Below are 72,089 nucleotides of genomic sequence, written 5' to 3'. Positions count from 1 at the left end.
TTAGATTATGGTCCAATTAAGGTTTCAATGGGCCAATTGGATTAATCCAAGTGTTGGGATGAGATAAATCCAAAGAATAAAAGAAATTATCCAAAAATGAGTAAATGCTCACATAAGATGAAGAGTTGAATGAGTACAAGGTTTATTAGTTAGAATAATGATGCATTTTTTGACACCTTGGTAGTAAGGAAAGGGGGACTCTTGATGTAGGTGCCTCTTTCACATGTGTGGAAGGGTTTTTAATTCAAAAAAATTATGATATTTTTATCTCTCCTCTCTCCTGGAGGATCAAACCAAATAAAAAAGGGAGCCAAACTGGTCCAAATCTTGTCCAAATTGAGTTAAACTGAACCTAGAAATTTCTAGAATCTAGTTGGACTTGGTTAGTGGCCTCCCTCACCTATAAATATACCCTCAGTCATTTGTAATGGAATATGGGAGCTATACAATTATATTAAAATAATCATATTTTTTATTATCCCTTAAAATTTTCTCTCTTGGGAGCTTGGAGCTCTCTCTCTCTACAACAACTCTTTGAGTTGCTCTTCTCCTCTTGGTGGACCAATTGATTGGTCGGTGGCTTCACTACAATTAGAGAATCAAGCCAAACTTGGAGGTAAAATCAAATTTTATGGTTTTTTTTCTAAATTTCTCAATGACTTTCTTCTTCTCAACCCCTCTCAAGCTTGAGAAGCTTTCAAAATGATTGTTTTAATTCAAATCAAGCTTTCCCTAAAAATCTTCATGTTTAATTAAGAGAAAGTTAATATTTATGCTTAATTGTAATGCTTTCTTTAAGTAAATCTCTCTCTCTAAAAAAATAGCCATCTTTATGGCTAAATCCCTTGGAAAAGGATGCTTCTCAATGATAGTCTCTTAATTCAAAGCTAAACTCTAGGCTTGATAAGCTAGAGATTAAGAAAATGATATTTTCATGATTTTGTGCTATTAAAATAATGGAAAATTCTTTTAGATTATTTATCAATAGTTAAAAACTACTCTAATCCATTCTAAATGTGATAAATGGATTATCGTAACAAATTGAAAAAAGAGAAATGTTGAAATTAGATCAATCTAGTGGGATAATCATAGTTATGTTTAATTTAAAATTATGATTTAAATTCATAGTTTGATTTAAAGCATAAAACAGGAACTACTATCATATTTTTATGACAAGCTTTTATTCTTTAGAAAAAAATTGAGAATTATCAGTAATAGCAACGAAGCTATGGCAAAATTTTTAGAAAATAATACATATCTTATTTCTATGCATAATGCTAAAAGAGGACTTCCTACCATATTCTAGGATTGGACATCCTATGCAAAAAGAATGATTTTCATCATATTCATGAGAAATAATTTTTTGTAATTATGCATAATTAATTGATTATGAGAAAAGAGTAAATTTTGGTAAATTTATTTTTATGCAAAAGGAGAATTTACTCGAAAAGAAGAATATTGAATATATTTTACTTGAGAAATTTGAGAAAGAATATGAAAATATCCATCGAGAAAACTTGGATAATTCTTATTCAAAAAAGAGAATCTGGAATCCCTAGGAGGATCGAGGATCCAATCAGTAAACGGAAGTTTAGAATTAATTCTCATTAATGAAGCTTAATAAATGAAAATACAATACTTAAATGCTCTTTTTGAATTTTTACTATTCAATTTTGATAAGGTTTATTTTTCTTTTTTAACCTTCAACAACACTCTGATACGTAGATTCAATGGGATCGAGAAAAAGTACCTTTAACTAGGCCAAGCAATTGGTAGAAACTTAAAAAAGTCCTATCAAGTATCGAAAGTAAAAAACGGTACTATAAGTGGATGTGATAAGATGTGATGTGGATCTGAATGAATGTAAATGAATGTGATGGGATGTAAATGGATGCGATGTGATTAGATGAGATGTGAATGTGATAAGAGGAGATGTGAATGTGATGTGATAAGATGTGAATGTGATGTGATGAGATGTGAGTGGATGTGAGGAGATGTGGATGAGATGTGATGTGGATGAGATATGATGTGATGTAAATGGATGTGGATGTGGATGTGGATGTGAGGAGATGTGGATGAGATGTGATGTGATGTAAATGGATGTGGATGTGAATGTGAGGAGATGTGGATGAGATGTAAATGGATGTGGATTGTAATGTGATATGGATAGATGTCAATGGAATATATGTCATGTGATGTGGATGGAATGTATGTGATGTGATGTGTATGCAATGAAAGTGATGGGTGTGATGGGATGTAAATGGGAGTGATGAGATGTGAATGGGTGTGATGGATGTGAATGGGTGTGAATGATGAGATGTGAATGGGTATGATGAGATATGAATGGATGTGATGAGATGTGAGTGGATGTGATGAGATGTGAATGGATGCAATGAGATGTGAATGGATGTGAATGTGATGTGATGATATCTGAATGGATGTGATGAGATGTGAATGGATGCAATGAGATGTGAATGGATGTGAATGTGATGTGATGATATCTGAATGGATGTGATGATATTTAAATGGATGTGATGTGATGTGAATATGATATGATGAGATGTAAATGGATGTGAATATGATGTGATGAAACGTGAATGGATGAGATGTGATGTGGATGGATGTGATGTGATCAGATGTGGATCTGAATGAATATAAATGGATGTGATGTAATGTGAATGGATGGATGAGACGTAAGGTGGATGAATGTGATATGATGTGGATCTAGGTAGATGTGAATGGATGAGATGTGATGTGAATGAATGTGATGTGATGTGATGTGGATCGGGGTAGATGTGAATGGATGAGATGTGATGTGAATGGATGTGATGTGATGTAGATATGGGTAGATGTGAATGGATGAGATGTGATGAGGATGGATGTGACGTGATGATGTGATGAGGATAGATGTGGATAGATGTGATGAGGTGGATAGATGTGATGAGATGTAATATGATGGGAATACATATGACTGAATGTGGAATAAGCAATGTGAATTGATGTAGAAGAATGTGGAATAATGAGAAATGATGTGGAACAATGTGGAAAGACGAGAGTTCGTTAGAAACTATATTTATGAAACCTGTTTTTAAATGACTATTTTATGTCAAGAATGTTGGGGAAGCATTTTAACCATCTTGTGAATGAGGTTGTGAAGACCTAAGTGATAAAGTTGCAAACAGCTGACGGAGATTCAACGGAGGACGTCTCACGTAGCAAGGTCGGCCGAGGTCTTGACCAGCCTCGGTTTGATCTAAATCGTGAGCTTCCGATACGGTGGATGAGGAACCAATGAAGCAACCTATGAGTGAAGCGCTAGGTGACCTGCGAAGGAGCCTAAAGGGTGCTGACCATACCATGCTCGGCTCTGGGTCACAGAAGATACCCACGCGTACGTCGAGGAAAAAAATGGAACAAGGAGTTAGAGTTGTTTTTTGAACTTGGGCATGGATTTGGTTGATTGGCCTTGCTGGTCTTCAACGGATGAGTCCATGGCTCTTTTATATGGATGTGTTGGTTGATTTTGCTGATCCTTCAACGGAGAGTCCATCTGGATCTTTCTTATGTGATTATATTTCTAGGTACTCTGAGCTAGGAACTATCGAAAAGGCCCCTAAGTGAACAGGTGGTGAGCGTTCTGGTTGCCAATGATGCATAGGTACGCTGGGAAAGAAATGAATGTAATACTTGATTATATTTCCGAGTACTATGAGCTAGGAACTATCGAGAGCAGGTGGTGAGCGTTTTGGTGCCAATGATGCCATAGGTACACCGATGAAGGAATGATTGGAAATTAGAATTCAAGCTAGATATTTTGGAGGATTATGATCAGTGATACTATGGTTTCATTAAAAGATTGTTTTAAAAACAGCTGAATCTGTGAAAAAGGCAATTTTATATTTTGTGTAAGTGGTGTGACTATCTTGAACTTTGCTTGAAGGGCCGGCTAGAGGGCCTGGGAACTCTTTTCCCTGGTACTCGAGGCAAAACATAACCAAAATCCTAAATGGATCCTATCACTACAATGGTTGGGCGGTTGGCTAACCCATGGGATTAGATGGGATTAGGCTGAACTGATGGATCCCTAAAATGAGACTCAATTCTGTTAAGTTACGATAGTTGAATTAAATCCCGAATAACCCTTGTTCTATGGAAAAGAATTTACGGCTACGCCTCTTGATGAGGAAAAAAGCGTTGGACTCTATGATCCAAGTGCAAGTCTCTTCCTTGATCTGACCATGAGACTTACGGGTTCGGTCAGATTAGTTTGGTTAGTGAAGACCTTGACTACGTTAGAATAAAATATCCTAGAGAAATTGCCTATGTCTGCTGGGCGAGGGAAGTCTTTTCGGGTTCGGTTTTGGAAGAACCGAGGGATTAGTCTCTTGTTTGGATATCCATGGAGGCGAGGTTCCGAGTGAGAGGCTCTGCCTGGCGTGAGAAGTGTTACTTCCGCTACTAGCATCCTTGAATTCGTCGATGCGCGGAGGGGACAGGGATCTTCAGCTGGTATCAGAGCGAATTAGCTAAAGTGGATCAACCAAGAAGAAAGAAATAATTTTTTTTTAATGAAGTACCAGTAAAAGATTGTAATTGTGTGATGAAATTCATACAAATTGATATTCAGAGCGAAGATTCATAATTTGGAAGGTGGGTCTTCAGATGGAAGTACCGCAATTGTATGGAATCCCTGACTTGCTTGATGCCTAGATATGATGGTATTTACCTTATAGCTCCAAGGGTGACTACCCGTATATACCGTGGGTATATCTGCAACTCTTTACTAACAATATATACGAGTAAATCTAAGACCTTGAAGTTATAAGCAAAAATGCTATCCAGATAATGAATTCAAATGCTGGTCGATATGATTTTTGAATTATGGTTGAGAATTGATGAATTGATTTGGATTTGGATTTAAAGATGATGATTTCTGAATTCTGGTTGAAAGAAGATAAGTTGAATAAAGCCACAATGAGGATGAATGGGGAGAATCCCAGTGATGATGTTAGTAACTGGAAGGCGATTATGACTTCAGCAAATCACTATGAGATTAGTGGATTGTGCTGATAGATTGCTGCTCTTTGACCTTTGACCCAGTGGATCTAATAAAGGAATGACAAATTGAGAACTTGCATAACTGAAATTTTCGTGTGGAGAATGTTCAGATAGAATTTCCAGTTTGATGGACCATTGTTGTGTTAAGGATATGAATGTTATGTATGTTCTGAATGAATTATTCTTTGATAATGAGTTGTATATGTTCTTCTTGTAGAAGGGATCTTTATCCCAGGATTCTATGTGGATTGACCAGACTATAAGTGTGCGCTTTTGCCGCACAGGTCGTAGGCTGGGGACTTGCCGGACACCGTATGCGAGCCACGAATGGCTGCAAGCATACAACCAGGGAAGGAAGCTCAAACAGAATGCAAAGGGTGTGTCACTCACCGCTCAACTGCCGCCTTGAAGGATTCCCGCGTCGTAGTAGTGAAGAAGGAGCCGCCGTCGCCTCTCCGCCACCGTGCCGCTACACAGTGCTCGATCGCTCTCTCACTCGCTCTCTCTCTCTCTCACACACACGCAGGAGAAGGAAACCAAGGAGATAAGGCAAGAGCACTCTTGTATTCACAACACATGAGAATGAGGATTTTAGGGTTACATTTGACTCTTATAGGTGACTTGGCCGTTCACACTTGGGCGCCCATACATGGCCGGCCGACCCTAACCCTTATCCTACTGATATTCAAGGTGCGCCTCTCATCGGCGATCACCCAATCCCTTCATCCTTAACATATGGTGCTGACAAGCCCGGCCCATGACTCAGAATATTTAAATTAATGACGTAAAACATAGTACGTCTCAATGTCCATCATAGGTTAACATGCCCTCCTTCCTGATGTAGATTCCGTCCTCGGAAGCTATGGTATGGTAAGCTCGAGAGGGTTGTTGTTGACCGTCTGCAAAACAGGGAAGTAGAGTGAAAGTATGCTGGAATTCAAAAGATATAAAGTGTATAAATTCAAGCATGTTACACCACAATGGATGTTGCTATGAGAACTTAGTTTAAGGGTCACATGAATGAGCTAGTGTAGCAAATTAACAGGAGTTTAAAATTATTGAAAGTAAATCAAGAGTAAGCAAGGTGTCAAAGGTTAATCAAGGTTTATAACTGGCCTAAGTCAAGGAAAATAACCAAGCTTAATAAATAAACAGATGACCACACTGTGTCTACTCTAAGAACAAGTTAATACCACAAGCCTAGGGACACAAGAAACATCAGAGTTACAGGAGCTTTTTACCTTTTTTTTAAAAAAAATGCACGTGATAATTTTTACACACAATGGCGACCTTCCTAAGGCAAAACTAACATCAATCCTGGTACCATGTTTAACACAAGGCATTATCCAGGAATCTATTAGCTCACTTTAGGCAAGGCTATCCCCTACCAACCAAGGCATCGGTCTGGAGTAGAATACTCCTCATCTACCAAGTATCAATAAGGCGATAGGCCAACATTAAAGCACATCATAGACTTGTATTGCCATTTATTGTAGGCTTTTTTTTAAATCTATTTCTTTTGATCTTCGCTCCTGAACTATAATTTGTCTTGCATCCTTTCGACAAAGGGGTAATAGCTATGTCCTAGAGGTCAACACACACATGGCCAGGTGTCAAACATTAAGATGGTTTGACCCTAGACCTAAGACAATCGTATTCCAAGGTTAACTAAAGACGTCATGCTGCCTAGGAATATTTCTAATAAAGTTAAGCTCATTAATGATTTACACTAGCATGCAAGCAACTTCAAAAACTAAGTAGTACATTGACAATTTCCATGTGGTCATGCATTATAGTTTATGCAATTAATTGAACAGTAAAAACGAAAGAGAGTGGGTATGGAAGAATTACACCTGTAATTGGAGATCTCCTTGATTTGACGAGACAGCTTGCAATTTGATGTAGATATATTTTGATGAACGTTGCGGCAGTCTCAGGACTTGAAAGCAAACCCACCTCAAACTTTTCAACCTGTACAATCAACTAACAAGCACTATACCTCGAGAGGCACATCAGTGTGAAAATTTCAAGACTCGTTTAAGGAATCTAAACTAGAAAAACTTGAAAACACTAACCTACCTACCAGTCACCACACTACTACTGAGGATACGGTAAGAGGATGTTGTAGAGTCCTGGCTCTAGCCCTAAGGCTAAGCCTCTATCCGCATCATCCAAACAAATAAAGTCAACCTCAGTAGTGCCATGAGTTTCATCCGTCCATTCATCATTGTCAGATATTTCCTTTTCATTTTCCCATCCACATAAACTCATCAAGAATGTAACCATGCGAGGATAGTCATCTTGTGGAAAAGGAAAGCATTGGGTTATCGGGGATATGTCCTCTACGGAGTAGGGGTCAGTCATGGTCAATAGGCGAATTAGCCATTCTAATTCCTCAACATTTTCCTCTCTGGCTAGTACATCTATATGATCCCATTCAGTTTCAATTATAGGATAGCACATGTGAAATATCTGAGAAAGGTACAGATGATACCTCTCACCAAAGGTAGGAGTGGATGAAGTGTATGATGATCGTGCATCTGCCATATCTGCAAACACAGATATAGCATCAGTAGGTTTATGACATGTCAATCTAGTTCTTGATTGTATACGGATATTTCTCTTGTTTTTGTGCTCTTGCTCTTTTTACTATTTTTTGTTTTTCTTTTCTTTGTTTTTTTTTAAATTAAAATGTATGAAGCTATATATATACATCCCCTTGAATTTGGCAATTACATGGTCATGGGAGAAGGTTAAGGAGGAAGCATTAGAATGTCGAGCGTGAGTACATGCTCCCCCTTTCCTTGGGTAGATCATATTATTTGCAATGATGTTGCAGCCTCTTGGAACCAATTTGTCCAGCGGGTCATAGGTTGTGATGTGGGCAGATAGCTTTTTATGACCCTTGTGGCCACATCCAATTGCAGAGATGGTAGTGTACGCTCCCATTGACGAATGGAGGAAATGGTTTCCGACGATACTATTACAAGGGGAGACGTAGACTCATCAGTTTTTTGTTGGGTGTTGACAAGAGTAGGTGTAGAGCATGAAGAAACTTCTATATCAATGTGTGTTTGGCATGAAGAGCTAGAAGCTTCATGTGACTCCCCCCTTCCTGAGCTAGGTGGTATTGATCGATATCGTTTGGGAATCCAAACTAACTCTGGAAGAAGTGGTGCGGAGCACTCTATTACCTTTCCCTTACCACGGTCTTGAATTGTCATTGGGGTGGCAACAATTGGTTTGCAAGGTTTTACAGGTGATGTAGAGGGATTCAACTTATGTTTAGGGACCCAAATCTGGTCATTCCCCTCGTAGTATCCTTGGGCTACTAATAATTTTTTAGGGATCCATCGCGATGTTACATTGCCCTTTCTTGAGTGGGTAGCTGCTTTCCTTTTACGAGGCTTCTTGGTGGCTGAACGAGATTGAGCAGGGGAAGTAGCTGTTAACGAAGCTTTGGGGACCCATTTGTATGTACTCTTTGGCATAGTAAGCGAAGCTTTAGGGACCACCTTGCCTGTTTCCACTCTTGGCGTTGAAGCGTTAGAGAGGTGGCCAACAATCGAAGATGGTTTTGCCACTGGGCTTTGTGATTTTTCATTATCTAATATTTGAGTGGATGACTTAGGTGTGCGGGATTTTGAGCAGTCAGACCTAGTGTTGGTTCTTGTGTTGGTTCTTGCGTTGTGACTTGTCTGGTTGCCCAATCGATATTGCACTTGGTGGCCATCATCCATTTGCGCCCTAAGTTTACAGTCCCTTCCATGGTACCAGCAGGCATAACCAAAAAGCTTTGAATTATGGTCCCCTTGTCATAAGCAACCGGAGTGTGTAGAATTCCTGAGACAGGGGTTTTCTTCTTGTTGATTCCTTGAACTTGGATAGCGCTCTTGGATAAAGGTGGTTTTCCAAGTTGACACCACATGCCATATGATAGCAAATTGTGTTGAGCTCCTGTATCCAATAATGCATTATACAGCACCTCCCCGTAAGGACTCTGTAACTCAATTGGGTATCTTAGAGGCTGGTCAGATTCCAGTGCATCCTCCTCTGCTTCCTCGAAAAATACTTGTGTAATTCCCAGGTTGGCTTCTCGTTGTCGCCTAGCACGCTGTTGACGTTCCTTGGCTTCGACTCTTGCTTGTATCTTTTTAAGCTCAACTCGTTCTTTAGTTGCCCTTTTTTTGATGGATTGCATATAACTCCTCTTGGCTTAGGGGGTCATAGTATCTTTTGAATTTACTCCCATTAAGGAATCCAATGGTTTCAACTCCGTCGAGAGTCTCCACTCGGATGGTACCTTGCGGGGTAGTTTCACATACTCTATACGGTCCCTTACCAGCATATTTGAGCTTCTTCTTTTCGTTACGCACTCCATACATCAGGACTTTATCCCTGACCTTGATGTCTTTGTCCTTTAGGTGGATCAAACCATTTTTTCCTTCTATCCTTCTCCACAAGGGCATTGTACACAGCCAATTGTCTTTCTTCGTTTAGCCGCTCAAGGATATATAGACGCTCTGCTAAGGGATTACCATCCCAACCCTCTTGAGTAGCAACACGAAGACTAGGAATGACAAATTCCCACGGCATGACTGCTTCTTGGCCATATACCATTTTGAATGGTGTGCAATTAATAGCCACTTTGTATGCAGTACGATAGGCCCATAAAGCTGTCGTAAGCTTTAGATCCCAATCCGTGCGATGAGCTTCAACTGTCTTTGTCAAAATAGAGATTAAAGTCTTGTTGGTACTCTCGGCTTGGCCATTCGCTTGCGGATAGTAAGGAGTAGATTTATGATGGGATATCATGAAATTTGTTGTGAGCTCCTTAATCACTTCATTTATAAAATGCGTACCATTGTCGCTCACAAGTTCAAAAGGACAACCGAATCGTGTGATTATATTTTCAAAGAGGAACTTGGCTGTTGTCCTTGCATCTGCCTTACGTGTCGCTTTCGCTTCGGCCCATTTGGTCATATAGTCAGTGGCCACAATAATATAGCGAGATTGTGTGTTTCGGGCCGCTGGGCTAATTGGACCTACAAAGTCAAAACCCCACTTTTCAAATGGTTGGTTTACTTTGATTGGATATAGGGGCATCTGATCTTTCCGTTGGGGTTTCTTGTATCGTTGGCATTCATCGCAACCCTTCACAAAGAGTGATGCATCTTGGAACATAGTGGGCCACCAATACTCTGATTGTAAGATCTTTCGCGCAATTAAGTCTCCTGAGAAGTGACCACCGGCTACGCCCATATGTGCCTCTTACAAAATGTATAGATACTCATCCTCTCGGGCACAACGCCTAAGAACGTCATCCTTTCCTCTTTTATAAAGAGTCCCGGCTATCAGGCAATAGGGTTCGCATTCTTTGATTAGCTTTTGAGCTAGATCTTTACGAAGCTCCTTGGGCATATGCTCAATAAATAGAGCCATTCTAGCCATTATTTTTGGGTTCATACATTATTTTATTACAATCCACTAAGGTTTAGTTAGTCCATCTATTTTTGTGTAAACAAGTTTACTTTTGGAAATGGTACATTATTAATGGCTACTTGGGCTATTTTTGCCAATACATGATTAAGATACTCTCATAAGGAAGGGAGAAGCCACTTACACACAAAAGGGGGAGATTTAACCCCACTTGTCGATGGAGATGTCTAGTTTGATTTAAATCTTATCAATTTGTTTTAAGCTAATTCTTCAAGTTGTACAAAGATCCTAGACAATGCTATCAGAGCATTGGGTACAGTTGGCGTGATTCTCTCAATAGGATTGACATTGACAAAACCTCAAGATCATGGAATAGTATCAACATATTGACCTCTGATCCCACAAGGTAGTTTTCCATATCTTAAAAAAATGTACAACCCATTAATTTCTTTTCATATTCACTCTCAACAGGTTTTAGTTTTCTACTTTCATAGGCTATTGGATGATTACCTTAAGTTAGTACTGCACCTATTCCTTGTTCACTAGCATTAATAACAACTATAAAGAATGGTTGAGTAAAATCTGGTAGTATAAAAGTGGTGCATGTGTAAGAGATTCTTTCAAAGCTTGAAAATATTTTTCTTGTTTTTTAATCCATTGAAAGTTTTCTGCTTTCTTTTAGGAGTTCTATAAGGCTGAAACTGTGTGGCCGAGGTACTCAATCTCTGATTGGAAAAAACTACTCTTCTCAAGATTGAGATAGAGTTCATTTTTCTTTAAAAGATTAAATATTATCTTAAGGTGTTTCTTATGTTCCTCTATGCCTTTGTTGAAAACTAAAATGTCATCAAATAAAGCAACCACAAAGTTTTGATGTTTGAGAAAGATACGGTTCATCGTACGGCTAAATGTTGCTCAAGCATTAGTGAGTCCGAAGGGCATCACTAAGAACTTATAACGTCCTAACTATGTGCATAAAGCAATTTTGTATACATCTTTTAAAAAAATGTAAACTTATATGCAAATAGATGGAATTGAATGCTCAAGTGATGGTAATACTTATCACTTTCACTTGCTGCAATTTATAAAAAGTCATCAGCTTGTTCGAGGGTGTGGCAAGAAGAATAATTCATAATCAATAAAAGCGTCCGTCAAGTAGTATCAAAGTGGATGTGTACTTGCCATAAGAAACTCGAGATATTCTACCTTTGAAGTCTTCGAAACACTGAGGCTAGTTGGCCCCAAATTGTGAAGTTTTGTTTGCTATTTATAGCCCGAAATGTGTTCTTGAACTTCCTTCTTTTTGAAGATGTCAAAAAGCTTGCAGTATAAACTTTTGAATATTTGTAAAGCCTTATGGTCAAAGGCTTTAAGGCATTATAGTCTAGGCTTAACTAGACTTAGCTTAGCTAAGCTAAGCTTAGCCAAAAATCAAGGTAGAATAATGCTGCATTGAATTTCAATGCAAGGAGGAAAAAAATAGTGTTGGCCAGCCCTGCCAACCATCGTTGAATGACAAAGAGGGAAACCTTTCACATAAGCATGATGTTTGAAAGTGGAATTAGGGGTTAAAAGCATGAGAACCACATTTCTAGCTTCTGATCTAAAGGAAAGGTGACCAAAAGAAAGGTGGTTTTCTAGCATAAGGCATGGTTTTTTCTGATCTAAAGGAAAGGTGACCAAAAGAAAGGTGGTTTTCTAGCATAAGGCATGGTTTTTTCGTGAGTAATGGTGGTTTTTTATCCAAAAGATGGCATTAATTCCTTGCCATTGATTAAAGGCGACATTAATTCCTTTCCCTTAATTAAAGGTTCAATCCTGCGGTGTAGAAAATTGATCAAGATCACCCATCCTTTGTCCAAAGGTCTTCATGTCATTGGCTTCCTTACTCTTTAGAGTTTTGTGAGCTTCTTCAAGTACTTTTGTACCCAATGCTTTGATACCACTTTTTTACACCAAGTACCTTTTGACCTTTAAGAACCATCCAAGAGAAGATTCTAGATGGATGCCTAAGCGATTATTTCACATTTACCCAGATCTCCTCCGTTCTTAAAACCAAATATACAACTAAGGACAATTGCCAATCCGAGTAAAAGGGATCCTAGCTACATACCTCTATGGTTGATCGGGGATTCTTGTGACACCATTGTACTACCTATGGTATGTGGGCGTTTCCACATATTTTGCATGGATAGTATATGCATGATTGGTACTGACTTATTGTATTTTTGGGCCTAGCTATTTGTGTTTGTCATAGGATCATTTACATTTATCACAGGATTATTTGTCTGTGTGAGCGGTGAGTATTCACATGGTTGTATTGTGTTTCCCATTGATGCTAGTGCATGGTTGGAGTGTATCTTCCATGGATGATGTTCTATGCGCGATTGAGTTAGTCTCCTGGAATTTATGGTATATGTGTGTATCGCATGGCTCTATTTATTGAGAATCTATTTTGAGTGGCTCATACCAGAATTTTTTATTATTTTGGACTATGGGCGTCGTGTGTCAAATATTTTGTATACATGTGCTAATATTGTACATATGAGCTAGCCATTATTTTTAGGTTCACACATTAGTTTATTATTTGTACTAAGGTTTATGGTTAGTCCATCTATTTTTGTGTAAACAAGCCCACTTTTGGAAAAGCCACACTATTAATGGCTCCTTGGGATATTTTTGCCAATACATGATTAAAATACTCTCGTAAAGAAGGGAGGAGCCACTTATGTAAAGGTGAAGATTTAACCCAACATTTTTGATTGTCTACTTTGACCTCTATCTTTATGCTATGCTTGATCCTGTGAATGTATTTTAAGTTAAAGGTTAGCTCTATTGATGTGTTGTTGGGGATTAATGCTTCAAGTTGTACAAAGATCCTGACATGCGTGTGTACATCACCGTGTGCACGTGTATCAACACAATCATGTGCATAAGTATCACCATACATAGAATGGAAATCGATGGGGCAAGGTTAGTAGATGTTATAGATGAGTCATAGAAGTTGTTGAGGCCCACGTAAAATCTACTGCGAGAGTAGTATATGTGTAAGTATGTCCAACATGTGTCCTCAAAGGATTCAATCCTCTCACCCCATGACTCATGAAATGCCTCCTATCAAAGACCATGATCATCATCTACCATTAGCCATTTGTATCACCAACACCAAAATTATGACCATGCATCATCCAACCATCTCGAAACTCCCTTATAGGTCATGCCCATGTGGTGAATGTGTATGCCGATGTGCATCCTAATGCAACTCCAGGATTCCTCCATGTCCACATGCAAGGGTACCATGTGTAAAGGCGTGTTAAACCAAAGCCAAAATCACCCAAACCACCACAAAACACAATGCATGTAGGAAGGGTGGGAGAGGATACTCGTTTACATAAAGTCTAGAGACATGAAGGCATTGTTTACATGGAGTCTAAGACATGAAAGTAGGTCTCTATGGAAGCTTAAAAGCTCCAAGGTAGATGTGTAATATGATCAAATGATAAAAGGGTTAAAGGGTACAATAGCCTAGACCAAGGTCACTTATATAATGCTGCCTGGCCATTTTACACTAGTTAATAATATACCCATGCCCAAATCTATGCCCAAGGGACCCAAGGTCCATGTGCCTAGGCCCAAAACCATACGTGTGCATATGCATATAAAATTGCTTCATTACATTAGCATTCATCATATTGACGCCCCTTGACAAACTCAACTGCTTCTCCAAAGAGTGTAGGCCACCAAAGTTTGTCTTGAAAAACCTTGTGGGCAACCGTAATTGTCTCTGGCAAAGTATCCTCCACGTATGCCAAAATGGGCTTTGCTCAAGGAACGGCAACAAAGTCATCTTCATGAACACACTTCCCCATGATTACCTTTCTTGTAAATCATGCCCACTATCAATTGATAAAGGGTTGTCGTATTCCTAATAAGGAGTTTATTGTGGTTGGATCCTTTTTCATGGGACGGTCAAGATGAAATCCATTGGCCAAGAAGTGGGTGATGTCTTCACACCATTCTAGTATGTGATCCATGTGGAATAGTGGAGCATCAAGAAGACCACCTTCCACTCCTAGAGGAGGTTCTCCATTTGGAATTCTTGAAAGGTGGTTAGCATGGTTATGCACAAACCTCTTTTGCATGGTGGATGGTGAAATCGAACTAAAGAACAAGCAACCATCTAGTGATGTGCCTTGCAGTGCAAGGCATATTCATTAAATACAACAATGCTTAATGGGGTTGATAGTGCTTCTTATTACTGATGTATACCATGGCTAAACCCTCTCTTTCAATGGTGGTGTAGTTATGCTCTCAACATCGTTAAGTTTTCAGCTAGCAAAGGTCACAAGGAAGTCCATGTTGTGCTCCCCTAGCTATACTAACATGTATCCAATAGTAGCAAAGGTTGATGTCTATATGGTGGTGGGACACCATCGCTCACAACTGCTGGGATGTGGCCTCCCACTATGGATGCAAAAGCCACATTAGATCTATAAGGAGGTACCATATTTATGACACAAGGTGTATTAATAGCACACTTGGTTAAGGGCAAGTTAGTGTCATTAGATAAATGTCTCATTTGGAGACTAGTGTAAGAGGTTGCCATTCTCACTTGTCCAATAGGTGCCTAGATCATGCTAATTTCTAGGTTAGTTAGTTTGACCCTAGCCTAGATTACGCTAATTTTTAGGTTAGTAAATTTAACCCTATCAAGCTTTGGGTCTAATCATGGATAACATTGCCACTTGTTAATCAGCTAGGGCACTCATCGTGTCTTAGCTTATTATGTCGTTGAGACTTACCGAATCACCAAGCTCGAAGTGGGGCTTTAAGTGGTTCTCCTCGCAAAATCATTATCACACCAAGACGGCTCCAAGAGTTGTAGGTAGTGTATCAAATCGTCGAAGGCTTCTTGGTAATACCTAGACTTGCAAGGAAAGAGTAGAGAAGATAAGGATGGCAAAGTCTAAAGGAGAGCATTGTCTTTCGAAACCCTAAGCAATTCCATGCCAACATACACTCACAAAGGGTTACAATGAGATAGGGAGGAGGGAAGAGAACACTCACTACTATTACACAAATTGACTTATAAACATTTGGCCTTAATTGTCATAGTTTCCTCATGATACAAGCTTAATGCTAATCAAAGCATATCTACACCGAATCTAATTTTTTCAAAAACCAAAATTGAAAATATTACATACAATTTTCTCCATCATGATGATTGACCAAAAGAAGCTTTGATTGAACCAAAAAACTGCTCCTCACAATGTCTTGCATCAGGCAAAACCAAAAGTAAAGGTTTAATGGTTGTCCTACTATAATCCATGTGCTATAAGCAATGTTAACCACTTTGGCGCACCTTGCTAACTTGGAGCTACAACCACTAACAATTTTTTCACAATTTCTAACATAATTTTGTGAAAGACATCTCCATCACATCATTATTGTATTGTAAAAGTGTCTTTGCTAATTATCCTATCTTTCATGATTTCTATAAACTATTGCCTATGTAAATAAAATTATTGTTTATACGATAAGAAGTTAATCATCATGCAAAGCAAATGGTAAAGATTTATTCTATATTTTTTGTTTTTAAAACATTTAGGTTTGGTGAAGATATGTTTTGATTAGTATATCTATTGTGCATATTGGTAAGACACTTTTTTTGCAAATGGGTATTTGCTACTTGTTTGAAATGTTATATTGGACTAAGTCACAATGGCTTTTTCTCCTAGACTATGCCCAAGCCTTTGAACATGAGTTATATTTAACTACTCATTGGGAAAATTATATAATGGTCATAGTCTTCTCCATGCGATATTCATGGCCTTGAGATGTTCTATAAGTCACAAACAATTTCAATTGCCCATATGCCTAGATGATATACATATGTTAATATGTCCACAAAGAAAATTTGACTAATCGTTAAGGAATGCTTCATGGAGGAGTTGAGTTAGGAATCCTTCATGGAGGAGTTGTTGGGAAGTGTCATGGTTTTACACATTGTAAGGGCACGAGATTTCTATTTAGATATGACAAACGTGTTTTTGATATGGGCTTTTAAACACAAAGTGGCACGATGTTGATTTCTCCTCTCTTGAATTCAGACAAAAGGGAGAATTGTCAAATGCGAAAATGATGCATAAGCTTTAAACAAAGGTATAAAGAACATCAAAGAAGGAGTTCACAAAGTTTCAATTTGGTTCTAATCATGCATATGATACATTGAATGGTTTCTAATCATGCACATGACACATTCAATCATCGTGTCATATATGATTTGAGTATAATATGGTGGTATAAACACGAATCATCTGGGTGGACAACTTTTTACCAGAGTTTTTCTTTAAAGTCAATCAATAACTAAGTCACTCATGATGTCATATTCATGCTTAGCTGGATTTATTTTTTTTAAAGGTGTTGGCATGTTACCTTTTTTTCTAGACTTGTTAGGCAAGGGGAAGACTTGTTATTATTATATTATATATATAACTACTAGTAAGGCTTTGAATTATTTGAGGCTATCTTTTCAAAGGATGGCGGCCAGAAGGTGCCTAGTGCCGACACGTGTGTCGAGCATATTCGAGCGTGCGGTTTTGCGCCCAATGATGTCATGCATGATGTAAATCACAAAGCCAATCATTGGCCCCGCAGCACCGTTGGTGAATTTTGCTTTTTCGAATATAAATAAAACTCGTGCATAAATTACTTTTCCGAAAGTCGATTCTATAAATTACCTCCATCAATACTACCATGCAAACTTTATTTAACGAATTTGTGAATTTAAACTTATTTATAATTAACTATGACCAATAAGCTAGAATCTTTTTGCAAAATTTGACTTCTAAAATACTCCCAATTGCTAAAAGTGAACTTTTCTAAAAATTGCCAAACCCATTCCAATCATAAACTCTCTATGGAACTCTTTTTTTCATTGACTTGTTAGTCCAATATGGAAGGAAGAACAATGTATAGATCACAATGACAAGGATCTTTTTGTAAAACGAATTGACTTGTAAGAACACTAGTCCCATGGAAGGAAGAATATTGTATAGACGACAATGACAAGGATCGTTGTGGTGGAGCTATTCTTAGAAACACCTCTGTGATGCTTTCTATAAAAATCCATGGTAAAGCCAATATTAATATAGAAAAGAGAAACAAAAAGTTCGGACTCAAAAAGTGATTTTTATTCCTTTGACGATATTGTCTTGGAGCATTTGTAAAACCTACTTTACAAGACAAAGTAGTCTATCCAAGTGGAACGAGAATGACAAGTGGAAGAATGAAGCAACTCATTATCTCTCGTTTTTACCATTCACTCACATCCTTAATGACAATCACTAGATGCCATGAGATTCATGGGCCTCTCTCTCTCTCTCTCTCTCTCTCTCTCTCTCTCTCTCTCTCTCTCTCTCTCTCTCTCTCTCTCTCTCTCTCTCTCTCTCTCTCTCTCTCTCTCTCTCTCTCTCTCTCTCTCAAGGTGTGTGTACACTTGTGCAAAGCGAGGCACACCTAGAAGTAATTTCATGCATACACACACACCTTAGAAGTAATTTGTTCTTTGACTTTCATTTTCAAAAGAAAGGAGATTCTTAAAAACCACGATTAAAACACTTATGCTGCTCCACACTAGGTGAGAGGTAGAGAATATTATCTCTTGCACTGCATTATTTTTTGGCAATGGAGATGTATTATAAGAAGCTAGTTAGCAAGCTATCTAGGAGTGTTCGCCTCTCCAGAAATGGAACGAAAAAATATTGGAATTGCCTATTACCAATATATGCAAACCATGCTAATGATCAACAACAACCACGATCCCTACCTCTTTCATGTGGTTAAATTTTACTCTTAGCCTCCTAGTCATTCTCCACCTCCAAAATACCTATAGCACAGTTTGACCTTCTTGTTGTTTGTCATTTCTTTCAAGCTCAAGACACAGCACACTTCTTTGTGTTTTAAGTGTAAGATGTTGGGCATAACTTGGTGATCATATTGAGATGCTTCCCTCGAAACACAATGGCATATAATAGGATGCATATGCCCTAACACCAAGCTCATGTGATTTTTTATCTTAATAAAAACTAAAATGAGATGTTATCTCCGTAAGAGTCAACTCACAAAGCTTTAAATCATTAACTCCATGACGCATAGCATAGGCTATGTGCCTTGGCATCCCATTAATACCATTAGTGCCCAAGATTAGGGTACAAGTCCATGTAGAAAATATAAACCAATTTACAATATAATGGTCAATGTAGACATTTGTTGTTAAATGCTACTAGGTTTTTTCAAAAATTAATCACCAATGATAATGGTTTGGGAAAAAAAAGCATTAATTATTTAGAGGCAGTGTTAGCTCACACATAATGTGAAGCTAGACCCACACACACACAATGCTCAAAGATAAGAACACAAGGGTGTAGAGTGTAAGAGAGATTGGCAAGCTCAAAGGTGAAAGAGAAAGCTCTCCACAAGTCCAAAGAGAAGGTACAAATGAGCAGCAACCCTAAACTGTGAATAAAATTGCTTATATACTAACTAACCCTAAGGCGTTCATACCTAGATGGCCATGGGGAAAAACCCAGGGGATAAAAGTGCCCATCGTATAAGTGCATGGCCTCATAGTGTAGTACTACCAAATATCTAACATGCACCACAACCATATGCATAAATATGATCTCAATAAGGTTAAAAACCATTGAAAATGTATTGTGTGAAAGTGAATAATAATCATGAACTTATATAATTACACATTTCATGCACATGGATGATCTTTTCTCTTAGTTGTATGCATATTGAATTTAAAGGCCAGAAAAAGGACTCATGTAAACAAGTATCTATACTAGGGTGTGTATACATGTAAAATGTAAAGCAAAAGAGTGCACTAAATATCATTTAATGGATTCATATACATGCTCAACACCATTTTAAATTCCCAATTCAACCTTGAACTTTTTCGTACAGTGTAGTGCTACCAAATATCTAACAAGCACCGCAACCATATGAATAAATATGGTCGCAGTGAGTTTTAAAACCATTGAAAATGTATCGTGTGAAAGAGAATAATAATAATAATAATGAGCTTATATAATTGTCAACATATTTCATGCACATGGATGATCTTTTCTCCTAGTTATATGCATATCAAATTTAAAGGCCACAAAAACGACTCATGCAAACAAACGGCTCTACTATGGTGTGGTAGACATGTAAAATGCAAGAAGGCAAAAGAGTGCAAAAAGATATCGTTTAATGGATTCATATGCATGCTTAACACCATTTTAAATGCAACGACCCCCATTATGATCAATTTAAAGGCCACAAAAGGGACTCATGCAAACAAACGTCTGTACTATGGTGTGGTAGACATGTAAAATGCAAGGCAAAAGAGTGTGCTAAATATCGTTTAATGGATCCATATACATGCTCAACACCATTTTAAATGCAACGGCCCCCATTATGATCAGTAACTCCTTCCCTGTTGTGTCAAATAGTTTTGTTCTAGTTTTGTGAGAGCACGACTAATAAAAAATATTGGCCACTAATCATCGTGAAAATATTGTTCTATATTTGAGGCATATGTTTAAAGTAAGAAAGGCTTGTTCATACTATCGAATCGAGTTAAATTTGGCTTCTTTCTTCAAGTAAATGTCTCATGGGAGATATAACACGAGCTAATTGAGGAATAAAACTTCTAGAGAATCACAAAAGTCTAATGAAAAGTTGAAATTGCTTAATGTTTTCAAGTTTAAAAAAGTTTTATATGGCAAAGAGCTTATTAAAATCAATCTAGATTCCCAATAACACTAAAAACTTAAGCTTTTTTAGCCCACCCTCCATTTTTTGAGTTGTAACTTCAGTTGTGATTTTGCAATCAGGTCAAAACTTTCTTCAAAACTTGTAAATGTTGTTCCTTCAAAACTCCATTATAAATGGTGTTTCTTCCAAACTCCATTGTGTTGATACATCTTTTAAATGATAGCATATTTTAAAGTGCACTTTTGCTGCTTGCAATATTGTTCTCAAACTTCTATATGCACCAAGTTGTCATGCAAGTAGACATCCCCATATGTGTTGATTAATTAGGTTTTTGAAAATTGTGTGTGAACATTCTTTAAAAAATAATAAGTGCATAAGATAGGCCAAAAAGCATGCCAAAAAACTCATGAGACTCATAATAATCTTAATGGTTGTTTTTGGATCCATCTTTGGGATTTGATGAGATCCATATTCAAGATCAAGGGATGTGAAGTTCTTGGACTTTTTTTTGGGAATGCAATATATATTTTAATGTACTCTACCACATACACGAGAAAAAACAATATATAAAAGGGTTGCAAAACTCAAATTCATCAAAAGATTAAGTTCATTAAGTAGCCATGCTCGCTAACGAATACCGGTAGAACCCTTATATAATAGAGTTACAAAATTAACCAATTCATTAAGCATCATTGTCCATTCAAACACGGTATGTTCAGTAAAGATAAAACCATGTAATACTCCCAAGATATTTGAAGCCCCACAATGATATGGTAATCAATTCACTATGGTGTCTTTAAAGGGGACCATCCTAGTGTGCATGGAAGAAGTATCCATTAATATACCCACCTACCTTACAGGGGCCCTAGCTATTCCACAATCTCACTCTCCTCTAAACTAAGGAGAAGGGGTGAACCTACCAACAATAAGAATGCATAAGTACCAACTGAATATTCACACACATAATTAGATATCTATTTGCATCCTACCTAGCAAGAAACCATATTTACATATGCAAGGAACTTAGCATTATCTGTACACTTCTCTTTAGCATAAAGAAACTCAATGCCTTGGCTTTTAGTATCCCCAAATACAAGTACATATTTCCTACGAGCATGTAAACCTAAATGCTCCAAGGAGTATGATACCCTTCTCAACATGTCCTATATCTCCAAGAATCCCTTTCCCCCAACAATCCACAAAACCTAGCTATTGACTTGGGTCTATAAACTTATAATTATAAGACAACCCCAAAAATAATACCATGTGGATTGCACCTACACCTACCAAAACTAAGGTTTCTCTTTAGCATTTTTACACTTGTACAAAGTTCCCCAAATAATACCTTCCACCTCTCCACCACAGAGGCAAACCTCATTTGTAGCTCTCCGTATGAGTACATATAAAGGTCTACCTAACCCCTTGGAAAGATCACCATGGGCCGACCTAAGCTAAGGGAGCAAGTCTAGGAATTCAACCCAAATAGGGCAGTCCTCCATCATACTCTTTTTGATCTCAAACAAAGGGTCCCAAGGCAAGACATTCATGACATTATGCAGCATGAACAAAGGTGCTTTGAACATGAAGGTAGGGACAAACTCAGATTCAATAAATAAAACATTGTAGAAGCACTTCCCCAAGTAAAAACATTTGAGCAATATCCTTGCATTCATCGCATCCTTCTCTATCCCCAGGAAATAAGACAAGATTTGCTAGGGGGGATACCTTGCCTATACATACAACAATATGACACCACTAGAGGCAAACATGCCAATTTAACTATCAACAAAGCTCTGATGAAGATATACATGGGACCCCTCAACCACCTCAAAAGATGATGCCTCTTGCTTGCCCTTTGATACCTTCTCCTTAGGAGCTTCTCCTTCGGAGCCTCAACAATACTTACTACTATGCATGCAGTCTACTACTCTATGGTTGGCTCCTTCCCATTCGCTTCATTAGAAAATATTTACACGCTTTGATGAATCGGATCCCCCTCCTTATGCTACACACGTCGCTTCATGTCCTTCCCCTCCCCTATGTCCCCAACTCGACCTCCCCCTAGGCCCCCCTCTTCTTGCTCAATCTCTTGACGCTGCCCATCTTCCTAATCCCCTTGCATGTTGAACCACCACTTGTCATACGAATGTACAATTCTTATGGTACAACTTCTCATGAAGTTCACGTGTTGTCATGATGAGTTCTAAGAATTTATGACAAATGTTGAGAAGTGCTTGGACTTTCTTAAGTTATCTAGAAGGTTGTCTAGGTGGTGTATAAACATTGTACGCAATAATGAATTTATTGAGAGGCTTGAAGGCAATTTAATGCATGCATTTACCATTGTTTTTTTTAAAACTAAATGAGAACTTGGTGCATGCATTTCACTAAATGAGGTAGTTGATGGAAGAATGGCATTTTACTTCGACATTTATGCAACTAATCAGTCTATATGTTCATTTCCTTGTGGGGAGTGGCTTCTAACTAGCATCGTGATAGGAAGTGCTCAACCGGTCCAACTATGATAAACAACATGGGTTGTGGTGTTCAATGAATAAAGAGGGTAAGGTTGAAGATATTTAAAGAAGAGGCAAGTTTCACACATCACATTATGGCTTTGAGAATCTATGAGAGAAGATAAAGGGATTTGAACATAAGAGGTGGAAGAAAAAGAAGAGAGACGAATGCGAATGACATGTAGAACACGAAGAAGAACAAAATTTTTATTGTCAAATTCTAACTTTGCTCTAATTAAAAGAAACACGGTGTTGCTCAAGGTGATAGGAAAGCGTGCAAGACATAAAATCGATGAAAATTTTAGGTTTGAACAATGTGAAACTAAATTTTGACTACAAAAGAGAGTGATAAAGATGTTTCTAGTCAATCAAGAGAACAAAAGTAGGAGGAAAATATGAGGTGCAAGAACTAAGGGTAACTATGATTTAAAGAAGATAGCTTAAGAACTGTTTTCATGAGACCAATTAGAGCCAATCCTTTGTGATCTTAAAGCCTCTTGGGAATAGAAGTCGTAGAAAATTGTGCTACAACCTCATTCACCTCCTATCAACACTTTTAGAGTTACCCTAGAGATGATTGGGTTATTATGCTATGAAAAAATGTGAAGAAGAAGTTATTGTGTATGATATTAATTTTGACTTTATCATGGTTCTTGTTGTATAAAGGAGGTAGCTTCAATACCTCCTAAATGAGTTCAGACTTCTAAGGATTTTCTATTTTTGGTCAATTATGATAGCTTGCCATGTTTTCAAATTGCTCTATTCATGTTAAGACATCTTCTACATGCAATTTGTTGAAGAGTTTTTTCGTAGCTTCTAGATCTCTTTTTGGGGCATATTGCTCATGTTGTTATTTTGTAAGAATCAACAACATGGCTTGGTTATTTTGTGACACGTGTTAAGCATCCCAAGTATAACCATAGAAGATAATGCGAGGATTGGATTTTGTAAATAATAGGTTTCATTGTGGCATTCTAATACTACCAAGAGGAAAGTTAATGATAAATAATGGTGTGAAGGTTGGCAAATAATTGAAGATGTACACATTATAAAAGATCTAAGATCGTCTCTTCGCTATGTGACACATTGCCTAAGATCGACACATTGCCTTACTCTTTTTGATGTTTATATAGCCAATGATTATCAATTACAATGACCATAGGTTGGTTTATACATTGATTGTCACTTACAATGATCATAGGTCAGTTTGTTTGCTTATACATGTTTTAAAGCATAAGGTATTTCCATACATTGAAAACCTACCACTTTGAGAAGATATTTTAGCACTATGATCTCGTTCTTAGTAGCTAAGGCAACCCTACCTTCTTCTCACTATAACGAAAAGGCTTTATAAGAAATGAGAAAGAATTGGTTTGCAAGGCCTATTTTAGAATAGCAAGGTTGGCTTTAAATGTGCTTTTCTCTCTTTTTTAAATTAATGAATCTAAAAAACACGGCCATACAAACAACTATAGGAAGAATTTAAATTCACAAGAAGATGAAAGAGTAGAAGTTGTGGGGAAGTCTCAAAAAGTTGACTAATAATGAAGCAAATGTAGAAATAAGAAGAATATCATTGTAATACTAGAATTCAGTGTACCTTTATTGATTTGTAGAAATGATATTGATCATCTCTTCTCAATAATCTACATGATATCTCAATAAAAGAATGTCTTACAAGCACTTATGAAATGGAAAAAGAAACACAAATATTTAATCTTCATGATTAAATGGTGATTTGAATTCAAGCAAAGTCAAGCATGTAGTAAATAAGCTTATCAAGAAGTATCTTCGATGTGATAAAAATGGTCAAGTTGATATTGTTATATATAAGGCTTTGAAATAAAAAGAATACATGATTAAGTATTGATAAAATATATATATGGCTTTAAAATGAAAGAAAATACATGATTAATTATTGATAAAAATATATATAGGGCTTTGAAATAAAAAGAATACATGATTAGATATTAATAAAATACTTTTTGTATGGCTTGAGTGAAAAGTGTTTACAAGGTTGAACTACCTTATAAGAATGTATCACATAATATCAATGCAAAAGACATCAAAATAGAAGTAGACAAAAATATGGTGCTATATATACAAGATAGTGCGAATGATATGAAAGTTCAAAGTTTGTCTTACATGATCAAACATTTTTAATAGGGCCTTGGTGTTTTAAAAATTTAACTTAAAATACCAAACAACTACATTTTGCAAAATTTCTGCATGAAAGCGCACACGCACACGAGCAAAAGATCCCCTTTTTTTTTTAAGTTGTGATTATAATTTGGCTTGAGAAAGTTGGAATATATATTATCTAGAAAAATGTGGGGTGTGTTAAAATTTAATTTTTTGTGATTATAATGTAGCTTTAGAAGTTGAGAGAGACGCGTACATAATTCGACACGTACGAGGAATAACGAGAGTTTCCACGAAAGCAATGGAGGGGGCGGGGGAAGCGATGCCGTACGGAGACGTACAAAGAAGCTGAAAATTTAAAGCTGTGGTTCCGTGGGGGCGTCAAAAATCACGCGCGTAAATAAAAAAAGATTCGATGACGTGGCAGTGCAGTGCCCAAGGCCTATCTATCTGCCAACGCAACACCCACCTTTTTGCCATGGCTGAACCTTTGAAAGGGAATCGTCCTACTACCCTCCAAAAGAGTTGATTTTTGCAGTGATTTGTAATCACCCCCCCCCCAATAACCTTAGTCTTACCCTTAATCAGCAGTACGCTTTTTTGATCGTGACGTTCCGGATAACGTGGCAGGCTCTCCTCTGAGTCCTGACGTGTAGATTTCTCACACATCCAGCCACCACCCGACACGTCGCACGCGGGTAACAAAAAGCTCGGCGTGCGCGGATGCCAGCCAGTACTGCTGTCCGAGCCAGCTTGGCGTTTTAGTCGCCACAAGTATCCAAAATTCCAAAGATCTGTCCCGTGTGCACGCCGACTACACGTGTCAATAAGTCAAGTGCGCGTGCCTTGCTGGACAAGGACAGGCATGCGTGGCCGGTGTGGACGCAAGGACTTTTTTGACGCCGCCCACCTGCCGCCGCTATTAAAAGCCGTTAAACGCCTGTTGATTTGAATATTTACCGCACAGCCACCCCCCCCCCCCCCCCTTCCGATGCTCGCCTTTTCCGTCCTCTATATCCCGTAGTAATATGCTCTGGATCTAGCCGTCCTTCAGCCACCCGAGTTCTACCTCCTCATCCTCTGTAGCTTGTCTCTTCGTTGGCCGAGTGTAGCCATTTCTGACAAATGGAAGGGCGAACTCCAACAACGACGGCAGGGCAGCCCATTCTGCCACCGGGCTTCCGTTTCCACCCCACAGACGAGGAGTTGGTGATTCATTACCTCAAGAAGAAAGCGGCATCGAGCCCGCTGCCCGTTCCGATCATAGCTGAGATCGACTTGTACAAGTTCGACCCATGGGAGCTTCCAGGTATATGATTTGTTCATTGCGATCACGAGTTTAAAGCTGTAAATTGAGATGGAAGATGTTGATCCTTGTCTGGTTCTTTTAAATAGGTAAGGCGAGTTTTGGAGAGCATGAATGGTACTTCTTCAGCCCACGGGACAGGAAGTATCCGAACGGCGCTCGCCCCAACAGGGCGGCAGCGTCTGGTTATTGGAAAGCCACCGGCACAGACAAGCCCATCACCAGCGGCGGAGGGATGCAGAAGGTGGGCGTGAAGAAGGCTCTCGTCTTCTACAGGGGAAGGCCGCCCAAGGGTGTTAAGACCAACTGGATCATGCATGAGTACCGCCTCATGAGTGACAGCTGCTCGACCAGGCCTGCTATCTCTTTCTCCTCCAGAAAATCTCTGCGAGTAAGTTGCCTAGTCTCATGAGAAAAATGAGAAAGCTCTCAATTCCAAAAGTGGCTGACTAGATTAAGCCTCACTGTTGTTTTGCAGCTCGATGATTGGGTCCTTTGCAGAATATACAAGAAGAACACACACTCTTGCAAAGTCCTTGGGAGCAAGGAGCGTGAAGACTCATCCGGGGTGGAGGACGTCCTGGCATCTCTACCCGACATACAAGACCAAAAGCTTGGTGTTCTGCCAAAGCTGGGCTCATTCAGTGTTTTGGCCGACGCAGACCCCTTCTTAGAGAGCATCCTATCAGAACCTGAAGCTGCTAATCATTTTGTCACACACCAGCAGCAGCAGCAGCAGTTTGATATCTCTCGCAACAACATCCTCCGCGGGGGAGGGAACTTCATCTCCCCAGATATAGCTCGCTACATCTTGTCTCCTTTGCACGGTACTGTTCCCAAGTCTGAGTCTCTGGAAACTATGGATACCAGAGGTTCCTTGGACCACCCTCGTGATGATGACTACTCGTTCAGGAGAAGCTTGTTCAGTCTCCCAAGTCTTATTCAGAAAAACCCTCAGCAGCAGCCCAAATTGCAACTTAATGCAGGGGACCTTGAGGCTTGTTACAAGTGGCCGTTTGTATCAAGGACAAACTAAAGGCCACTTGTACTACTGCACAGTTAAGTAGATGCTTAGAAGCCGATGCAAAGGAGCTGTGTATTATATTTCAAAGAGTGCCTAGTTGCTGTCAGAAATTGTGCATAGCGTCTTGCACGCATTATTGTAGGATAGACTGGGAATACTTTCACCTTTTGCCCACATATTAGGATTGGATTGATAGTTAGCACTTTTAAATCTTCAGTAAATTGTACATAGAGCCTTGCCCACATGTTAGAATTGGATTGATAGTTAGCACTTTTAAATTGTCAGTAAATTGTTCATAGAGCCTTGGTCACATTGCAGGATTGATAGTAGTGAACTTTTTGTTGGGCCTTTTGCCCACACTTAGGATTGGATTGATAGGTTTAACACTTAAAGCTGCTAGAGGGGTTACACTTGAAGCTTCTAGAGGGGTTAACTTACATCCCAATGAAAGAGGATTTGTATACGTCAGCTCTTACACAAATTGAACAAGATTTTTATATTATGTAATTTTTGTGGCAATGCTAAATATATCAGTGGCTTTGATTATAATCTTGCTAAATATATTGGTCATGAAAATGTATTTAGTTATAAAAAGACACTTGCAATCATCACAACAGGGGTAACCTATAATTGCTACACACAAAAGGGGTCACGCTTGATTCTTTTTTGCTATTTTGCTTATGGCTCCATCTATGTTACTCCAAATACAGGTAAACTTGAGTTTTAATGTAAAGTTGCACTTGTAATTAAAACAGATAGTAATAGCCTACCAAACACAACCAATTGCTAATGCCATTCCAATAGGCTTACTCGATGTTCTTCTACTTTGCTTTGGGCTCCATGCCCTGCAAGGTAACTTTACTCGTCATAAACTTGCCAGTTTGAAATCAAGACTACAAATGAATGGTTAATCATACACTCAACGCTATGCTATGTGGCTGTTCATGATACTATGATGTTTTTTTTAAAAAGCAATTTAAGATCCATAACAAGGAACATAAAGTGGAACCCAAATCAATAAAATCTGCAAGAAGACGGTAACATAATCATGCTGAGCTAATTACCCTTGGTAAAACATGGAGAGCAGTCCCTAATAAACACCTTGTGCTTGGGTCGTCTCATGATTCACCCACAAAGCCGAAGGAATACAGAATACACTAGTGTAAATGGGCACTTCTAGGCCACACTTTAACTTACCATGGGCAGGCCCAGTTTAAGATTGAATTCTTATTTTTTCAAAGGACCTGGCACAATTTTTGCAACTTCTGACATGTGAAGCCCGTTTTGTAGCAAGGATGGAATGCAAGAGGGTGAATACAAGAGCATCAAAAAGGTGTACAAAATTATGTTGCCTTGTCGATTACTACTCTCAACTCAGCATGTTTTCACTTGCAAAGCTGTTCACATGCTCCTATGATAGTAGTCTCTCAATTCAGCATGTTTCCACTTGCAAAGCTGTTCACATGCTCCTATGATACTAGTTGAGACAAGGTGGCAAGGCATGGGTATCGGGCTCATTCTGGTCCAGTAAGCTTTTGTCAAAACTTGCTACTCACAACATGCAAGCTAAGCAAGAGAAAAAAAAAACGTCATGGCCATCATTGCACAGGTATATCAATAGCTTTCACTAGTTAATACCCATGCATATGGCTCGACAAAAGCAGAGGGGGAACTACACCCCCTTAAGCACCTTACCATTCAAGGAAAAGAAAAGCCAGATAAGATGGCCACCAATGCTAGGAGCCAGCATAAGAGCCTTGTAACTAATGGCAACTGATTGATGATAACAATCACCACTATCATACTTAAATGCCTTGGTATAACAAGGCAAAACCTAACAAGGCAATGGATATGTACACTGCCCTAATAATTGCTTGGTTCCATTCATATACAAATCCAAACTAGAGAACCTGCATGATGAAACTTCCCTCTACACTTGGGAGATGAATTGTTCTCACCTCCAACCATCAGTAAGTACAACCTGGGAATGCAATCTAGCATGCTGCTCACGGCTACGATTTCACTACAACAAAATATGCTACTTGCTTCAAGGAAAGGACACGACTGCATTCCATACCTCCCAAACTGGATGTTCTGGGATCAAATCTACCCTACTGGCATGTCATTCAGTAAAATCTACATCAAGAATCATGATTTATGCCAAGAATCACCAATAGCTGCAATAAAAGAGTTGGCTTTGATTGAAGAATCTGTGCACAGTGCAAACAAGTTGAAACTCTACAAACTGGTCCTGCAATCTGCAACGTGGTGATAGAAAATAGATATTAAGAATTTCTTTCCAAAAGAACTACATATTGATTTGTTAGATTGAAGAGCCAGCCTTTATCCATTCTCTAAGTTCAAAGATAAACTCATATGCCGCATAGTTGTGGATCAACTCACAAGAGAAGGTTATGTAAACTCTAAAGCTGCTTTAAAAAGCCCAGCTAAAACAGATAGCCAACATCTCATTGAGCTAAGAAAGGATGTGTTGTGGATGGAACGGGTCCTGCATATGCTCATAAAACTTCATGTCTCACTTGTTTCTAGCGAGTGTATGCCTTTTGTCCTTTGACCAAACCATCCTTAACCACCTCCAAAACTTGTTGGTAGGACTCAGTGACCCTATTTGAACTTTGCTTTTGGTACTTGGGATATCGACCTTGTCATCAAAGATGGAAAACGTTGCCCAGATGCTGCTTTGTATGGAAACCTACCACTAGAAGAAGAAATAGAATCATTTAAAATTGCTTGAACCAAAGGCAAATATACTTGTTGATCATGGATGAAGGAGATCACCAATTGGGTACCAATATCGTGTAAACAAACGGGCAATGTTCTTCGCACTTGCATTTGATTGCCATGATAACATCATGAATTTGTTGAATCTGTCCACATTCCACATCTACAATGGTTAAACACTATGCATTCCTTTTCCTAGTACTAGGAGGCAAGTTTGTCACAAAATCCATGGATATGTCTTGAGAGGGTCCTTCAGGAATGGACAAGGGCTATAGGAGTCTCGCCTTCCTTCCTGTGAGATACTTTCACCGTCTTACAAACTGAACAGTACTTCACATAAGTGAAGACATCGGGCCTCATGAGTCATGTGTAGCCAATAGAAGTGCCTTTCTAGCTTCTCCAAAGTAGAGTTCATACCTCAATGACCACTAGAAATAGTGTCATGCATGTCAGCGAGGAGTTGTGCATTTTCAACACACAAACTTGGTCTTTGTAAAAGAGCTAACCATTCCATGTGATGACATAGCATGCTTCCAATGCATGTGCTCAAAGTGTCAAACTCCTCAGTGTCAGTGTACTTGTGATTCATGTCATCTAGTCCATGTCCCTCAAGTTGAGGAAGGTATCGAGACGAAGTTGAAGTCATAGAGTCAGAGCAAATTCTCCTCTACAAATGGAAGCATGGTTCCGGTCGAAGAATTTGACAGTTCTATACAAAGTTTAAAGACCGTGGAACCCATGAAGCAATTTGGTTGGATGAAGAGTTCTTTCAGGAGTACCCCCGGTTGTTGGCAGACTACTTGGAAGCCCTGAACCTGCCACCAAGTTATGCAGGAGGGAATGTTACGTGCACCCTACACTAGGGTACACACTGGCATGATCATCAATGGAGCATTACAGAAGTAGAACCTGTTTAGGATTATTTGTCGTACACCGTGACCCCATTGTGAGCCCTCAGTCCAAGGACAGTCACGCACGAGCTACATAGGTCAGTCTTTGAGCTTTAGAGGTCAGTCGGATTTCAGTGGCCCAAGGCTATGGCTAGATGAGAATAATCAGCCCCAAAGCCACTATATATAGGGACTCCTGGCTGATCTAGGGTTCGCCAAAGCCTCTATTAAAAGGTGTGCGCAGTCGGCACACATCCACAAAGCACTTTACGCCAACTCCAAAGATGGGTGCCTACGAAAGATCCACCCTATTCTCCCATGTCTGGACATTACCCAATGCCCACTTTAGGTCCTAGACTCTAGGGTGCCCATGGGCTGTCCACAGCCGCCATGGCCTCTAAACGACCATTGCTAGTAACCACAAGACTGTGGCTTTCACACATGGCATAACACACCCGAGACTTGGGACAAGGACTTGACACTAGACTTGGCCTTCCTTGACACCGGACCCTGGGTCTAATAAGTGTCTGGTCTACATGGCATCCCCTCCTGCTTTATCTTGATGACAGGGTCGTCATTGCTTCTGGGCAAACTGTCAACAATGATGGATCTTTCTTGTAGAACTTCATGTCACCTCTTGAAGGGTCTTCTGCACTAGGATCTGGAACTGCTGCCTTTGATCACACATGGCACAACACACTTACCGGAGACTTGGGGCAAGGACTTGACCCTAGACTTGGCCTTCCTTGACACCCAACCATGGGTCTAATAAGTGTCTGGTCTATCCTCTACAAACATTACATCTTGCAAAGAGGGTTACATAGACTCGTGCCACAAGCACAAGCAAAATCCTCTATCCTAGATGGAGGAGTATGTCCACGTGGCATCCTAGGACAGATAGTGCACATGACATCCCCTCCCACTTTATCTTGATGGCGGGGTTGTCATTGCTTCCAGGCGAACCATTAACAATGCTGGATCTTTCTTGTAGAGCTTCATGTCACCTCTTCAAGGGTCTTCTACACCAAGATCTATAACTGCTGCCTTTGATCCCCTTATCTTCGGTATCTATCGGTAAAGGACAGGCTCCTCCTCCTCCTCCTTGATCCATCTTGAAGGTGGACAATGGCTTGGGTTCCTTCTAGGTCGTCTTTGTGCTTTCTTCCTTCTACCCCTGACAGACTGCAAAACATCCTGAGAACACTCACTCCCACAGATAGCAACATGATTAGCCAATGGAGCAAGCGAACTAGCAATAACAACCACACTATCAGAATTATGACTCAATTGTGCATGAAATGGAGGGAAAAACCTAGCACACGAGTGTGGAGACTCCAAGTGTTTCTTCCCACTGCATACTAGAACCAGCGGGGTCCCTGTGATGCCTGTAATGATAATTGAGTCCTGCTCACCTGTGACTACACACGCAATGCGCTACCTCCAGTTAATGCCTAGGATCACTAAACTAACACCGTGTGCTACTGACACAGCCCTACGACGCATGTCAGTGCCAAAACTGACTATGACCTTGTCAAATGGAGTCAACTCTGAGTGAGTTTGCTGGGCAATCATGGAGTTGTAGTAACAGGCCGACCCCCTCAGTAGTCCACCAACCAGCATCTTTTATGCCTAGTCTCGGCAAGGCTTAGACTATCTCATAATTCACAAAGTACTGAAAGTGATCCCACGGCCAGGACACCCAAGGGGGAACCCAAGCAAGGTGAACTTGAAGGTCAAGAGTCAGGTCACTACAAGCTGCAGATTTCTAGCCAAGGAAGGCCTACAGAAAAGTCATTCGTTTTCATCATTCAATAAAGCAAATACACCAGTCCTTGGTGGGGGCCCTTCAGAGGCTATTTGGGACCCAATCGGGTGTGCTTGTCTTTCTTCTTCTTCTCCCTTATTCTCTCTTCCTCTCTCTTGCACTCTTATCTCCGCTACATTGTGCAATCGTCGAGAACCAAGGTACTAAATATTCCTTATCAAAGTATAATCCTGCCTGTAAGCTTCCGCATGTTACACTAAACGAAAATTATCCTCGCTAAATTTCTTCACCAAAAGGTAGAGCTCTGATACCACTGTAACATGCAGAAGCTGTTAGGGTTAGGGATGCACATAGACAGAGACACACACAGAAATAAACAACAGCAAGAACTCTCAAGAGAGAGATGGTGATTGATGCTCACACAAAGATGATAGCATAGAATGTGTGGAGCTTGGGGGTTGCCTCCACAATATCAAAATACAATAAATGTGGTGTCCTTTCACACCTAATATCCAAGGGGGAAAATCCAAAGGGAGAAAAGTGCCCTTGGTTAGCGTGTGGCACTACTCATAGCATATATGCCAATAAATCCCCCCTGTAGTGGCAATGGGAACATGTACAAGGTCTGAGCAGATCACGAGAGTAAGCCTAGAGCTTTGCGGAAAGCTTCAAACTTCTCTCGAGGCAACACCTTCGTGAACAGATTTGCAACATTGTCCTGTGTAGAGCAATAAGATAATGAGATCTCCCCTGCATGAATCCTCTCCCTAACATAATGATAATGAATCTCTATGTGTTTAGTACGCGCATGAAACACTAGGTTTTGTGCCACGGCTATAGCACTCTGACTGTCAGTGAGTATGGTGACGGGTGTCTGCTGACACTCACGAAGATCACTCATCAATCTCCTCAGCCATACACGATCTATTGTGGCTATAAAGGTTGCCCTGTACTCAGCCTCACAAGTAGATGTGGCAACAGTGGGCTGCTTTTTGCTCAGCCATGATATGCATGAATGTCCCAAAAAGTAACAATTCCCACTGGTAGATTGCTGTGTATCATAGTCACTAGCCCAGTCGGAATCAATGTAAGCATGTCACTACAAGCTACCCCCCCCCCCCCCCGCCCCGCGAGCGGGATATACCAACGCAAGATCCAGGGAGCCCTGGTACAGAGTAGCCAACGAGACACAACTCTAGCCTCTTCTGTTGCTGTCCGCTCTTGCTCCACTGCTTCCTCCACATTTTGAGATGTAATGAGCTCATTCATGGGCTGATTTTGAGCACCCAAATGCTGTCCATTAGGCAAAGTTGATGGTTGATCTGTTGAGCCATCAATTCCCAATGGGAGAAGTCCTTCAAACATGTTAAGTGGACCAGAAGGTGGCTGTCCAAAAAATTCAGCTAATGGCTGGTATGCCACTGCTATAACCCACAAATATGCACTTAGCTGCTTTGTCATCAAGCTTACCTCTCAATTGCTGAGGTACATTAGCATAAGCTATACATCCAAAAACTCTAAAGTGATTAACTTTAGGTTTCCTTTCATGCCAGGCCTCATATGGTGTTATGGTTTTCAATGCTTTGATAGGGCATCTATTAAACACATGTGTAGCACACATTATTGCCTCCATCCAGAATTTGTGAGACAAGCCTTTGCCTTTAACCATGCATCTAGCCATTTCCATCAAAGACCTGTTCTTTCTCTCAGTAACACCATTTTGCTGAGTAGAATATGGCATCGTGCATTGATGCTTTATGCCTTTTTCTACCATAAAAGCTTTGAAAGCAATGGACATGTATTCCCCCCCTTGATCTGTACGGAGGGTTTGCAATTTGCAACCTATTTGATTTTTAGCTTGTGCCACAAAATGCTGAAAACATGCAAATACATCAGATTTTGCCTTCAAGGGATACACCCAAGCAATCTGGAGAATCATCGATAAAGGTTACAAAGTATAGGTGCTTACCAATAGGTGGTGTCCGCATAGGACCACGCTATGCACAAGCTGTAATTCCAGACAGCCCTTGTTGATCCATCTTTTGGGAATGCATTTCTGTGCATCTTACCCAATATGCACCCTTCACATATATGTTTTGGTGGCAGTTCTACATGAGGCATATCTTGTACTATTTTATGCCTCTGCAATAGCATCAAACTGCCATAATTCACACGCCCAAACTTGGCATGCCACAATTTTGCCTCGTGCATGGCAGGTGTAAGAGTGGTAACCACATAAGCATCAAGCTCTCTCCTGTCAAACCTATCAAGCGATATAACCCATGGTACAATGTGCCAGAAGTGACTATCCTCTTTTAGCAAAAGAGCAGACGGACAACAAGTTCTTCTTAATCCCTCGCACAAACAATACATCCGAAAGACATAAGTCTGCACCATCTGTTGTTGTGAGGATCACCTCACCAACACCCTGAACTGGATAAGAAGAATTGTTTGCACATGTTACCCGCTTGCCTTCAGGGGCAGCCATAAGCTTCTTAAACAAATCCCTGCGTGAGGTAATGTGTTTAGAAGCACCACTGTCAAAGTACCATGTGTCGTGTCTTTCATTGACACTGAGAGACATATGCTCCAATGATGCATCATGACTGCAAGTAAGAAAAGTCCACTCATCCTGCACAAGATTTATTGATGCATCATCTTTCCCTATACAGGTGATGAAGAAGAATCTACAGCCATGCCGCTTTCCTTCTTCTCCTCCTTTGCAAGCCTTTTTCTGCACTCATTCAAGTAATGACCTGCCTTCTTGCAGTAGTGACATCTGCCCTTTTTCTTGGGCTTGCCTGCGTCATTTTTAGCCTTTTGTGAAGGCTGTCCCAAATTAGCCTTTCGCTGAAAACTGTGTTTGGCTTTTCCCTTGCCCTTGTCTTGGGCAACAAAAGCCCCATCATTGCCATGCATTCTAGAAGATTTGTTCTTCCAATTTTGCTCCTCCTATAGTAACAAACCAACCAACTCTTCAAACAAGATTGGTTCCGGGTCTCCCCGCATAGATAGAGTGAGCGATGTGTGGAAGTTCAAGTAGGTTTTTGGCAAAGATGATAGTGTCTTGGAAACCCGCTCCTTTTTCGAAATGGCCTCATTGATATTGAGCAGCTGCTCCCAAAGATCCTGAATCTTCGTAAGATGATCAACCATACTATCACCATCATTCATGTCCAAATTCTCAAGCTCTTTCTTGAGAAATGCAACCCTGGCCTCATTCTTTGCATGATACATGGTTTCAAGTACATCCCAAGCTCGCCATGAGGTCCTGCAAGACCGAATATGCAGTATGATTGATCGCTTTACTGACAAAGCAATCAAAGCCATCGTTTGGGCATCACAAGTATCCCATCTCTTCTACTCCTGTGAGGGAGAGGTGGGTACTGCAGCTTGTTCAGCACCACGGCCAGGCATGTTAGGTGCTATGTCAACAGCACATAACCCCATAATCCTTTGGCCACAAGAAGATTTCTGACCATGAAACTCCAGAGGAAGTAATTATTGCTATCCAATTTGTCCTCTTGGGACAAAACCTCGATCGTATTGCCAGCTATTTGCTGAAATCTCTTGCAAGAGAGATGCAAACACGTGCAACCAAATATGCTGTAAAAAGCACCTGCACGCAAAATCCCAAACACACCGGAGTGCAATGCCAAGCAACCACAAAGTCCCGTGCAAATGTTTTGTCCCAAATACAAGGCTTACAAGGCTGCAGATAATTGCAATGCTGAAAATCCCCAAATTTTTGAGCACCAATGGACTAATTTATGTGTCAATTGCACATAATTCACAAAAGCCCCAAAAATATGTGTACTAATGAGCTTTAATTGTGCAACTAAGCACTAATTCCCCAAATTTCTGTGTCTTGTAACTGCAATTGTGCAATTAAGCACAAATTTTGAAAAATCCCCAAATTTTCATTGAATCCTGCACCCAAATGTTGTCCTGCAATGCTACCTTTGCCTGTTTTTTGCAATGAAGCCAGTATTTCACAAAATCCCAAATTCCAAGCAAAGCAGCATGTTCAATTTTGCCAATTTGGCATCAAATTGAGAAATCCCCCAAAATTCTCTGAACCCTATTCCAAATGTCTGCAAATTGATATTTGCAACAAATTTCTTTTGTAAAATTTTTAAGAATACCTGCACAGTGACCTGTAGTCGACTTGAGCTGGTGGGAGAGTAGAGATTTGACGGCGAGGGGACAACTGCAAGCAACAACAGGAAGCTGCAGTCGGGAGCTTGGCGTGTTGCAAAGGCTGCAAACAGTGGGAACCAGCAACAGCGTGGTCGTGGTGCAGGCAAGTGTTGGGGTAAAGGCATAATGCCCACCTTTATAGTGTGTACAAGCCCATAAGTAATAGTACATAGTACACTTAGTACTTTTAATGTACTAAGTGCACTATGTGTACTAGTGCAATATACATGTGTGATAGGGGAGTCACACACTCATGCCTCATGAGTTGACTTATCCCCACAACTCTCTCTCTCTCTCCCTTGTTGTTTCTCTGTGTATGTCTCCCACATGACCTAATTCTTCATTCTCCCACACAACTGGTATCAGAGCCTGCAGGTCGACTAGGGGTTGACGCTGAGTTTCTTCAGAAACGCGTAGCTGAAGCTGAAGCTGGAGCAGGCCAGTCCTCTCTGCTTAGTACACTTAGTACTTTTAATGTACTAAGTGCACTATGTGTACTAGTGCAATATACATGTGTGATAGGGGAGTCACACACTCATGCCTCATGAGTTGACTTATCCCCACAACTCTCTCTCTCTCTCCCTTGTTGTTTCTCTGTGTATGTCTCCCACATGACCTAATTCTTCATTCTCCCACACAACTGGTATCAGAGCCTGCAGGTCGACTAGGGGTTGACGCTAAGTTTCTTCAGAAACGCGTAGCTGAAGCTGAAGCTGGAGCAGGCCAGTCCTCTCTGTTTGATCGAGCAAAGAAAGCCCAAGACTCCCTTTCGTCTGTGTATACTCTGGAAAGGCCAAGGTGGTAGAAGCGATGACCACAGCCGAATAGAGGCCTGACGAAAGGGCAGGCGGACACGTAGGCTTACTGCTGGGCGTGAGCGAAGGCGGCAACTGGGCGTAAGCGAGCGCATTCGCATTGTAGCGAAAACACCCGTAGCGCTACTAGGTGAAGGCGGCGAAGGCTTTAGTCGACCGCTGGTCACCGAGCGAAAACACGCGAAGCGAAGGCTACTAGACCAGCGCGCACAACTCCCGGCGCCCGTCAACTGGCCGCGTAGCCAACAAATAGACGCCCAGCGCTAATACACTTCCTTTACGAGTTGCTTGTGAATAGGCGAAGGCAGCCAGGTATGCGTGTTGTTGCCCTTCTGCTGCACAAGAGCCTCCAACAACAAGAGGGTAAAGGACAACCATGAAGCTTCTGCCCAGGGAAAACGAGAAGCTTTTCTTGCATCAGGCATGCTTCCTTGCAAGTGGGAAGAAGATGCCCCCCCCTTCCTGCAACAACTAAAATTCAGCCTGCAGATCAGAGAAATTCAAAAAATTAAGAGGTATTTGCCTTCAATTTTGGGAATTTCTTATCAATTTATTCAATTGAGCAGGTACAGGTGCCCAATTGCTCAATTTTTGAGCAAAATTGGCAAAATTGGGTGACATTGGTCACAATCAGGATCAATTTGCAGGACATTGGTCACAATCAGGATCAATTTGCAGGAAATTGAATGTCAAAATTTGGGGCTTTTGATGTAATTGTGCAATTAAGCACTCATACATGCTGTATGATGTGAAAAATCGCACATTTGGGCAAAATTGCAGCAAATTGCAGTGCAAATCAAGGGGCTTTTGTGCCGATTTGGTTGATTTGCATGCAAACAATCGCAGTTGATGCTGTGGATAATGTGTTGATGCCTTACAAGCACTCAATGTGCCTGTAAATCAAGGGGCTTTCATGTATTTGATGTATATGTGGCCAGGGGGAAGCATCGTGAACACTCTGGATGCCTTCATGTGCGTCAATGTACCATGTATGATCAGAAATTGATCTTAATTCAAGGGGCTTTTCAAGTTTGTATGCTTGTTGAGCTTGGCAAAGCAGCAGGCAAGACATTTATGCCTTGAATCCTCAAAAATCAGCTTGCAGTCAAGGGGCTTTTGCCCAATTTCTGTTCGGGACTGTTGTATGCAGTGTACAGGACTGTAAAAGTCTGATTTTCACTCATTTGGACAGCCAGGAGAGCATTTATTGCTATTGTACCTGCTGGTACAGATTTGGCACAGCTTTGTGCAAGTTTTGGCATGGCTGTACACTGTTTTGAGTGACCAAAAGGTTCAATTTCAGCTGCTGTACTTGCCGGTACAGGTTTGGTACATCACAGGTGAGCACTTGGTACTGCTGTACAGTACTTTGGAAGGGCAACAGAGCACATTTAAGGTGCTGTCCAAAATCTGCAGCAACCAGATTTTGGTGATTTCATTACATAAAGTGGGGGAAAAGTTGCATTTGTGCTTCCGCAGTGGGAGATAAAGCTTGGGAGAAAAATTGTGAGCACTTTGTGTGCTTTTGGTGCAGTGTTTGCACATTTTGCAGGGAGTCAGGCATTGACAGGTTGCATATTGCTATGGCAACCACCACAGGTGAGAGCTCTTCATTGCTTCACATCAAGAAGCTTGAAGGCTCGCATAACTATGATATTTGGCAAACCCAGTGCTATAATGTGTTGCTCCAGAAAAAGCAGCACAAGCCTATCAAAGAAAGGGGTGTAATGCCCGCTTCTCTTACTGCTGAAGAGTGGGAAGATATGGATGAGCTGGCAAGATCTACTATCATGTTGTCTGTGTCAGACTCATTACTTTTCAGCATTCGTGAAGAGAAGACAGCTTGGGGAATGTGGCAGAGATTGCAGGACTTGTATGCCCAACAAAGTGCCTCAAGCAAAGTGTATTGGTTGAAGAAACTCATAGGTCTTCAGATGAAGGAAGGGGAGTCTATGACAGCCCATCTAAATGAGTTTAATGGTATTGTCAGCCAGGTCATTAATCAAAAGTTGGCAATGGACGATGAGTTCAAAGCCACTTTTCTGTTATGCACTTTGCCAGAGAGTTGGGACACATTCAGGACAGCCACTAGCAATTCGCATGCTATGCTGTCATATGCAGATGTTGAGGGTGCTCTTCTTCAAGAAGAGATGAACAGGAAAAACAACTCTGTTGGAAAGTCCAATGCAATGAATGCACGTGGGAGATCCCAGCAAAGGGGGAAAAGCAAAGAAAGGGGAAGGAGCAAGTCTCGCTCCAAAAAGGATTCGGAATGCCATTATTGTGGCAAGAAGGGACACATTAAAAAGCAATGCTACAAATGGAAAAATGATCAAAAAGAAAAGGGAAAAGGCAAAGACAAAGAGAAAGATGAAGCCAAGGATGTAAAGCCAAAGGGCAAAAGTGGAGTCAAGATTGAAGAAATCAATGTGTCACATGCAGGTGGCAGTGAGGATGAGGTCCTATTTACTTCTTCACTTGATGCCCATTCACTTCTTACAGGTGGTCATGGTATGCACTCATGGATCATTGATTCAGGTGCCTCCTTTCATGTCACAGGTTGCAGAGACTTGTTTGTCAGGTATACTGCTGGCAATGAAGGAGTGGTTTATTTGGGTGATAACCATGCATGCAAGATTCTTGGCAGAGGTGATGTGAGGCTTGTGTTTTCAGATGGCTCACAGCTTATGCTCCATGATGTCAGGCATGTGCCTGAGATCAAGAAGAACCTGCTTTCTACTGGACAGCTTGATGATGCTGATTATGTTACCACATTTGGTCGTGGAAAGTGGAAAATTAGTAAGGGCTCACTGGTTGTTGCCAGAGGCTCTAAGGTGGACACTCTTTACTTTATGCATGCAGGTGTTTGTCACCATGCTAATGTAAATGCAACCGAGCTGCCGGAAATCTCTATGTGGCATAGCCGGTTGGGACACATGAGTGTCAAGGGAATGGAGCAATTGTCTCGTTTGGGTTACTTGCCTTCTCTAAAGTTTTCAAGTTTTCAGTTTTGTGAGCATTGTATATATGGTAGGCAACTACAGTGCCCCCCACAAGAAAGCTCTTGGACAGAAAGATGCTCAGTTAGAGCTTGTGCATACAGATGTATGTGAGATGCCTCAGCTTTCTTTGGGAGGGGCAAAATACTTTGTGTCTTTTATAGATGATGCCACACGCAAGGTGTGGGTCTATCCTCTTCGTTTGAAGAGTGATACATTCTCAGTGTTTGAGAAGTTTGTTGCTCTTGTTGAGAATCAAACTGGCAAAACACTGAAGGCTTTGCGTTCCGACAATGGTGGAGAGTACATGTCCAAACACTTTCAGGACTTTTGTGATGCTAAAGGCATCAAGAGGGAGCTCTCTACTCCTTATGATCCTCCACAAAACGGGACAGCAGAGAGAATGAACAGGACCATACAGGAGAAGGTCCGTTCTATGTTGTCACATGCTGCGTTACCTCATGGTTTTTGGGCTGAAGCTGTTATGACAACCGTTCACCTTATAAACAGGTCACCTAACACGAGGCTTGGTGGGAAAGTGCCAGAAGAGGTATGGACAGGGAAGCCTCCGTCATACAAGCACTTGAGAGTGTTTGGTTGCGTTGCGTACGTGCACATACGCAGGGAAATGCGCACCAAACTTGATCCTCAGTCTCACAAATGCATATTCCTAGGATATGGTAACAGAGGTGAAATGGGGTATAGACTTTGGGATCCCATGAATAGAAAGATCATACGCAGCAATGATGTCATTTTTGATGAAACATGCATGTATAAGGAGCCTGCAAGGCAACAGGAGCCTGGCAGAGTCATCTTTGATGATGATGGACATCATGGACAACAACAAAGGGCTGTAAATCAGCCATTACAGCAGGAAAACCAGCCCTTAAATGGTGCTGAAAATGGTCCAAATGGACAGCCAGAGATGGCAGAAGATATCCCTATGGATATACCACAGTTAGAGGAGATACCGAGCATGATATTTCAGCCTTATGGCATGGAACAGGAGCCACCAATGGGTGATATGCAGGCTGGACAGCAACCTGCAAATGATGGTCATTGGGTACGGAGGTCCACAAGACCCTCCAAAGCCCCTGACAAGTTTGTTCCAGGGGTTGACTACTTGATGCTTACTGACTGTGGGGAGCCCTCATGTTATAAAGAGGCTTTACAGAGGGCAGACAAGGCTCTATGGGAGCGTGCCATGAAGTCAGAGATGGATTCTCTGCATAAAAATGGAACTTGGAAGTTGGTGCATTTGCCTGCAAGCAAGAAGGTTTTGCCATGCAAGTGGGTTTACAGGCTCAAAGTTGCACCAGATGCAAAGCCAAGATACAAAGCCAGGTTAGTGGCTAAGGGCTTCAAGCAGGAATATGGTGTTGACTTTGATGAGATCTTCTCTCCAGTGGTCAAAATGACCACACTTAGAGTTGTGTTAGCTTTGGTTGCACATGATGATCTGGACTTGATTCAGATGGATGTGAAGACTGCTTTTCTTCACGGTGATCTCCATGAGGAGATATATATGCAGCAGCCAGAGGGTTATGCAGTGAGTGGAAAGGAGAAGCTTGTATGCAAGCTGAAAAAGAGTCTTTATGGGCTCAAACAGGCACCAAGAGAATGGTATCATAAATTTGATACATTCATGAAATCACAGAAATTCAGGAAAAGTGACATAGATCACTGCTTGTACACCAAGAAAGCTTTGGATGGCAGTCTATTGATCCTCATCTTGTATGTTGATGATATGTTGATTGCCGGGAAATCTCGTAAAGAGATGGATGCCTTGAAGCAGAGACTGCATCAAACCTTTGATATGAAGGATTTGGGTGATGCAAATCACATCTTGGGTATGCGGATACTTCGGGACAGAAATCAGCATGTGTTGTATTTGTCTCAGAAGGAATACATTGGCAAAGTCTTGCAGAGGTTCAATATGGACGGGGGGAAGAAGACTAGTACTCCTTTGCCTCCATATGTGAAACTCAGTGCTATGGACAGCCCACAGTCAGATAGAGACAGGGCTGATATGGCCAAGATTCCGTATGCTTCAGCTTGTGGCAGTCTCATGTATGCCATGGTTGCTACTAGGCCGGACATTGCATTTGCAGTGGGAGTGGTTTCTAGATACATGGCCAACCCTGGCAAGAAGCATTGGGAAGCAGTGAAAGGTGTCATGAGATACCTGAAGGGCACACAGGATATGTGCATTTTCTTTGGCAAACAAGATGCATTAGTGCATGGTTACACGGATTCAGATTATGCCAGTCATCCAGATAACCGGAAGTCTACTACCGGTTATGTGTTTACATTCACAGGAGGTGCTGTGTCATGGATATCCAGGATGCAGAAGTGCACAGCCTTATCTACTACAGAGGCCGAGTATATTGCAGCCACAGAGGCTTGCAAGGAGGCATTATGGCTATCTCGGTTAGTGGTTGATTTGGGTTATACAGGGGATATTCCATTGTTGCATTGTGACAGTCAGAGTGCCATTCAGTTGGCAAAGAACCCTGTTTTTCATGCAAAGACGAAGCATGTGGATGTGAAGTATCACTTCATCAGAGAGGTGATAGAGAACAAGCAAATTCAACTTGTTAAAATTCATACGGATGACAACCCGGCTGATCTGTTGACAAAGAGTTTGCCTCCGGAGCGGTTTGCTCATTGCAGACACTTGATGGGCATTGGATGAGGCCAGTTTCAGCCTTGATATGGCCTTGTATATTATCATGTACATGCTGATTTTTTTTTCTTTTCCTTTACTTAAGGGCACTTTGCCTTTAAGTGGGAGGTTGTTGGGGTAAAGGCATAATGCCCACCCTTATAGTGTGTACAAGCCCATAAGTAATAGTACATAGTACACTTAGTACTTTTAATAGTACATAAGTAATAGCCCATAAGCCCATAAGTGCACTATGTGTACTAGTGCAATATACATGTGTGATAGGGGAGTCACACACTCATGCCTCATGAGTTGACTTATCCCCACAACTCTCTCTCTCTCTCCCTTGTCTGTGTATGTCTCCCACATGACCTAATTCTTCATTCTCCCATACAGCAAGCAAACGGCACGAGGTCGTGGTTGACAACGGGATCTAGAGCAACTCACGACAACGGCACGAAAGTTGGGTGCGTGAGACGATGGCGACGGTCTAGACCACAGAATCGGGACGGCGACGTAGATGTCGCCGGACGGGCGTATCTATCAGACAGAGGGAGCCACAATTTCTAAAAAATGTGGCCTATGCCACGTAAGCCACAAGTGTAGTGGGGCTCAGCCAACCGCCGCCCACTATGGTGCAAGCTCAGCCAGGTGGCGGGGCAGTGGTGGAGCCCTCGGCCCTAGCGCCGCCCTTTATGGAGGCTAAAACGGGTGGCGAAGGGCTGAGCGCCAGGATGGTCAACATCGCAAAAGAGTAGGATCTGACGGACACGTTGGTCAACGACGGAACTGCACAACCGATCGACGGAGGAAAATTTTGGGAATGAAAACCTCTTGTGCAGAAGGCGGGAAACCCTGCTCTGATACCGCTGTTAGGGTTAGGGCTACACACAGACAGAGACACACAGAGAAATAAACAGCAGCAAGAACTCTCAAGAGAGAGATGGTGATTGATGCTCACACAAAGATGATAGCATAGAATGTGTGGAGCTTGGGGGTTGACTCCACAATATCAAAATAAAATAAATGTGGTGTCCTTTTCACACCTAATATCCAAGGGAGAAAAGTGCCCTTGGTTAGCCCATGTTCACATGTGGCACTACTCATAGCAATTATGCCAACAGAAGCTTACAAACAAGGATTATACTTTGATTAACAGAATTCAGCACCTTCAATCTTGATGATGAATAACACAATATGAAGAGGATAGAGTGCACACAGAGAGAGAAAGAGGAAGAGAATATACAGTATTGGGTCCCAAATACACTTTGAAGAGCCCCCACCATGAATGGTGTATTTGCTTTATTGTTGAATGTGACTGACTATTTGGCTTTACATAGCATGTAGATGATGCTTGGAAAACTTCTTGCTGTGTTTCTCGAAACGCTGCTGGCTGCCCTGGAACATGCACAGCACATGGGTTGCACCTTCGGAGCTCCCACGAAAGATGCACTTCTACAGAGATCATCTCCTCAAGCGCACACAAGATGGCTTCATCTAGCAGCCAGGCTTCTTGGGTATTCACATGTCACATGCCATGCGGATCGCGATTGACAAACTACTATGGGTATCCTCCCATTGCATACGGGTGGAGACAGGGCGGGCAAAGCGCATATTCAGAGACGGAGAGCTCATACGGAGACCTCGGGAGGAGAGGATCTGTAGATTATGCCACAGGAGGGTTGAGACAGAGGAGCACTATACTTGTCACTGCCGAGTGTACTATGAGATCTGCGGGAGGTACCATTGTCTCTTTCGTGACAGTTTTTGACCCTTTACCCAGGATCATGGAGTTCTCGGACTAGTGTTACTTGGGACTCTTCCTATTGGAGCTTCCCAGACACAAAGATACACTCCTAAGAGAGTGTTGGCCACAGCCGCCATCCCTCTTTCCTCGCCAACCGACCATCACCAGTTTCTTCTTGATCTAGGGAGTCCCCGACAAGTCATTGGATTGATCAAAAGACTAATTGTGGGGAAAATAAGCTTTTAAAACATGATATTGAAGCATGTTCACACCATTATTAATGAAGGTGGACAAGTTATTATAAATTGACCGACCAAATTATTGAAATTATTAAAGTGCTTTGGAACAAGGACGATTATTATCCATGTGGACATCATTTTGCTACGCGCCCATTGGAAGAAAAGCATATTATTAAAAACTGTCACTCATTTTAATTTGGGAAAGCAAAAGCATAAATACTATAAAAGAGTATGTTGGGGCTGCTTTGTGCATAACAACAGTTTGATGCTTGCAAGAAAGCTCTACTCAGTTAGTTGCCTCCTCCTAGGGCTGGTTGTGGACATTCTGAAGCGATACAAGGAGTTCCGACACACTTTATCCATGTGGACATCCTTTTGGAACAAGGACGATTATTATCCATGTCGACATCCTTTTCAAACAAGGACAATTATTACCCATGTGGACATCCTTTTGCTTCGCGCCCATTGGAAGAAAAGCATATTATTAAAAATTGTCACTCGTTTTAATTTTGAAAAGCGAAAGCATAAATACTATAAAAGAGTATGTTGGGGCTGATTTGTGCATAACAAGAGTTTAATGCTTGTAAGGAAGCTCTACTCAGCTCCTAGGACTGGCTGTGGACAATCCGGAGCGATACAAGGAGTTCCGGCACACTTCACCCAAGGAAAAGCTAAAAGCAAGCTATTTTAGGGTTTCCAAGGCTGAAAATTGTTGCTTCAGATTAGGGTTAGGGCTAGCACCCTGCAACCTAAGGAGGATGAAAGATATCCATTGCAAAAATGTAGAGAGAGAACAAGACAAAAAACTAGAGAGATAAACAATGAACTTAGAGAGAGATGATTGCATGACTCATGACTTAAAGAGATTGATATTGAAATCAAGTACAAGGCCTTTGCATATATAGCCCTTTCAGTATACCAAACCCTTTGACCCTTATCAAATGCGAGCTTATCCACCTATAAGAGGTGGTTCACACGCAAATGCTCTAAAGCACACTTACAGCCATTAAAGGGACTGTTCACACACATACAAGCTTCGATATATCCCAACAAAAATCAGATTTACAGTAGATTTTAGGACTCTACAAGCATTGTATGCACATCGTACGCATTTACCCATACCAAATGCATAATCTGAAATACCGCTGTTCGGCTTCGAAACTGTTGTTTTTGGGCATTTTTTGGGTTTTTCGAACAAATAAACTAATTCGGGATCATAGACTGTCACATGCACTCTGCACTCAGTGCATGGTGACAAGATGGCTCATCATCAGAAGTGCAACAGTTGTACAGTTTTAGAACCCAATAGGATGATAATTGTCGTACGCCGTGACCCCATTGTACATCCTCAGTCCAGGATAAGTCAGGCACGAGCTACGTAGGTCATTCCTCAGCCTTAGCGGGTCAGTCAGTCAGTCAAGTCCCTTAACCCACTTGGAGAGAATCATTCATGCATGTAGAGTCAGTAGAAGCCTTAGGGTTTGCATCAGAAAGCACTCTGCATCCTGCATAATATGCATGCATATGCCTGAGAAACATTTAGAACATCCCCGAAGCCTTAGAGAATTTACTGGGATTTATCTAGTATTTTTCCCATATTTATTAGTATTTATTTAGCATTATTTGCATTATTGGGCATTTATAAATATAAACTTTATTAAATGACCAACCTCCAGTTAGTATAAATAGGCTTGCCTAGAGCCTATTTTCTCATTCAGTCTTCATTGTGCTAAGAGCTCTCCTCCTCAGCCCTAGAAGCATCCTTGCCTTCAGCCCTAGACTAATCCAGCCCTTGGAGCTCATAAGCTTGCTTCTCCAGCCTTGAGAACCCTTGCTTCAGTCAGCCCTAGGCGCCTGCTATCAGCCTCCAATCAGCTTGTTTTCAGCATCAAAGCAGCCTTGATTCAGTCCACCACAGTCCCTTATTCAGCCTACAGCCCTACCTCAGATCAACGCCAGAAATCAGCAGCAGTCCATCAGCGTTTCTGTCCAGCAGCCTGCGTTTTCCAGCAGCATCAGATCCTTTGCGTTTTTCTGTCCAGCAGCTCCAGTACTTCATGCGTTTCAGTCCATCAGCAGCCCTACAGGTCTGCGTTTCTGTCCACAGCAGTTTCCAGCCCTGAATCTGCAGTTTGCATCAGTTTCCAGCCCTAAATCTGCAGTTTGCATCAGTATCCAGCCTTCTGTGCATCATCCATACATGCAGCAGTTATCTGGTGAAGGTAACATAGCATTCATAAGTGTTTTCAGCATTCTAACATAGTGTAGAACAGTCCACCTTCTTCTTCTCTCAGCCTCAGGTGTGCAGCCCTTCCTCATGCCCTTGGGAAGAGTGCATAGGCTCGAGATCAAGTCATCGAGGTGTTTCTACAGCAGTGTACAGATCAGCCACTCTCCGATCCTCCGAGATCTTGCGTTTGGCGTATCTACAGTCCACAGTTCTCTCTAAAGAAATAAAGCAAATACTATCTCGTTATCGGGATAGGGGGCCCTTCAGTGGGTAATTCGGTACCCAATCTGGTGTACGATTCTTCACATCTCTCTCTCTCTCAACTCTTTAAAGTTTGAAGTATTAAAGTGGATTGCTAAACTCACGAAACTCAGGATACAGAAGACGGTGTGAGAATTTGTGTGACAGGATCTTCCAATACAAAGACTTCCGCTGCATATCACATTGGTATCAGATTCAGATAGTCCACACACACCGTATCCTAGCGTGGGGGCATCCTTGGATGGTTAGATTGCGTTCCGGCACGACCACCGACTTCAGCATCATGTCTACAGGAGAGAGTACTCATCAGCCGGAAGACGTCTCCCCCGAAGGAGACCTCGTTCATCCGCCTACAACAGACACCTTAGCTCTTCTTAGAGCTCAGAACCAGCTGCTCATGGAGCGTCTCCAACTCTTGGAGGCAGCAGCAGCACGTCCTTCTACACCTCCAGCAGCACCCGACTACATCTCCCTCTTCTTTCAGATGGAACAACAAAGGAGAGAGGACGAGGCCCGAAGGAGAAGAGAAAAAGAAGAAAGACGGGACTATGAGGAAGCCCAACGCAGGATCGACGAAGACCGGCGTCAGGCTGAACTCGCCGCTCGAGAACACCAACGTGAGCTTGATCGAGAACGTATGTTACTCGAACACCAACGGGAAAAGGAGGCCATACACTTGAGGTATTAGCAGCTCTCCTCAGTCTCCCCAGTCATAGGTGTCACCAGCCCGCAGCCCACAGCAGCATCTGTCAGAATATGCAGCGGAGATGATGACCAAATCTGGGAACACAAGAGCAAAAGCAAAAACGCAGGCAGAAAAACAGCACAAGAGAGAGAGAGAGATGTAGGCGTGTAACTCTGCTCTGATATACACAAGAAGATCCCGAATATGATACAAATGAGGTATGGGGGCTGAGGACCTATATATACCCCCCTAGAGGGCAGTCGGCCAGCATAAGGAAAAGCCCACGACTGATAAAAAGGTCCACGACTGCATAAATGCAGTCGGCCAGCAATCTGGTGCCCAAAACTGATCAAAACCAGTCGGCCAGCAGCAAGAGTGCCCACGATTGATAAACACCCAGTCGACCAGCACTGTACTGCTCTTGGCACCCTCTGGCAGCCCTCCCAAGCCTCAGAAAAATGGAAAAAAATAGGGAAAAAATACGAGGAGTGAGGAAAAATGATAAAACACCTGATAAGGGCGGGCACACCCACAACAAAGGCCCTGGTGTATAAATCTAGACAGGAGATGACTTCTAACACCCCCTCTCAGCTCCTGGCTGTGCAACCAACCACTGGGAGCTGGGGTGCCGCCTGAGCAAATCCTGAGAGAGCGACTTCGTGAAGAGGTCCACCGTACTGTCCTCCGTCGAACAGAACCAGCAAGATGTCATCAGCAACGATCTGTTCACGAACAAAGTGCCTCTGGATGACCATGGGTTCCTCCAGTGGAAGCCCAAACCTGCAATGCAACCTCCTCCTGCTCCGGAAAACTGCTCCTGGGCCTGAAGTAGATCCCCTCGTGTCCGGATCTCCTCCCCAAACCGAGTCACTCCAACCGCGGAGTCGGACTCCATCCAACAATCCCCCTCCTGTGTACAAGAGTCCATGATCCTTCGCATGTCGCAGAAACCACAGGAAACGCAATCCTGCCTCCCAAAGAGACATCTGCAACCAAGAGCTCAACTGCCTCATCAGGAAGCTCCCGTCCAATCCGGTGTCCATCAACCAGATCCATGAACCATACAGCTTCTGAATCACAGAGACATCACACTGCTCACAAGGATCAACACCTGTTACGATGCACAAACAAGTCCTGGAAACCTGATGAAACCTGTCAACCACCCCCTTTGAGTCCGGAACCACAAAGCCTGGAGAAACCACCTCCTTCTGCAAGTAAGCACCTGCCACCTGCCTGGCTTTCCGAAAGGTCCCCGTGGAAAGAACATCCTCAACTACTGGAGGTTCTATGTCCCGAACACGACGAGACATCAGAGCATAAGTGACCTGTTCAGCTTCCTCTGACTTACGAACACAAGAACTACCAACATCAGTACTGGAAAGTTCCTGACAACTGCTGCCATCTACTGGTAAGCTATCCACCATCTGGTCTCGGAAAGCCTGTACCTGCAACGTATCCACACTTGAGTAGCCATTACTAGACTGCCACTCATCACAGTCCTGAGGACCTGGGAGAGAGAGTGCTGAAAGCCTGTAAACTCCATTCTCCACTCCGCCTTCCCAAACCACTTGGCCTGTTGCTTTGTCCCGGAGAGCAACAAAATGCTCATCAAACTCCACCCGTACGCCAGTCTTGCAAACCTGATGCACTGACAACAGATGAAAACCAAGTGCCGGAACATACAACACCTGGGAGGAATGCTTCCCCCCTCTGCCATCGGGAACTATCTCCATCCTGCCCTCACTGTGAACTGGGATAGTGGACGTATCCCCAGTAGGAATATGACCAGAAAGCCTGCAGAGATCCTGTAAACTGGAATGAGAAGGAGTCATGTGCCTGGAAGCACCACTATCGAGAATCCACTCCCGAGTATCCGTTGCGGAGAGTCCTCCAATCTCCTCCCTGCCTGAAGAAAATGACGCATCGGTGTCCATCACCTCCAGGTGCACAAAAGCCGGAGTCTTCATGATTGCTGAGGAGTCTTCACCCTTCTCGGTCTTCCGCTTGGGACACTGCCTCCAGTAGTGGCCTTTCTCGCCACAATCATTACAGGTCCTCTCTGCCTTCAGTTTCTCGCGGTCAGCGTCGGACTTCTTCTCAGAAGACTTCTCCGATGAAGCCTTCCCTTTGCCCGAGTTACGGCCTTTCGACCGTTGGCCAGTAAAGGCCTCCGAACCTCCACCCTGAGGAGGGTTCGTAAATCGTTCCTCCTGGTCCAGGACCATGGGCACAAGCTCCTCCCACGTGATGGTGCTGAGCCTGCCACCACTGGTAATCAAAGACGAGTAAAATGCTGAGTACGAAGAGGGCAAATGTGACAGCAACATGATGGCCATGTCCTCTGACGATATCTCCTTCCCAGCCTGAAGAACTTCCTGCTAAAGAGCCTGCAGCTTGTTAATATGCTCCCGCATCGTCAACGACTTTGCAGGGCTCATAACCCGCATCTGTACTTCCAAGGAAATCCTCTTCATGGGCGATACCCTGTTGTAAAGTGAGGCCAAATGCTGCCATATACCTCTGGCCTGCGTCATATGCTTTACATGATTGATTACCTGCGGTGTGCAGTTGAGGAAAATAAACGAACGGACCCTGGCGTTTACGCAATCCCACATCTGCGTCTGGGCCTCCCGGTCCTTTCGGGTTGACGGTAACTCCCCTTCCTCTACTTCCGGCCGTGGAACACCAACAACGACGAAATCGGCGAGGTCGTAAGACTCCAGAACGGATTCCATCATCACCTTCCATATGCCGTAGTTGCTCCCGTCCAACTGACGGTCCACCGGGAACGTGGGGAGTGTCGGGATCTTCACATGTCTCTCGGCCATCTCAAACAGATCTGCCATAGCGGGGATGTACTCTGAAAAGGGTGGGTGGGTGGGAACAAAGAAGAACTAAAACTTGCAAGTGGCTGTCCAACAAATCAGCCTGCCTTCCTCTTGCTTCTCCTCTTCCCGATCAGCCCAAAACAGTCCACCAATCAGCCACAAAACAGTCCCCCTCTTGCTCACACAAATCCCAAGACCTATCTAGAGCCTAGGCTCTGATACCATGTCAGAATATGCAACGGAGATGATGACCAAATCTAGGAACACGAGCAAAAGCAAAAACGCAGGCAGAAAAACAGCACAAGAGAGAGAGAGATGTAGGCGTGTAACTCTGCTCTGATATACACAAGAAGATCCCGAATATGATACAAATGAGGTATGGGGGCTGAGGACCTATATATACCCCCCTAGAGGGCAGTCGGCCAGCATAACGAAAAGCCCACGACTGATAAAAAGGTCCATGACTGCATAAATGCAGTCGGCCAGCAATCTGGTGCCCAAAACTGATCAAAACCAGTCGACCAGCAGCAAGAGTGCCCACGACTGATAAACACCCAGTCGGCCAGCACTGTACTGCTCTTGGCACCCTCTGGCAGCCCTCCCAAGCCTCAGAAAAATGGGAAAAAATAGGGGAAAAATACGGGGAGTGAGGAAAAATGATAAAACACCTGATAAGGGCGGGACACCCACAACAAAGGCCCTGGTGTATAAATCTAGACAGGAGATGACTTCTAACAGCATCAACCACCATCATTCGTAGTCAACCAAATTTCAGTAAGTATGATGGTAAGTGTGATCATTCTTCAGTTAATCAATTTATTCATCAGTTTAATGCTCATTTTCCTTTAGCTAAGATCACAGACCCACAAGACAAAGTCCACTTAGCGGCTCCCCATCTCACTGGTGAGGCAGTCACTTGGTGGCAGCATTGGTCTAGTATTCATACAGACCACGCCACAGGTGCTTTGACTGGGACATCTTTGTCCATGACCTGAAGACCAAATTTCTCCCGCCCCAGTACATGACCGGTTTGAAAGACGAGTTCTATGGACTCAGACAGAACGGATCCCCAGTGCTTCAGTTTTCCGGTAAGGTTATTACTTTAGCACATCAGTTAGGGTTATCTGAGCAGGCCAAGATGGAGCAATTCATTCGTGGATTGGACTCCAACATTCGGTTCACAGTTCGTAACTTTGAACCAAGTACATATGACCGAGCTCTGACTCTCGCTCAGAATGAAGAAATGAAGCTTAACGGGGGCAAGCCCAAGCAGTCATCTCAGTCCAGTACCAAGCCCCAAGAGGGGAAGGGTAATTCGTCATCTAAAGACACTAAGACAGACAACAGTCCTAGCTCTAGTTCAGGGGGTAAGGAATCCAAGCCTAAGAAGACCCCTAAGGAAAAGGCTCAAGCAGGCATCACTGGAGGCTATCTTCCTCCAGAGGAACAAAGACAGTATCAGTCAGAAAACAGATGTTTTTTTTGTCATACCATTGGGCATGGTAAGAAGGATTGTCCAAAAAGACAAGCGGAGCAAGCCTCCAAAGAGCCTTCTGCCACAGTTGCCGCAGTATCCCCCGCTCCTCCAGACCTGCCTGCTACCACCAATGCGGTTCAGATCTTACCTTCTATGCATTCCATGCCATCCGTGGTACTTGATGCTAAGCAGGAGGGTGAGGCAACAACCACACAGAAAAGCCTGATCCGAGCTTATGGCTCTGCCAAGGGCCAACAGTTCATAATCCTTTTTGACATGGGCAGCTCTGAGGACGCCATCTCTCCCCAGTTGCCTACCAACATGAGCTGTACCTTAGTGCCCTATCATTTGGAGGGAGACGGGTTTACATCTGGTCTCCGCACCCACATCTCTCAGAAGGCACAACAGTTTTCTTTTCAAGTTCAAAAGGCCTCATTCCAGCGAGATTTCATTGTCTCTCCTCTTTTGGGATGTGACATGATCTTAGGAATCCAGTGGTTTCGTCAGTATGAACCTATTCCCAATTGGGGGCAGGACACCTTTATTATCTCTAAAGGTTTTTCTGAGCCTGTCATGATTCGGGGGGATAGGAGCATTCTTGGCGTTCCTATGATTTCTCATCTCCAGGCCCGACGAGTCATGTGCAAGGGAGCAGAAGGAGCATTAATTTATGCTCAGACAGCTTCTATCTCATCAATAACCGCTGTCTCATCATCTTCAGTCCCTCAGTTAGCAGATCTCCTTTCTCATTCAGACATTTTTAAGGATGATCTCCTACCCAGTATCCCACAGTTAGCAGAACCTCCTAGCAAGTTTCCCTCTTGTCTTTCCAAGACTTTCAAGGGCAAGCTAGAACAGCAGTCAGTTCTCAAACATTTGAAACATGTTCCTTATGGACACATTTTTACAGTCACCACAGACCACCAAGCACTTAAGTGGCTCCCGACGATGCCAAGTGCCCAGTGGAGTGCCCAGCACACTAGACAGGGTCAGCTCTTCCAACAAGTTGGAGGAATGATTAAGTACATCCCTAGTCAGCATAACCCAATAGCAGATGTTCTTAGTAGAAAGACCAGCATCCCAACCAGTCAGGAGTCTACCATTCTCAACATCTCTGGAAAAGACTTAGAAGATCAGTATGTCGATTCCGCAGAGTTTGGTACTCAACCCAGTTTGGCCCTCAATTTTGAGCCTGGCCATCATTCAGTTCACAGACCGGCATGTAAGTTTAGACGAGATATCCACTTCACGGAAGGGGATTGGGTCTCTCAGTGCATCATGAAACAAAGATTGAAACAAGTGGGCAAACATTGTCCCAAGCTTTCATTCCATAGTTTTGGCCCTTTTCCAGTAGTTAAGAAGTTAAGTGATGTCTCAATGAAGTTAAAGTTGCCTGCCAGTTGGACAATGCATGATGTTTTCCATGTTTCTTGTCTAAAACCATATGTTGGTCCAGAAGTGTTTGATGTTTCAGATGAACAGCAGCCAGACGTGGTAGACGAGACAGAAGTGATTGAGCCTGAGCAGATCCTTCTTCATCGATGGAAGCATGGTTCCGGTCGACGGATTCGTCAGTTCTATACGAAATTCCGAGATCGAGGCACCCACGAAGCCGTATGGCTCGACGAGGAGTTCTTCTAGGAGTACCCCCAGTTATTGGCGGACTACTTGGAAGCCATGAACCTGCCGCCAAGCTAATCAGGAGGGAATGTCACATGCACTCTGCACTCAGTGCATGGTGACAAGATGGCTCATCATCAGAAGTGCAACAGTTGTACAGTTTTAGAACCCAATAGGATGATAATTGTCGTACGCCGTGACCCCATTGTACATCCTCAGTCCAGGATAAGTCAAGCACGAGCTAAGTAGGTCATTCCTCAGCCTTAGCGGGTCAGTCAATCAGTCAAGTCCCTTAACCCACTTGGAGAGAATCATTCATGCATGTAGAGTCAGTAGAAGCCTTAGGGTTTACATCAGAAAGCACTCTACATCCTGCATAATATGCATGCATATGCCTGTGCATCATTTAGAACATCCTCGAAGCCTTAGGGAATTTACTGGGATTTATCTGGTATTTTTTCCATATTTATTAGTATTTATTTAGCATTATTTGCATTATTGGGCATTTATAAATATAAACTTTATTAAATGACCAACCTCCAGTTAGTATAAATAGGCTTGCCTAGAGCCTATTTTCTCATTCAGTCTTCATTGTGCTAAGAGCTCTCCTCCTCAGCCCTAGGAGCATCCTTGCCTTCAGCCCTACCTCAGATCAACGCCAGAAATCAGCAGCAGTCCATCAGCGTTTCTGTCCAGCAGCCTGCGTTTTCCAGTAGCATCAGATCCTTTGCGTTTTTCTGTCCAGCAGCTCCAGTACTTCATGCGTTTCAGTCCATCAGCAGCCCTACAGGTCTGCGTTTCTGTCCACAGCAGTTTCCAGCCCTGAATCTGCAGTTTGCATCAGTTTCTAGCCCTGAATCTGCAGTTTGCATCAGTATCTAGCCTTCTGTGCATCATCCATACATGCAACAGTCATCTGGTGAAGGTAACACAGCATTCATAAGTGTTTTCAGCATTCTAACATAGTGTAGAACAGTCCACCTTCTTCTTCTCTCAGCCTCAGGTGTGCAACCCTTCCTCATGCCCTTGGGAAGAGTGCATAGGCTCGAGATCAAGTCATCGAGGTGTTTCTACAGCAGTGTACAGATCAGCCACTCTCCGATCCTCCGAGATCTTGCGTTTGGCGTATCTACAGTCCACAGTCATTCTCTCTAAAGAAATAAAGCAAATACTATCTCGTTATCGGGATAGGGGGCCCTTCAGTGGGTAATTCGGGACCCAATCTGGTGTACAGTTCTTCATATCTCTCTCTCTCTCAACTCTTTAAAGTTTGAAGTATTAAAGTGGATTGCTAAACTCACGAAACTCGGGATACAGAAGACGGTGTGAGCATTTGTGTGACAGGATCTTCCAATACAAAGACTTCCGCTGCATATCACATAGACAACTTATGGGAACGTTTTCTTTTGCACATATGAGTTTGGAAGTGATGTTATCATGGATATAGTGTTGGATCGCCATGGTTCTTTGACTTGAGGCTTGATAGACTTATTCACATTACACGCTAGGTGTGAGATTCCCGCTACCATCAACAACATGGACATTTTCTTGGTTGCCATCTCTTGGCTGCTGCCCGAACCTTAACACCATGTGCTCCATGATGGAGACTAAAGAGAGGATCTTATGTTTCATGGATTCCTTAAGGTTCCCAAGAATCCGTGGACTTGTGCTATTTTTGGGGACTTTGTACATGGAATTCTGGATAATCTAGCTTGTTCCATCTGTGGGAACAAAAGAGGGCCCTAAAGCTTGTAACATATTAATACTCCTTGGTAATATGACATAAATTCTAGGGGGGAGGGACGGTCCCACTTTGGTGTCATATTCTTATGTGTGCCTTGCAACATGCGTTGCAGAAGCGTGTCTATGATTAACGCTAAGCAAAAGACATTATCGCTAATCCTATGTTTAGCAAACACACAAAAGTCAAGGTAGACCTAATCTATTCTATGTTCCAAACATGAATATGCTTGGATCTTGACCTAGATCCAATTCATGCATGCTAATCTACGTGCATACAAAGACTTGCTAATTCCACAGCTTGGTTGTGCTCTCCAAATGCTTGCCTTCTTGCCTGGAGCTGCCTCTATGCAAGAGTTCTTGCTGACACCTATGAGATGCCTAAGAGATCTATCTGATTTCTACCTTTCCATGCCCTTTGACCTCCTTTATATAAGGATAGGATGGAAAGTCATGTTCAGGTCGGTTTTGCTTTTTTGACCTACCTAATAATGTTCAGGTCGGTTTTGCCTTTTTGACCTACCTAATAATGTCCAAAAAGTCATATTCGGCCTCCAAACTGTGCCCAAAAGGTGCCCCATCCATGGGCGCATGCTCCACGCACTTTTGGGCACCTATAGGGCCTCAAAATTAGGTCCAAATCTGCCTTTGAATCTGCCCATATACTTACTAGGAAAGATAATCATGTCAATGAGCATCGAGAATAACGGATGCACATAACATCCCCTCCTAAGCTTGAAGCACCGGGGTACTCCAGACGCCTTTGCTTCGATTCCATTTTGGTCCAATTGAAGACCACTTTATATCCTTCGGCTCAATCCCCAAGCTCTCTGACTTGGTCTTCAAGTTCTCTGACTCAATATTTGGATCTTCTGAACCACATGTAGTCTCATCCTTCTCATAGGATTCAGAGAGATTTTCTGGAAGCTCCTCAAAAACTATCAAGCTAACCTCATCCTCCTCCAAATAGGATTTGGAGAGATCTACCTTCTCAGAAACTATCGGGCTGACCTCACCCACCTCCAATCGAGATTTTGAGAGACCTACAAGCTCGATCTATGGTTCTCGTTATGGTTTGTCTTCTGGCTCTGGCTCCGGCTCTTGTTCTGGCTCTAGCATGTCCATCCTAGGTAATGGAACCTCCTTCTATGATAACGTCTCCCGAGAACTCCGGTCTTGGAAGCTCTCCTTTTCTTGGGTGAATGATCTCGGTCTTGGGCTGCTTCACAACCCTAGGTGATTCTCCCTTCACCTTTGAAGACGCTGCCATGAACTATGCCCATGTTTCCCTTATTTGTCCCCAACTTTGCTCGTGCGGAGGTTGGGCTTGACGTGCCTCTTCGTGAAGCTTTACTTGACGTGCTTCTTTCTCGCGTCACGAACGGTCCTCTGTTATGAGTTGTTGCCTATACTCGGTCATGATTTTGTTCATAATGGGCTTGGAGTTCTTGTTCCCTTTTGTATCGTTTTTCATCTTCCCGTCGGCTTTGCATAGTCTCATACACCATATTTCTTCTTTCCAAGCGTCATTGCTCTCCATTGAGGTGAGGTTTTGGTGTAGTATCAGTTGACCTAACTACATGCAAAGCTCATGCAAAGAACCCTAATGCACATGCACAAAGTTGATTGCAAAACACAAACCCTAATTTGCTATGCAAACTAAAACTGGGGCTGAAAATGTTGATGCAAGAGTTGAACTAATGCAAGACAAGGAAACCCTAATTTTAGAAGCCCTAGTTCAGCATGCACAACCTTTACCTAAGGACTACCCTAGGCTGACCTATGTTCCGATACCACTGTCACATGCGTTGCAGAATCGTGATCTTGATTAACACTAAGCAAGAGATTAATGCTAATCCTACTAGCTAGCAACACACACAAAAGACAACAGATGTAACCCTAATGTACTCTATATTCCAAAACACGAATATGTACAATGGTTCTTGGATCTAGACTTAGACCCAATTCATGCATGCTAACCTACTGAGCACACAAAAGATCTTGCTAAATCCACGGCTTGGTTGTGCTCTCCAAAGTTTGTGTTTGTGCCTAGAGCTACCTCGGGCTGCCTCTATAAACTTCATTACACATGTTCATACTGTGCCCCAAAGCTGTTTCCTCCATGGATGCATGTCCTGGGTAACTCCAGGCACCTATTGGGCTGTCCCAACTGGTCGAATCTGATCATATTCTGCCCCTTATCTTACCTAATAGATAGGAGACGCTGAGATCCATGTCTATGTGGTTCTCACACGTGATGCACATGACAGTTTCTGTTGGCAAAAAGTTATAAACTATAATGTGTTCAACACATTGGTGGGGACCATTTGAGAGAGCTGTGTAACACCCCAATTCAGAACATCTATTAGAGCATTCCAAAGACAATATTTTCATATATATGACCTCTTAAAAATATCATAAAGCTTCAACCTCCGGACTTCAAGCAGTTAACCAGTATTACAGATACTAAATGCAGGCTGTACTACAATATAGAGTGCTCAAAGAAAACCTGCAAATATACAATGGACTTGCAACAATTACGTTTTTAATTGTAAATTTTAATTTCTCGGTTTTGATAGATTTACAAAGTTTAAGGCATTTAAGGTATAATTTAGCTCCAAAATCTGCAAAATATTCAAGTTCTAAGTTCCGCGATCTGTTGAGAAAAACGTTTCCTGTAAACACTGGCACATACCTTCCCTCTATGATCCCTGACAGGAGGGGCAACATGCAGGAGATTCCAGAAAGGTATCTCGTCTTTCCTAAGACAAAGTGAAGGCAAGAAGCATGATTTCAAGGTTAGAGATGATAGCTATGAAGAAATGATAAAGATGCAGTAAAATATAGATCAGGTTGTCACCACGATCTAGTTCAGAATTTGTGTTGTGCAAGCCTTCTCCTGATTAACACATTCCGGAATCGGCCAGAGACAAAACAAATTAAAATGTTCTTTTGCCCTGACAGAAAAGCCCATCCATGAAGGAGATGTAGAGGAGTTGTGCCGTAAAGGAGCTGTAGAGCTTCACAGAGGATTGAAGCCGGCTCACACCTGCTGAAGGCAAAGTACAAACATGCTACAGCAGCGCAGTTGAGTTAGTAGAACGGTGACAAATATGTTTTTATGTGAACTCATTCCATGCCGTGTGACCACCCAGAGCTCTCCAAACTCCTCAAGCACTTAGTTCTCGAAAAAGTTGGTTTTTCTAGTAGAATGTGTAAAATGACTCCACACCTGATGCGGTATGTGGAGAGGAGAAGCCTTCTGAGGGTATCAAAACCCTTAAACCTTGTAGAGAAAGCTATAGGGTTGCAAAAGAAGGCCACTATCTCTAAATGTTAGACATATATATATTTTGAAGGTCAACCTAAGTTATGGCCTTCAATTTGAAGGTTAGGGTAGGCCTTCAACTTTAAGCCTTGCATGGTAAGCTAATGTGGACAAGGAACCAATATCTAAGTGTTGGGAAGTTGTGTGTCCTTTGGGATATAGATCGGTTGGCTACATAAGCAAAATTGGTCATTATGCTAGGAATTGTGCGTGGAAGACAAGAGAAGAGGGACAACAACAGAACATGGGGAAGAGATCCAAAAAGTGGTGAACTTGTGTTCACAATCTGAGTAGGAGAGTGAATGGAAGGTTGGTAGGAAGACGATGTGGAAAAGGGTTAGCTCCAAAAGAGCTGATGATGAGCTCATGTAGATGCATCTATGAGATCCGTGGAAGAGCACATTTTGGGAAAAGGGAGGACTCTTTGCCCTCTCTACTTGCCATGTCAAAGCATGTTAAAGGGGAAGATTGAAGCGGTGAGGAATGGCCCCTCGGGTATGAGAAGGAAGGAGTGGCGGCGGTTGATTTTGCCTCTCTGTCTCGGCAGGGTGGGGTCTTTATGACCTATCATCACATATGGTCTGGACAAGGTCAGAGATGTTGAGCCAAGGAAGTTCAAGCTAGTCAAACCACCTAGCTCAACACAAAAGAGCAGCTTTTGGTGGGAAGTGGAGGCTTGATTTGATCCGATCACACAAAAGTATAGGATATCGTCAAAGTTAGTGGTTGGGTAAAGAAGGGGTAAATTAGTGCTCTTTAATAATATGAGAGTAATTCTACCACACAGAAGAGTTATTCATGGGGGTTAGCTTGTAAGATCTTGAGCCCCTCTACTCGAGCGAGGTGAAAGTCAAGAAGAAGAAGACGAAAGCTTGATTCTGCTAAAGGCTTCTATATTTGGCTAGCTAGTAGAGATAGATCTTTGAGATAGTTGACAGCTTGTGCTGCTTTGTATTGTGTTCCTACATTTTCTATCAATATATATACATACATACCTTGGGGGGGGGGGAAAATCTAGTTTCCCATTTTGATGGGCAAGACTATCAAAAATCACCTCCAAGGTCCACCATACCTTTTCTATCATGGTCCAAGTTTGTGGGAGCATTAATCTCAACCACACAATCAAATGACTTTGAAATTTGGAATTTAGGTCTTAAAGTTCACAGATGTTGCCACATTAACACTTGTAGAATTTAGAAAACTCAAGTGAATGACATATCCTAGGGTTCAAAATTTTTAAATGAATGAGAGAATGACACATCATCATTGAAATTTATAATTTTCAAATGAATGAGATAATGACACATCACTACATCATTGGAATTCAAATGAATGAGATAATGACACATCACTACATCTTGGAATTCAAAAATGAACAAGGTAATGATAAATCACCAAAACCTAGAATTTTAAAAGTTCACTCCCATGATGGCCAAGAATGGTCCTCAAGAAGCTTTTGCCAGTCAAAAGATGCCAATGGCTCATAGCCTACCTACTGGTCAATCACCATGTAGCATCTTACTCCTTGGAATAGCTTCTCAAGGACCATTCCCGAGTCCATTGCCATCATATACTCTTCTACATAAAAAATATGTATATGTGCCAAAGAATGCATGAATTTGAACCCATTTTTGAATTGGGATCTATGTCACCCTCATTATACAAGCATTGCTTTTTATCCTTGTTCCTCTATGTGGACAGTTGTTGGACAGAGGTGTGAGCGCCATAGGGGTCAGCATAAAAAGGACAAACCCATTTATTTTCTATCAGGGAGCCCTCCTCCCTACTGAATAACAAATCCATGTTTAACCATGTTATGGCAATCATTGCTCCCATAAGCGAACAGCAGCTCATGGGATCCCTCCTCCTTAGATAATAATAGGGTTCAAAGAATAAAAGAGAAGAAAGCCTCAAATGTGTGTACTTATACACCCAAGAAAGTCTTTAAATCTAATAATTATCTGCCCATGGATAGGATTTGTGCTAAATACAAAAAGGATATTAATTGTGGTGCCTTTCTTGGGAAGGATACCTATGAGGAATTTAAGAGGTGGTTTGAATCCATCTTCTTTGGTAACATTACATTACATAAATTCCACTTCATGGGGAGGGACTTTTATCAAGTTTTGGTGGCTAATTATGCTCAAAGAGAGTTTTTATGCAATTGTGTCCCTAGCTACATAGGTGGCTTAGTCTACTTTATCCCATGGTTTATAACACTAATGCTCTATCTAGGTTTATTAACCGAATTTGCTATTTTTCTTGTGAGGCGGAGGTTTAGTTGGTTGTTAGAGCACTAATCAAAGTGATGTACATTCCTCCTATTAGACATAACAAAAAAAGGGGAGCTAGAAAAGCATGGGTCCTCTTGGATCGTACAAATGATGTTCCTAAAAGAGCTCAAACTTATCACACCTAAATGTATGGAATCATTCCCAAGTTTAACACTTGTCAAGAATGCATGGAATGTATCTCAAATTTATCTAGACATTCGTTGCTTTGGATGTGAGAGCCAATGAACATGTTCTTGTGATATGTAGTGTTTATGTTCCCAATAAGAATCCTGAGCTCGAGCTAAACTATGGGAGGACTTGACACAAATTATTAATCGTAGGAATGTTATTATTATCAGTGGTTTCAACATGGTTGAGCATGTAAGTGAAAGATTACATCCCAAACATGACAAGGGCACAGATGAACATGAGATGTAAAAAACTCAAATAAGGTTGTTGGCAGGCAAGGATGTATGTACAAAAAAGGATTTGGATTTGTATGGTAGTGATGTGTGGACATAGGCTAATAATGGGCAGGCCCACTTTTCCCTCCTTAGGAGGTTTTTTCCCATGAGCGTGTGTACAATGAGTGAGTGTGTAAGTGATCTTAACATGTCACTTCACTTGTACTTCACTCATTCTCATCTATCTACTTTGAGTGTTGTGCTTCTCTGTATCTTTTCTTGCTTGCTACATCTACATGTATGTTACTACCTTTGTTTCCCCTCCAACAATTGGTATCATAGTAAGTTCTCTTGCCCCTCAACCTAGTACCAGCCTCTACTAGTGTAGTAATAGGCTTATAGTCTTCAAGATCAATCTGCGTAAGCAGTCTTTGTATGTACTTTGATTGCAACATTATAATACCATCATCATGCTCTATTATCTCAAATGACAGTTCAACTTCAAAGGCTAAACTATTGAGAAGGTTCTTTGAGTTGCTCCACCTTTCACTCTTTTCACAAATGGGTAACACTTTCTCTCACAAAGACTTGATCACACCCACAATGGTGTGTCCCTAAGCATTAAATCCCCTCTCTTAATCTCACTAATGTCAGTCACTAAGAATGAGAGTGATGATTTTAGGTTTGCACAAAGCAATGTGCTCACAAAGAAGTTTATGCAAAGATGATTTTGCCTTCTTGCTACTTAAGCATGCACACTAATGAGGCAATATATGTTGTAATGAAGAAACTAATGCTAAGAACCAGTTTGTACTTTGCAACTAATGCAATCAACACATGATATGTTGAGACTCTCACCACTTTCCCACACAATGGCAAGAGACCAACAATGTAGAAGACCCACAACACAAAGATGTGCCTCTTCATATGGCTAGGAAGCTCTTTATCTGCTCTTTCCACTTACGTAACTAATTTCTTAATCCTTTACTTCATTGATGATCAGAATTTCTCCCAAAGTTGCTAACTTTTAGGCGAATTTTGACAGTTTTATAGCCTTGTAGTAAAATGCTCATAACTTTTCGCTCGGTTGCCCGTTTTTGAAAGTTTTTATATAGGCGCGAAGCTCTCTTCAAGCTCTACATATCTATGTAATACTCTTTTATATAGTATATATGGATTTAAAATTGCAATTCTCTGTGTATCTCTTTTTTATACACTTTTGGCCATTATTTCTTCTTAATAATGATTAATTTCTCTTAATCTCTTATCAAAAAGCAAATCCCATGTATCTTATCCTCTTGCAAGTGATTGCTATATTCTTTTACTTTAATATGTTCCGTCCAAATTGCCCAATTCAAACGGATGAACCTTACCAACATTCCTTGTATGTTTCCGTTCACATAATCTTGAGTCGGAAGAAGAATTGCCCTCTTGTTTGGAGATGCAAGACTGGCAGAAATTCTTCACACAATGTTCAGCAGCGATATATCGTTGCTCCACAGCGCTTTTAGCAGCCCTTTTTTGTTGCTCAGCAGTGAAAAAGTGCTATTCAGCAGCGTCTATAGCAGCGAAAAAATGCTGCTATACTATAAAAATATCTCGCTTTTTTTGCGCTTCTTTTGTCGTCGAGTAGTTTTATCTTTTTTGAATACAATAAACTTGTACTCTGAGTTTTGTTTTGCAGGTTTTTGCCTTGTCTATCACTTCTACCTCTCCTACCCTATCCTCCTCAAGCTCAAGCAAGTTATGTCTACTGTTTTTCTTCATTTCCTATGCAAACAAGCTTTCCATTAAAGCTTTCTTGTGAGTAATATTTCCCTTCTCTTTCTTCTCTTTTAAGTTTTTCTTTTCTTCTTTTTTCCTTCTCATTGAAGCTTGACCCTAACCCTGGCTTTTACATAGAAACCCTAATAAAGAGATTTGATGGAGAGCTCTCCATCAAAGCTCTCTATTATGTTTTCTATTTAGAAGCTAGGGTTAGGGTTAAGCTATAATGAGAAGGAAAAAAGAAAGAGTCAATAAGTTAGGGTAAAATTTTTTATTAAGATTTCTATTAAGATTAGGGTTTTGTATATGCTTTCTATTAGGGTTAAGATTAGGGTTACTAATACTTTTTTTCTTTATTTGGTTTGATTTTGTAGGTTATCCACCACACATACAAGCCCTATAAGGTAAGAGATATCTCCCTTTTATGTTTCCTCTCTTATGCTTTTACATGTTATAGGGTTTGTAAGTTTTAGGATTTGTTATTTTTTCTCCCCTACATGGATAGCATAGCTCCTCTCTAGAGGTGGCCATATGCCTTAGCCTCATGTATGAGGCTAGTGCATTAGCCTTATGCATAAGTCTCATATATAAGGGTAGTGCATAAACCTCATGCATAAGACTTATGCATTACCAAATATATAAGCCTCATGCATGAGGCTTATACATAAGGTTTATGCATGAGACTTTTGCATAAAGTCTCATGGATAAAGCTTATGCATTAGCGATAAAATACGCATTCCGGTAGCTTCCTATGCATTGGTAGCACCCTACGCATGCTGATAGCTTGTTTCTCAACAAAAACAGTCACTCTGGACTCTTCGTTGAGACCAGCTGGTCAGCAATGAGATCTAGTAATAGATTACAATAAACATTGGTCCATCATACAATATCTTCCTCGACATACGCATGGGTGTCCTCGGCATGGCGAGCCCGTGCAGCATGGCCTGGTCAGAACCCTCCAGGATCCTCCTTAGGTGTCCTAGCACTTCACTCAGGGACCGTTTCCTCGGCCCTCGTCCATCGTACCGGAAGTGCACCATTTTAACCATACCGAGACCTGGGCACGATGATGTGTTAAAGGAAGATACACACCCAATCTGAAAATCAAAATATTGCTAGCTACACTTGAGTCAATTAAGGGTGGTTCTGACTGCGGGCGGATAGTCGTCCTCCCTATGATTACAGACTATATCTTCCATGACACCATCCTACGGGCTCATCCTCCTCTATAGGCTCATAGTTATCTTAACCGTCCAGCAACCAAATAGTCCTCTTTGGGGCATCCTCTTAGAGACTCTCCATACCCAGATCCCAACATGAGTTATATGCCAATGTGGCATGCTATCTCATGAAGCTTTGTAATAATCATGGCAAGTGTACTGCTCTATGTGCGTATGTTTAATTAACATAATCATATGTGTGAAGCTAGGCAATAGCTTGTGATGTTAAGCATCTAGTTCTTGTGTTTGATCAATCCACCACCTTTGTGTACTGGCTCACTAATCTACATGCTGAGGTGATATCCATGCATAAGATTACAAACTACTATAATTCCTTATTTGTGATCTTGTTAATTAGATGAAGGATTAAGTAAATACCTAATTTGTTCAACTACTTCAAAAGTTCCTATGAACAATCTAGGACATTACTTCAAAAGTAGTGAAATGAACATCATGTTCCCTATTGTTTATAAGGGCACAACAATATCTGCAATCTTAAATGGGGTCAGCATAATCACCAAGGATTATTGCAAGACTTAGGAAAGACTCCTCATAGAAACAAGCCAAAGTTGTGGTATAGCTATTAATGGAAACACAACCAAAACTTTGGGAATCCTTTGGGATTAATATCTTTAGGCTATGCTTACACCATACATTTGTGGTGATTGTTCTTCGGAGAAGAGGGTCATACACCATGATCCTTGAAATTCATAACATGAGAGATGTTAGACTAGTTCATGATAGGGAACCAATCACATTTATATATGCAAGGGTAAACAATCCTTGAAAATAGAAAAGACTTGTCCTATAGTTCTGTTGAGATATCAAGATCAACTAGTGCTAAGATATTGATGACCTGCCTAGGTGATAGCTTTGGTGCTCATATGAGTGGCACAATTGGTGCATATATGGCTAATATGCTGCCAATGGATGACAAGCTATGTGCCAATCATATTTGGATTATTAAAGAATGACTTAGTTTTAGTGCTAGCTCATATAGTTGGGTTCACACTATGGATCAACCATTGTATGATATAGTAGGAGAGTGCTTTTCTATATAGTATATGTTATCTCTTTAGTTGGTTATAGAGAAGACAAGAAGATGAAAGAAAATTCATTCATCCAGCTACGCACCGACCAAAATCCATCGCACCCACGCTACTCCGTGCACTTATCTGCTCACCAAAACACAAGACACATTGAATCTCACTTATTCGCCCAACACGATGCGACCATTGCTCCATGCTCTCGCACGTAGTCCATGTGGCAAATGTGCGTACCATAAATATCACATAAAATATCAAATAATTCCACAATTAATTCCATAATTCTCATATCCATAATAGCTATTAATGGAATCCTTGTTTATGTATTTTTTTCTTCTCACTATTTATAGTTTAAAGCTTGTAAATACTTATATACACCACTAGAGGTGCTACTACTTGGTTGTGGATATCCTTCACTAAGCCTATAAATTGAGGTTAAAGTTTGAGGATTTTGAGAAGGCTTGGTTGATATCGCTGTGAGATTTTTTCATTTTGTTAACTACCTTAGCTAATGAATTTAAAGAAGGATCAACTTCTTGTAAATGTATTTCCAATGAAATCATATGATCTTGCAATTTATAATTCTCTAAATAGGAGGCTGCATAATCTTTATCATTTTTTTTTTCTTGCTATACATGGATCACTTCCTATGAAATGTCTATTTTCTTGTTATGGGTGACATGGGTGCACAATGTATCTACATACATGAAAGAATGGATGTGGATGTGTATGTGAAGAATGGATGTGGAAGTGTATGTGAAAGAATGGATGTGGATGGTAAGTGAAGAATGGATGTGGATGTGTATGTGAAGAATGGATGTGGAAGTGTATGTTAAAGAATGGATGTGGATGTGTATGTGAAAGAATGGATGTGGATGTATGTGAAAGAATGGATGTGGAAGTGTATATGAAAGAATGGATGTGGATGTGTGTGTGAAAGAATGGATGTGCATGTGTATGTGAGAATGGATGTGGATGTGTATGTGATGTAATGTGATGTGAATCGGGATGTGAATGAATGAGATGTGAATCGGGATGTGAATTAATGAGATGTAATGTGATGTGAATCGAGATATGAATGAATGATATGGGATGTGAATGGATGAGATGTGATGTGTTGTGAATCGGGATGTGAATAAATGAGATGTGATGTGAAATGGATGTGATGAGATGTGATGTAACTTGGGATAGATGTGAATGGATGATATGTGATGTGAATGAATGTAATGTGATGTGATGTGAATCGAGATAGATGTGAATGAATGATATGTGAGGTGCAATGGATGTGATGTGAGGTGATGTGGATTGGGGTAGATATGAATGGATGAGATGTGAATGAATGTGATGTGATGAGATGTGGATATGGGTAGATGCGAGTGGATGAGATCTGATGAGGATAAATGAGGAAAGAAGTATTGAGTTGTAAAATGATGTGATTGGATAAGAATGGGAATACATATGAATTGGATGTGTATTAAATAATGTGGATTGATGTGGAACAATGTGGAAAGACGAGAGTTCGTTATAGAAACTGTATTTATGACCTGTTTTTAAATGACTGTTTTATGTCAAGAATGCAAGGGAAGCATTTTGACCAGCTTGTGAATGAGGTCGTGGAGACCTAACTAATAAAGTTGCAACAGCTCACGGGAGAGTCAATGGAGGACGTCTCGCGTAGCAAGGTCGGCCGAGGTCTTGACCAGCCTCGGTTCGATTTAAATGGTGAGCTTCCGGTATGGTTGATGAGGGACCAAGGAAGCGGCCTATGAGTGAAGCGCTAGATGACCTACGAAGGATCCTAAAGGGTGCTGACCATACGGTGCTCGGGATCTGGGTCGCTAAAGATACCCACGCATGCGTCGAGGAAGATACTGGAACAAGGAGTAAGAGTTGTTTTCTGAATTCGGGCATGGATCTGGTTGATTGACCTTGCTATTCCTCAACGGATGAGTCCATGGCTCTTTTAGATGGATCTGTTGGTTGATCTTGCTGATCTTCAACGAAGAGTCCATCTGGATTTTTATAAGTGAAAGTATTTTTGGGTACTATGAGCTAGGAACTATTGAAAAGGCTCTTGAGTGGACATGTGGTGAGCGTTCTGGTTGCCAATGATGCCATAGGTACACCGATGAAGGAACGATTTGGAAATTAGAATTCAATCGGATATTTTGGAGGATTATGATTAGTGATACTATGGTTTCATTAAAAGATTGTTTTAAAGACAGTTGAGTCTGTGAAAAAGGCAATTTCATATTGTGTGTGTAAGTGGTGTGACTAGCTTGAAATTTGCATGAAGATCCGGCTAGGGGGCCTAGGAACTCTTTTCCCTGGTACCCGGGACAAAACCTATCCAAATTCTTAAATGGAGCCCATCACTACAGTGGTTGGACGGTTGGCTAACCCATGGGACTAGATGGGGTTAGGCTGGATTGATGGATCCCTAAAATGAGACTCAATTCTGTTATGGTACGATAGATGAAGTAAATCCTGGATAAAACTTGTTCTATGGAAAAGAATCAACGGTTGTGTCTCTCAATGAGGAAAAAAGCGTTGGTCTCTATGATCCAAGTGCAAGTTTCTTACTTGATTTGATCGAGTGTCTTTACAGGTTCGGTCGGATCAATTTGGTTAGTGATGACCTTGACTACATTAGAGTAAAAATATCCTGGAGGAATCGCCCATGCTTTCTGGGCGAGGGAAGTTTTTCCGGGTTTGGTTTTTGAAGAACCGAGGGATTAGTCTCTTGGCCGCATATCCGTGGGCGAGGCCCCAAGTAAGGGACCATGACCTTGCTGGTCCTACGGATGAGTCCATGGCTCTTTTATATAGATCTGTTGGTTGATCTTGCTGATCTTCGATGTAGATTCCATTTTGATTTTTATAAGTGAATATATTGCCGAGTACTATAAGCTAGGAACTATTGAAAAGGCCCCTGAGTGGACAAGTTGTGAGCGTTCTGGTTGCGAATAATGCCATAAGTACACCGATGAAGGAAAAATTAGAAGTTAGGATTCAACCGAATCAATTTCGAAGGATTGATCAATGATACTATAGTTTGATCAACCGGGACAATCAATAAAATGAGATATTTTCATCTCTCCTCTCTCCTAATTCAAAACTAGATCCAAAAAGTAAGCTGAGCTGACCCAAAAATGGTCAAAAATTGACCAAACTGATTTGGAAAATTCTAGAATCAGTTTGCTTGGTTAAAGGCTCACTTTTTCCTAAAAATAGAAGCCCCCCTTGTAAAAGCTTAATGGTGTTTATGCACTAGTTCTCTGCTCCTGTCCTGAGCCATCTACATTGAGTTTTTTAATAATTTAATTGTTTTTGGCCTAATCCTCTCCAAATGTGATATGGATAGATGTGGATGGAATGTATGTGATGTGATGTGGATGCAATGAAAGTGATGGGTGTGATGGGATGTGAATGGGAGTGATGATGTGAATGGGTGTGATGGGATGTGAATGGGAGTGATGAGATGTGAATGGGTGTGATGGGTGTGATGAGATGTGAATGGATGTGAATGTGATGTAATGATATTTGAATGGATGCGATGAGATGTGAATGGATGTGCATGTGATGTGATGATATCTGAATGGATGTGATGTGATGTGAATATGATATAATGATATGTAAATGGATGTGAATATGATGTGATGAGACATGAATGGATGAGATGTGATGTGAATGGATGTGATGTGATGAGATGTGGATCTGAATGAATATAAATGGATGTGATGTAATGTGAATGGATGGATGAGATGTAATGTGAATGGATGGATGAGATGTAGGGTGGATGAATGTGATATGATGTGGATCTAGGTAGATGTGAATGGATGAGATGTGATGTGAATGGATGTGATGTGATATGATGTGGATATGGGTAGATGTGAATGGATGAGATGCGATGAGGATGGATGTGACGTGATGTGATGAGGATAGATGTGATGAAATGTAATATGACGTGATTGGATGAGAATGGATGAAGACGATGGGAATACATATGACTGGATGTGGAATAAGCAATGTGAATTGATGTAGAAGAATGTGGAATAACGAGAAATGATGTGGAACAATGTGGAAAGATGAGAGTTCATTACTATATTTATGAAACCTGTTTTTAAATGACTGTTTTATGTTAAGAATGTTGGGGAAGCATTTTGACCATCTTGTGAATGAGGTCGTGGAGACCTAAGTGATAAAGTTACAAACAGCTACTGACGGAGATTCAACGGAGGACGTCTCGCGTAGCAAGGTCAGCCGAGGTCTTGACCAGCCTCGGTTCAATTTAAATGGTGAGCTTCCAGTATGGTGGATAAGGGACCAAGGAAGCGACCTATGAGTGAAGTGCTAGGTGACCTACGAAGGAGCCTAAAGGGTGCTGACCATATGGTGCTCGGGCTCTGGGTCGCCGAAGATACCCACGTGTACATCAAGGAAGAAAATGGAACAAGGAGTTAGAGTTGTTTTTTGAACTCGGGCATGGATCTAGTTGATTGGCCTTGCTGGTCTTCAACGGATGAGTCCATGGCTCTTTTATATGGATCTGTTGGTTGATCTTGCTGATCTTCAATGGAGAGTCCATCTGGATCTTTCTTATGTGATTATATTTCGAGGTACTATGAGCTAGGAACTATCGAAAAAGCCCCTGATGAGTGAACAGGTGGTGAGTGTTTTGGTTTTGCCAATGATGCCATAGGTACGCTGGGGAAGAAATGAATGTAATACTTGATTATATTTTCGGGTACTATAAGCTAGGAACTATCGAGAGCAAGTGGTGAGCGTTCTAGTGCCAATGATGTCATAGGTACACCGATGAAGGAATAATTGGAAATTAGAATTCAAGCTAGATATTTTGGAGGATTATGATCAGTGATACTATGGTTTCATTAAAAGATTGTTTTAAAGACAGCTGAATCTGTGAAAAAAGGCAATTTCATATTGGGTGTGTAAGTGGTGTGGCTATCTTGAACTTTGCTTGAAGCGCCGGCTAGGGAGCCTGGGAACTCTTTTCCCTGCTACCTGGGGAAAAACATAACCAAATTCCTAAATGGATCCTATCACTCTACAGTGGTTGGGCGGCTGGCTAACCCATGGGATTGGATGGGGTTAGGCTGGACTGATGGATCCCTAAAATGAGACTCAATTCTGTTAAGTTACGATAGTTGAAGTAAATCCTGGATAACTTTTGTTCTATGAAAAAGAATCAACGGCTGTGCTTCTTGATGACGAAAAAAGCGTTGGACTCTATGATCCAAGTGCAAGTCTCTTCCTTGATCTAACCATGAGACTTTCGGGTTTGGTCATATTAGTTTGGTTAGTGAAGACCTTGACTACGTTAGAATAAAATATCCTGGAGGAATCGCCTATGTCTGCTGGGCGAGGGAAGTTTTTCCAGGTTCGGTTTCGAAAGAATTGAGGGATTAGTCTCTTGTTCAGATATCCGGGTGGGCGAGGCCCCGAGTGAGAGGCTCTGCCCGACGCGCGAGAAGTGCTACTTCCACTGCTAGCACGCCAGAATTTGATGCATGGAGGGGGCAGGGATCTTACATTTCAAAACTACTGAGGTTATGAGCATTTGGTCCTTCTCATAGACTATTGTGATCCTTTGGGTCTGTAAGGAAAGGGTCTACTCAAAGCATGGAGTAGGCATGGGTGTAGAAAGGGAGGGAGAGGAGACTCATTTACATTGAGTTTAAGACATGGGACAAGGTCTCCATGTAACCTTGAAAGCTCCAAGGTAGATGTGTAATATGATTAAAAATATGATCAAATGATAAAAGGGTTAAAAGAATTAAGGGTATAATAGCCTAGAACAAGGTCACTTATATAGTGCCTTGCCATTTCACACTAGCTAATAATATGCCTATGCCTAAATCTATGCCCAAGGGACCC

At 41.6% G+C, this 72,089-nt stretch overlaps 1 protein-coding gene and 1 long non-coding RNA gene across 7 annotated transcripts; one reads left to right on the top strand and one right to left on the bottom strand.

Moving 5' to 3' along the window:
* Window positions 1-26,004: 26,004 nt before the first annotated feature.
* Window positions 26,005-27,750, top strand: LOC147634731 (NAC domain-containing protein 2-like). Its single transcript, XM_086803892.1, has 3 exons — window positions 26,005-26,229; window positions 26,316-26,617; window positions 26,705-27,750. The coding sequence occupies exons 1-3, from the start codon at window positions 26,046-26,048 to the stop codon at window positions 27,260-27,262; spliced, it is 1,044 nt and encodes a 347-aa protein (XP_086660018.1). The 5' UTR covers window positions 26,005-26,045; the 3' UTR covers window positions 27,263-27,750.
* A 195-nt stretch (window positions 27,751-27,945) lies between these two features.
* Window positions 27,946-59,449, bottom strand: LOC147634730 (uncharacterized). 6 transcript variants are annotated; one of them, XR_015266783.1, is made up of 4 exons: window positions 59,014-59,449; window positions 58,849-58,915; window positions 30,050-30,138; window positions 29,742-29,969 (listed from the first exon to the last, which is right to left on the bottom strand). It is a non-coding gene; the product is annotated as an uncharacterized LOC147634730 (long non-coding RNA). The 6 variants fall into 6 exon arrangements; XR_015266784.1 differs by having other exon boundaries at window positions 59,017-59,449; XR_015266786.1 differs by lacking the exons at window positions 29,742-29,969; window positions 30,050-30,138 and adding an exon at window positions 27,946-28,095.
* Between the last annotated feature and the right edge of the window lie 12,640 nt (window positions 59,450-72,089).

The sequence above is a fragment of the Cibotium barometz genome, chromosome 10, assembly GCF_041138505.1.
Source record: "Cibotium barometz isolate CiBa-2024 chromosome 10, ASM4113850v1, whole genome shotgun sequence".
Taxonomy (NCBI): Eukaryota; Viridiplantae; Streptophyta; class Polypodiopsida; order Cyatheales; family Cibotiaceae; genus Cibotium; species Cibotium barometz.
Note: the sequence above shows the minus strand (reverse complement) of the source record. Positions and strands in the feature narration are given on the sequence as shown.

Coding starts and splice junctions, on each gene's coding strand:
- LOC147634731 (XM_086803892.1), top strand. CDS start 26,046: ATGGAAGGGCGAACTCCAACAACGACGGCAGGGCAGCCCATTCTGCCA. Junction 26,230..26,315: donor CGACCCATGGGAGCTTCCAG/GTATATGATTTG, acceptor TCTTTTAAATAG/GTAAGGCGAGTTTTGGAGAG. Junction 26,618..26,704: donor CCTCCAGAAAATCTCTGCGA/GTAAGTTGCCTA, acceptor GTTGTTTTGCAG/CTCGATGATTGGGTCCTTTG.